Source organism: Diabrotica virgifera, chromosome 8 (assembly GCF_917563875.1).
Source record: "Diabrotica virgifera virgifera chromosome 8, PGI_DIABVI_V3a".
NCBI lineage: Eukaryota > Metazoa > Arthropoda > Insecta > Coleoptera > Chrysomelidae > Diabrotica > Diabrotica virgifera.
The window spans coordinates 143,623,402-143,684,349 of NC_065450.1; the positions used below are offsets into that span (position 1 = coordinate 143,623,402).

At 32.8% G+C, this 60,948-nt stretch overlaps 1 protein-coding gene across 1 annotated transcript; it reads right to left on the reverse strand.

Annotated features, from left to right (window-relative positions):
- Positions 1-20,901: 20,901 nt before the first annotated feature.
- LOC126890281 (uncharacterized) lies at positions 20,902-52,460 on the reverse strand. The gene is made up of 3 exons (XM_050659139.1): positions 52,261-52,460; positions 34,230-34,504; positions 20,902-21,415 (listed from the first exon to the last, which is right to left on the reverse strand). The coding sequence occupies exons 1-3, from the start codon at positions 52,402-52,404 to the stop codon at positions 21,163-21,165; spliced, it is 672 nt and encodes a 223-aa protein (XP_050515096.1). The 5' UTR covers positions 52,405-52,460; the 3' UTR covers positions 20,902-21,162.
- Between the last annotated feature and the right edge of the window lie 8,488 nt (positions 52,461-60,948).

Genomic DNA, 60,948 nt, shown 5'->3' on the forward strand with positions numbered 1-60,948 from the left:
CAAAATGTCATCATAACACACGTTTTGCAACACAGATATGTGTCCGGCCTATCTGATATGTCGCATTTTGACGTGCAGTGTTGACACGTGTTAACATGACACGTGTTAATAATGTGTCCTTAGCTTAAACATCGACCAAGTATATGCCAAATATGTAACAAAACAATTAATAATGAGAAACTAATATTTTTTCAATGGTTATTTTTTAATGATTTTAACTTCCAATCGTATAGTAAGATTTTTCATCGCGTGTTTAAATTGGGTCCAATCAGATTATTATTATATCGGGAATATTCTACCTAGATTAGTATACTGGGAATATTTTTAGGTAGATTACTTCTGTTTAATTTCAACGAATTTCCTAGTTTTGACAACTGTCACATTTTAACAAAATGAACCATAATAAACTTTTAGTTCTGCATTTAATGTCAAATTGTCACGTGGACAATACAAATCGACAAATTTTAAGCACTCGATTGTACTTCGGTAAGATTATTTCATGAATATAACTGTATTTCTAAATAATTTTAACTAATATTTTATTGATATTTTCGTCTGAATATCTGCTAAACTATGCTAGTCACTTTGACAAATTGAAAATTGTGTGTCTCATCAATTAAGATAAATGTCACTTAATGTTTCTATAAAAAGACTTGGATGTTGTATGTAAGTATTAAAAAAACTGTCGAATATCACACGATAGTAAGAATCATCATCAGGGCTTTTCATTCCGGATGGAATGTTTGCCGCTATTTCTAAGAGCTCTCTGATTCGCTTATTGCGGTGAATCACTCCGCATTCCACTTGTACTCCGGTCAACTTACACATCCGAGGGTACAAAAATTACCATCATGCTGAAAATTGGCAGGATTGTTCAAAATACCATCATAAATGAAATCTAAAAAGTCCTCATAAATCCGACCCGAGCTAAAAAATTTACGCGAGGTCAAAGGTCACCAAATATAGTTTTTCAGCGTTTTTCAGCGATTTTCAGCGAAACGGTAAGTTTTATCATAAAATTAGTTCTAACAAAAATGTAGATTAGATAATTATCTAAAAAGAATGTCATTATTTTTTTTCCTTTCCTAAGAGCCACTTTTTTTTGATTTTTATTAAAAAATTTGTAATCGTCATAATATGCGCACACGTTTCCGCACCACTTTTGAGGTAGTGCACTTAGCGCGTTTTTTAACGTGGTTTCTCCAGTAGGCCTATTTCACGGATCTGTTATGATTCTGTTTAGTTTGAAGCTATTGAATAATTATTGATATTGGCCAGGGTTAAAAATGATAAAAGTTATAAAAAGCCATATAAATAAAAAAAAGGGAAATTCATCCAACTGGTTCATAATTTTCTAACACTTCTGCTTCTTCTTCTCCTTGTTCTTCTTCTTCTTCTTCTTCTTCTTCACCTTCTAGTTCTTCTTTTTCTTCTAGTTCTTCTTTTTCTTCTTGTTCCTCTTCTTCTTATTATTAATTGCTATGTTTGACATGAAATATTAATTGATAAACTTCGTGGATATGGAATTAGAGATGATTTATTGGGTTGGATCAGGAGTTATTTAACAGATCGTTCACAAATAGTGAAATATGGTGATTTTGTTTCTGAAGCCATTAGTGTTACCTCGGGTGTTCCTCAAGGTTCTCACTTAGGCCCACTTCTATTTAATCTTTTTGTGAATGATAATCATCAGTAGTTAACAATAGTGAATTTCTGCTGTTTGCTGATGACATAAAAATCTTTAAAGCAATTAAAAATACCTCGGATATGGATGCTCTTCAGTTTGACTTAAATAATTTATCTCGTTGGTGTGACATGAATGCCTTGTATTTGAATCTTAAAAAGTGCTACAAAATTACGTTTTCTAGAAATACTAAACATCAGTTAGATAGAACATACATACCTAAGGGCGTGTCAGTTACTGAAGTTAATCAAATTAGAGACCTCGGAATTACATTTGATCAGAGACTAATGTTTGATAGGCATATTAATGATATTACGTCGTGGGCTTATTAGCCTAATAAAATTAAAAAAAGTCAAAATGTAAATTCTTACAGGTTAAAACAAATTTTATATCAAAGTTTAGGTGGGTACAAAAGATATTTTCAAGAAAGTATCCAAATCATACAAGGGGATCATTGTTTAAAAAATTAAAAAGGGGTCATTTTTGCAAAAAATATACTTTTTTAACTGCTGAGGTAATTCACTTATTAATGAAGGTCTGTGGGATTTTTTCTGCAAAGCTGAAGGGTAAATCTTCCACATAAGACTTACTAAATTAAATTTGACCCCCTATTTATTTAAATAATTGTACATAAAACTTTAAAAACAAATTTGCAAAAAATTGTTTTTAGCGTTTTAAATAAGCATTATAAAATATCTTATTTTACAGACTAAGTTGCGCTGTGTTATCAGTATTAAGCAAAAAAATTGGTCCAAAAATATTTAATATTTTTTGAGATATTGAATTTGTTTATTAAATGTTACTATATTTTAAATTGCAAAAACGCGGTTGTTGCCAAAGAAATATTCACCTGCTTAAGATGTCATTATTTTTATTTTTATGTATATTTTCGATAAATGTATTGATTGATTCAAATTTCAATTAAACTCCCCCCTAAAATGGCATTTGAAAATTATTCAAATTTGTTTATAATTTTTTTTTAATAACGGCGCGGGGATTAAGTATTTTGAAATGTCGTTTCGATAACTAAGTTCCTGGGAATTTTTTACTAATTAACAACATTTTTTTGTCGTTTTTTCTTCTTCTTTTTTTTCTTGGAGTTACATTATTACGGGCCCTTTTAGGGTTAAATTTTATTAAGAATATCGAATCTCTGAATTGTAGATTCTAGACCTAAAAATATTAAGATTTAACTAAAATCTCTTAAATAAAATGTGGCTACTTACTGAGTTACAGGGTGTTTTATTTAAAAATTTAAAAATTATTGTTACCAAGTACTTTAAAAGTATTTGACGTATCCTTATCATACTTGGCAGAAAGTGTGGCTATTATACACCCTAGTAAGTTGTGATTAATAAACGTTTCTAGCTAGTGCCAGAGGCGTACGACAGGGGATAGTGAATGATTGACCCTTCCCAAATTCTACGCCACTGAGTGAATTACTATTTTAGCGAAATTTTTCGATTCTCCAATACTTTTTATGTAAATAACTTTATTGGTATTGATAAAGCCATCAGTTTGAGAGATATTGGAAGTTTAAAATGAATGAATGAATGAATCAAAATAACTATGCCGTTTCATTTTTAACGTCCAATATCTCGAAAACTGATGACTTAATCGTTACCAGTAAAGATTATATTATTTACATAGAAAGTATTGGAGAATCGAAAAATTTCGCTAAAATAGTAATTCCCTCAGTGGCGTAGAATTTGGGAAGGGTCAACCATTAACTATCCCCTATCGTACGCCTCTAGTAGTAGCTAGAAACTTTTATTTTGCACAATTTAGTAGACTGTACAGTACATACACTTTCTGCCAATTCTGATAAGGATACGTCAAATAGTTTGAAAGTAATTGGTAAAAATAATTTTTAAATTTTTAAATAAAACACCCTGTAACTCAGTAAGTAGCCACATTTTATTTAAGTGATTTTAGACCAATCTTAATATTTTTATGTCTAGAATCTACAACTTAGAGATTCGACATTCTTAATGAAACTTAACCCTAAAAGGGCCAGTAATAATATAACTCCAAGAAAAAAAAAAGAAGAGGAAAAAAAAACAAAAAAAATTTTTTAATTAGTGAAAAATTCCCAGAAATCCAATTATCGAAACGGCATTTCAAAATATTTAATCCCGCGACGTTATTAAAAAAACAAATTATAAACAAATTTGAATAATTTTCAAATACCATTTTAGGGGGAAGTTTAATTGAAATTTGAATTTATCAATACATTTATCAAAAATATACATAAAAATAAAAATAATAAGATTTAATACAGGTGAATATTTTTTTGGCAACAACCGCGTTTTTGCAATAGAAAATAGAGTAACATTTAAAAAACAAATTCAATATCTCAAAAATTATTAAATATTTTTGGACCAATTTTTTTTTGCCTAATACTGATAATATAGTGCCACTTATTCTGTAAAATAAGATATTTTATAGTGCTTATTTAAAACGCTAAAAATAATTTTTTGAAAATTTGTCGTTAAAGTTTTATATACAATTATTTAAATAAATAGGGGGTCAAATTTAATTTAGTAAGACTTATGTGAAATACTTACCCTTCAACTTTGCAGAAAAAAATCCCATAGATCTTCATTGGTAATTGAATCACCTCAGCAGCTAAGAAAATAATTTTTTTGCACAAATGACCCCTTTTTAATTATTTAAACAATGATCCCCTTGTATGATTTGGATACTTTCTTGAAAATATCTTTTGTACCCACCTAAACTTTGATATAAAATTTGTTTCAATCTGTACGAATTTACATTTTGATTTACATGTAGTGTAATTTTATTTTACTAGACTATATAGGATGCTCGGCTTTGATCAGAGGAACTCCCAGGAATTTTCAGTATTTACTTTAAAAATTTTGTATTGTTCTCTAGTTCGGTCCATTTTGGAATATTGTAATATTATTTGGTATCCTTATTATAATACGTACATTGATCAGTTAGAACGAGTTCAGAATAAATTCCTAAGAATTTGCAGGTATAAAATGGGTTTCAATAGAACTACCTGTGATTATTATTTGTCAACTTAATATGAAAACTTTGGAAAATAGAGAATCTGAGTGTGAATTTCGTTTTTTGCATAAAATTCTCAATGGTTTTGTTGATTGTCCGGAACTGCTAGAATTAATTGTTTTTAATGTAAATTCTAGAAGAAAGCGTTCTTTTGACCTATTTAGACTAAAGTTTCATTACACTAATTATGGTAAAAATGAGACAATCACAACGATAATGAAAACTGCCAATCATTTGCAAGATAGTGTTTAATTGTTTAATCCTGCTGTGTCCGCATTCAATAATACTTTGAAGAAATTGAGACATTGATATTATTAATACCTACTTTTAAAATATGTAATATATGACTACAGTTTTTATGTTAATTATAAGTATATACATTTGTAATTTTTTGTAAGGAAAAAGCATCCGTCCCGTTAAATAAATAAATAAAAATAAAATTAAAAAAAATTATTTTTGTGGAAATGGCATATTATGTTTAATTTTTCAATATTTCCTAAAAAATTCGAAAGGGTTCTCTTATTTTCATCATAACTTGCTTAATTTTGATGCTATTGACTTTTTCTGGAGCTCATTAGATAGGTATTTTGAAATACTTTGCCAAGTGTTTCAAAGGTATATTTTATAAAATGCATGGTTTTCCCGTTATTTAAGCTTGAATACTTAGATTTGAGTACTCGTCGAAAAAAATATACATTCAGTTAGCCATAACTCACTTTGAATTAAAATTAGTTTAGTTCTTTAAGTAAACAGTATATTCAATTTTTTATTGTCTTAAATTTTGATAATACTAACTTTTTTGTAAAAGCTTATAGTTTTTGAGTTATACGTGAAAACAGCTTTAAAACATGCATTTTTTTACGAAAAAATAAAATCTGATCTTTAGTAACTCAAAAAGTATTGACTTATAATAATAACTTTATATAACAAATTTTGCTTAGCATTTATTCGTCTATGGACTTACGGTATTATTTTTACTAAAATAATTTTCACCACCGAGAAGGGGTGGCGTCCGCTCCAGACTAAAAGCGCAAGTTGACATCATGTCACCTTTGTTCCTTGTGGTATTCTCTAACTACTCACCAATTTTCATGAAAATCGATGAAGGTTCAACGAAATCGGAGGTGAAAACCTTCAGTGAGTGCACTATCTGTCTAATTTCATTTTCCTTCTAAATTTTTAAGGAAATTTTTTTCTAATAATGATTGCAATAATAATACATATTACTTTTCCTATTTTAAGTGGTCTTGGAATATGCGTTGAACTTTTAAGTGGAACATGCGTTCTGTTGTGATATGCTCTATTTTGCCTTTTTTTCTGTGGACCATTAGTTAGACTATATATTATTATTGACGTTATATTATTAACGTCTAACTCATCGTCATTTGCATTTTACAAGTCATTTTCGTCAAAAAATTAATAATGAGTGGCTTCTCCTTGATTTTCTATGCACTCAGTTACTATATCGAATTAATGGTCTACACCATATAGCGAAATATGCATCCAGATTCTTCTTATGGCATGCAATAGGCCTTCTAAATTTGCTGGAGGACATGGCAATCGATTTAGGTTTCGACCTACCATATCCCACACATGTTCGATAAGTGACAAATCAGTTGATCTTCACGGCCACTCCGAAGTGTCTATTCTAGATTCTTGTATTATAGCAGTTGGATTTTCTGCTATAATGTAGTATTAATATCATTCATTAATTTAATATCCCAATTCCCAAAAAGAATGTCCATTTTTTAATTTATTTTGTGAAGTTGAATATCATTAAAATATCCCAAGCCGTCCTTGTTCGAAAGTTGCAAAATCTTACAAAGTATTGTGTAATATTGGAAACATACAGTACTCCCCTTAAAGAGAATAATGGTTTCGCTCGAATCTTGTCAACGTAGCACCATTAAGGGCGAGAATCGCGTGATTTTTTTACGCAATGCTTAGCTCGAGCTGTTTTGAGAACGCAGCGCATTTGAGTCCGGTTTGATTTCTTTAAGCGAGAAGAGCGCTTACTCCGACTCAGCTCAGCAGGGCGTTGCCTGTTGCCGGTAATGAGTATAGTATTGTCGTTTTGGAAGTTATGAAGATCTAGAGTGAGTGCTCGATGATTTTTTTACCCCATAATGGATTTGTATGGTGGAATCGGGTGCTCTCATACTCTGGTTGAGTTGTGACGCAGTACTATAAGGCGGCGTGGTGTAAAGTCCCTGTATCCTGTCCTATGATGTTCTGGTCTTGATTCATCGAAGAAATGTCGTTCCTGTCCCGTGATGTCTTGTTTCCTGTTCCAATGAAAAAGAAGCCCTGTCCCATCGAAGTGAACCCCTTTCCCTCCGTGTAGTGTTTCAAGTGTGACAAAGGATTTTGTTTAACCTTTCGTTACTCGTGCCAACTTTTTGTGATCGGATACTCGCGCACGGTGCAGGAGACCGGGTCCAAAAATATGGGTCAGCAGTGTTTTAAAATTATTATTTTTGCAAAATTGTGTACGATTAAATTATTTAATGAATATATGATCATATAATTTTGTAGATATGCGTTTGTGTTCACATTATATTACTTTAATCAAAAATTTAATAATTTTCATTGTTATCCATTTATATGTATATACAAAAACTTTGGAAGTGAAAAAAAAAATTAATATGGGTAAATTTGTTTACTGTGAACTTTAGATCTTAATTCAATACACAAAAAAAATTAAAAATAAAGAGTAATTGTAGTAACAAAAAAAGTTATAAAAATTAATTAACGTTTTTAAAACATGAAATACACAATGGTGTCACATTCATTGGAACAATGGTGTTCCAAACACAGATATTTTGAGCATATTTGGCAGTAAAACTTTGTTTTTCTATTTTTCTTCCAATCACAAACAGCACAGCGATCTGAAGTTCCTGGTGTTACGACTGGTACTTGTTCTGTTGGTAAACCACATATCTCCCTAAACCTCATTCTGATGGTTCTGGGTAAGTTATATATTTATATTTATATATATAAATATAAATAAACTAATCTATAAACATTGAAAATAAGGAAAAGATCTTAAATTACCTTACTAATTAAAAATATCGATGTGTGATCCAAACACAAAAATTGGTGCACAAATACTCGCACACGGTGTACGGGACCGTGTTGCGTAATAACAAAAGGACAGTACTATTTTTTACACTGCGAACTGACTTTACCCACAGTTGATTGACCACTGAAGAAGTATACGAAGTAGCCATTCAAAATCCCCACTACAAGCAGAGTTACAGGAATTTATTTACAGGCCCGGTCTCCCACACCGTGTGCGAGTAACGGAGGGTTAAAGAGGTTTGAGACTTTTTTAAATTTTGTAAGGATTCCAAAAGGATATAAAGTTTGTAGGTAAATAATTTTAAAATATAATAATAATTTGCAGTTTGCTTTCATAATGGCAATAAATGACAGTGACTTTTAATTTGACAGCTGCGTCAAATTTTGTGTTGACGTACACTGCTAACCAAAGTTGTTGTATTTCATTTTGATAGAAAAATAATGTAAAGTGGAAGTTTTTTTGTATTAAAATAATGTAAAGTTGAAGTTTTTTTTTTGTATTGAAGTAATGTAAAGTTGAAGATTTTTTTATCCTGTAGGAATGTCAATCATTCCCTTTTTTTTGTTTAAAGAATTAAAAAAAAAATGTTTGGAAATATAGATTATTTTGTTTAAAGGAGAAATAAAGTTTCTAAAGGTTTAAAATAATTAAAATAAACATAGTAAAATGTACCTTCTTTTATTTGTTTTCTATGACCCTTTTGAAAAAATATTAACCTGAGTCTAATGCAACTGTGTAAGTTTAAGAATATAGAAGAGAAGGAAATGGCATAGAAGCCATAGAATGATAAAAGTAGCCCAGTTTAACCCCAAAGAGGAATCAAAGATGATTGTCCCCCCTTTTGGTACCCGTAAGTAAGGAAAATGTCCAGTAAGTACCCATATATGAACCAGAGGATTTATTTCGAACGGCGTCCTTTTTGTTAAATAGTAGAAAGATCCTCTAGTCAGAGTAAGTACCCTGTAGTATTTGGTTATGGTAGTTTAGTCATCTTAACACCCTCTCCCCCTCCCTAACGAATCTACGACCCAGCCAACGCATAAAAAATGAGCTGTCGTTCGCATGAAGGTTTGCGTGTCTGTTCCTTCTACTAGCCCCATTCTGACCCCCAGTATTTTTATAGTTAGTTCTTTCCTTGTTCCCATATGAGCAGACATGTAAAACGCTTCAAATGGCGCCCAACGTGGGGCCGATTCATTCCACAATTCCACAACGTGGAGCATGTCTTTTTTGACCTCCCTCATACCCCATTTGCATGTTCCCACTACCATGTCCATTTAGCCTCCTTTCGGTCTCATTTGTACTACAACTGTTGTGGTAGAGCCCGTACCCTTGGGCAGCCCGATCTCAGTTTGTCCTACAAGTGTTTCCGATTTCCGATAACATGGAAGCTCGACTCTTGTCATGTTTTGTGTACGCCCACTGTTACAAGTCTAGCTTGTATACCAGTTCCACTAGTAGTTAGCCTATCTACTAGTCCCCAATGTCTTTAGCCAGCCCCCACTTAGTGTTACACTTCTAACGTTTACCCTGAAGATTAACCCCGAGTAAATATCGCCCCAGTCTTCCCATGTAGTTTAGCCCAGATTCCTCTTGCCTTGCCCCCAGAAACTGTTTCATGTCTTTTAGTGCCCCCGAAACTGTTTCAGTCTGTTAGTCCCCATGAAAGAGCCCATTTTTGTAGTTTTTCTTGCAGAATGTTAATAATTTTTCCAAAGAGGTGTAAGTATGTACACATTTTGTTGTGGTGTTGATTTGGTCATGCTGTTGATTGTATAGGCATGTACCATTTCATACATCATAGTGTATTTAACTTGTAACCCTATATGTATACTGGTATTGTATTGTATTGTAAGTATCGTAGAACAGAATTGTATGCTATTGTAGCGTACTAACTGTATTGTATTGATATTGTACCCATGATGAAAGCATTAATTTGATTTTTTTGAAAATATTGATGAAATATATAGACAAACAGTTGAATAAAAAGTAACGTAAAAAATTTTTTTTTCAATTTTGGTAAAAGTGTCGTTTAAATTTTTTGAATATTGAATCCACTCATAAAGTATAACAGTATGTTGTATTTTTTGCATGTATTCCTATAGATCAACAGTTTTTTACAGAATAACCGTTTTTTGTGATTTATTGATTTGGTCATTTGAGTAGATGTGTGATGTTGTTGGTATGGTACGTGTATGAGCTTAATCCCGTATAGTCTGTGTGAGAGTAGTCCCTTGTTTTTCCAGCGAAGCCTATCTCTGTTGGTGTATGTCATGCCACAGGTTAGTTGGAGAAGTCAGCCCTTGTAGAAGTCACCCCATGAAGAAGTGAAGAGGGAAACCGTGGAGAGGCCCCCACTTCTGTTTTTTTTTTTCAAGCAGCCAGGAGAAAAGCTGTCGCTGTTTGAAGACGGCGTTCTCTGTCGACACTGTTTGAAAATAACTGTTTTGATGAAGAGTAGAGTTTAGCCCGTGAAGAAGCCCCCCCTTGTCTGTGTTGCCCCTTGTTTTTCTTGACTAATCTATCTTTGTAGCTGTCAAAAGGATGCCAGAGGTTAGTCGAAAAGAGCCCGTGAAGTAGTAGTTGAGGTCTCCCCCCTGTGAAGTGAAGTAGTAGAAGTCCCCCCCGTGAATGAAGTATGCCTTTTTGTATCTGACATGTCACAAGTGTAATACTCGTGATGAAGGAAGTGTTGTTCAGCTATCTGTGAACACTTTCATTAGTAGTGGGAGCAAGAACTGTCTTATCCCGTGTAAGCTCATATAGGAACCAAGTTTCAATATTGTTTGTGTTTGTAAGCCCCTTGTATGTCTAGAAGTCTCTGCTAATGTAGCCCCCTGTTGCCTGTTTGTTTGTCTGTCCCTGTTTTGTCTGAAAATTTTAGAGCCCGTTGTCCCGTGTTGTCTATTAGCCCGTGTTGTCTGTTAGCCCGTGTCCGTGATGGAGTTTGATTTTTTTTGGCGAATAGTTAGTTGACCTCTCTTTTGTCTGTTGATTGAAAGTAGGCCAGAGCAGAAGCTGTGATAAGACTGGTGAGGTTAGGATCTGGTCGCGCTGAGTACAGGTGAAGCTTGCTTTCGGTCGATAAATGGAAGCGGTTGTTCGTCGGAACTGCCATACTTTCCAATGTCCCTTTGGTCTTTCCCTTGTGTGTTGCTTTCATCCCTGTTTTGAAAAGTCCACCCCCAGTCCTGAGAAATGAAGTCTATCCCCTGTCTTCAAAAAGTGAAGTCTATCCCCAGTTTTGAAAAGTAAAGCCCAACCCCTGTCTTGAAGAATGAAGTCCATCCCCAGTCTTGAGAAATGAAATGCCCCCAGTTTTGAAAAGTAAGTCTACCCCTGTTTTGAAAAGTGAAGTCTTCCCCCAGCTTGTGATTTGAAAATGAGAGAGTTGTCTTGTGAACTTTCATGAAAGGTTCTTATGTCCTAGATTGGACTGTTGATTGAAAACGTAATGATGTAGTGTTCCCTATATCATAAGTTGCATTCATTTCCCTTAGTCTTGTTTAAAAAGTTCGATATCCCGTTTGAACCCAGTATACTAGTCTTTTTGGTCTTTTGTTGTTGTCACACGTATCCCCCTCCCCCCTTGTTAATCTTGTCTTGATTTTAGTCCTTGTTGTTGTCATATACCCCTTTGTCTAGCCCTGTCTTGTTTGAATGAGTTGTTGAAGTAATTTGTTGGTGAGATTTTGTCTCACTGAGGTATTTAGACTGCATTGTCTAAATCCTCATTTTGCAGAACCGTTGCCGAATTGTCCCGTGAAACTCGATAGGTGTTAGCTGAGTTTGGGCAGATGTATATCTGTCATATTTTTTTAGTTTTTGAGAACCGCTCGCGGTTAGGCAACGAGGTGATAAGGCTGTGTCTGCCCTGGTATGTTGCTTGTGTTACTGCTGTGGATGTCAGCGAGGTCCACACAGGGCACAAGTTTAGTTTCTTTCCCAAGACACAGAAACTCTTGTCACCTACAGTTCTTTGTAGAGTCAAGAAACATTTTAGTCTACTCGACTTTAAAGAGTCTGGCGATTGATGGCACGCTAGCCCAATCCCTAACGACTTTTTGTTTTGTTTAATCCCCACTAGCCATTATCTAAATATTTTGATATTGTTCCCTCCTGTCACACCCTAGATGTCAATGTTAGATTTTCTTTGTAGTTATCGAAAACTGAATAGATAATCCAGTTTCCCCTCTTCCGAGGAGGCTATTATAGCAGTTGGATTTTCTGCTATAATGTAGTATTAATATCATTCATTAATTGAATATCCCAATTGCCAAAAAGAATGTCCATTTTTTAATTTATTTTGTGAAGTTGAATATCATTAAAATATCCCAAGCCGTCCCTGTTCGAAAGTTGCAAAATCTTACATAGTATTGTGCAATATTGGAAACATACAGTACTCCCCTTGAAGAGACTAATGGTTTCGCCCGAATCTTGTCAACGTAGCACAATTAAGGGCGAGAATCGCGTGATTTTTTTACGCAATGCTTAGCTCGAGCTGTTTTGAGAGCGCAGCGCATTTGAGTCCGGTTTGATTTCTTTAAGCGAGAAGAGCGCTTACTCCAACTCACCTCAGCAGGGCGTTGCCTGTTGCCGGTAATGAGTATAGTATTGTCGTTTTGGAAGTTATGAAGATCTAGAGTGAGTGCTCGATGATTTTTTTACCCCATAATGGATTAGTATGGTGGAATCGGGTGCTCTCATACTCTGGTTGAGTTGTGACGCAGTACTATAAGGCGGCGTGGTGTAAAGTTCCTGTCCCGTGATGTCTTGTTTCCTGTTCCAACGAAAAAGAAGCCCTGCCCCATCGAAATGAACCCCTTTCCCTCCGTATAGTGTTTCAAGTGTGACAAAGGATTTTGTTTAAAGAGGTTTGAGACATTTTTAAATTTTGTAAGGATTCCAAAAGGATATAAAGAAGTTTGTAGGTAAAGAATTTTAAAATATAATAATAATTCGCAGTTTGCTTTCATAATGGTAATAAATGACAGTGACTTTGACATTTGACAGCTGCGTCAAATCTTGTGTTGACGTACACTGCTAACCAAAGTTGTTGTATTTCATTTTGATAGAAAAATAATGTAAAGTTGAAGTTTTTTTGTATTAAAATAATGTAAAGTTGAAGTTTTATTTTGCATTGAAATAATGTAAAGTTGAAGATTTTTTTATCCTGTAGGAATGTCAATCATTCCCTTTTTTTGTTTAAAGAATTTAAAAAAAAAGATGTTTGGAAATATAGATTTTTTTGTTTAAAGGAGAAATAAAGTTTCTAAAGGTTTAAAATAATTAAAATAAACATAGTAAAATGTACCTTCTTTTATTTGTTTTCTATGACCCTTTTGAAAAAATATTAACCTGAGTCTAATGCAACTGTGTAAGTTTTAGAATATAGAAGAGAAGGAAATGGCATAGAAGCCATAGAATGATAAAAGTAGCCCAGTTTAACCCCAAAGAGGAATCAAAGATGATTGTTCCCCCTTTTGGTACCCGTAAGTAAGGAAAATGTCCAGTAAGTACCCATATATGAACCAGAGGATTTATTTCGAACGGCGTCCTTTTTGTTAAATAGTAGAAAGATCCTCTAGTCAGAGTAAGTACCCTGTAGTATTTGGTTATGGTAGTTTAGTCATCTTAACACCCTCTCCCCCTCCCTAACGAATCTACGACCCAGCCAACGCATAAAAAATGAGCTGTCGTTCGCATGAAGGTTTGCGTGTCTGTTCCTTCTACTAGCCCCATTCTGACCCCAGTATTTTTATAGTTAGTTCTTTCCTTGTTCCCATATGAGCAGACATGTAAAACGCTTCAGTATGAACTCTGTGGTTTCACAGGTAATATGACGTCGTGAGTTATCCTGTTGAAAGATTACATTTTGGAATGGTTTGTAGATAGGGATGTAAAACCGGTTGCAGTACTTCACCAATAAATTGTTGAGCTGTCAAAATGCCGTTATTAAGAACTAGATCGGCTTCCCAAATATATAGTACCCCATACCATACCATAGAGATGAAATATAGATTTGGATGTTGAACGTTATACAGCAAGACAACCAACCATTATGCGTTACTGTATATTTGGGAAGCAGATCACCCCCAGTTCTTATTAACCGCACTTTGACAACCGGATGATATTTTGATGAAGTACTGCAATCGGTTTTATATCCCTATCTGCAAACCATTCCAAGTGCGATCATTCAACAGGATAAAGCAAGATACATATAAGATATATTGATCGAGAAACCATGGAACAAATGGAACATGGTTCATCAAATTTTCTAGTATAGAAATTTTGAAGTGGCCATCAAAATCAGCTGACTTGTCACCCAACGGACATGTGTGGGATATGGTAGATCGAAACCTCGATTGCCACGACCTCCAGCAATCTTAACCACGACCTCATAGATAACTTAATTCGTTCAATCTAGTCATAGGTGCCTATAGAGTAACTGAGTGTATCGAAAATCAAGGAGGAGCCTCATTATTCATTTTTGATGAAAATGACGTTGCAAATTTATAATTATTTACGTTTGTTTATAATGTTATCAAATAATAAGAATATTACAATATTTGTATACTTCCATAAATAAATATTTAAATTGTCCTTCTAGGTGTAGGACGTAGCACTAGAAGTAGAAATGGATTTTTGGAGAAAATTTGCACGATATTGGGACGAGAGGATCGTAAGAAATGGAAAGATTTGGTTATTCATGGCATTGAAACGTACAATAATAATAATAAAATAAGAGAATCTACGGTTTCGTTTTGATTAAAATCTGTCTTTCTCCATCCCCCGATAGTACTATTTCTAGGTCTACCTGTTGTCAAGGAGGCTCTGAGGAAGACAGATTTTTACCATTACGACCGTAGTTTCTCGATATAAATGAAAACAATTTATATCGCAGTATGGTTAGAACGCCCTCTAACGGGGAATAAGTGAAATGAATTTCGACTTGATTCAAGTTCTCTGTTTACCCAGGTATAACCATAACAACATTCACCACTAGGAAAATATTACACTTTGCGGTTCAGATGGTATTTTCCTAGCGGGGCCTGTTGGTATGGTTATACCTGGGTAAACAGAAAACTTGAATCGAGTCGAAATTCATTTCACTTATTCCCCGTTAGAGGGCGTTCTATCCATACTGCGATATAAATTGTTTTAATTTATATCGAGAAACTACGGTCTTAATGGTAAAAATCTGTCTTCCCCAGAGCCTCCTTGACAACAGGTAGCCCTAGAAATAGTACTAGCGGGGGATGGAGGAAGACAGATTTTAATCAAAACGAAACCGTAGATTTTCTTATTTTACTAATGCCATAGTCTGTATAGAGTACACAGACTCGTTTCGTACGGGTTCTCTGAACCGCAAAGTAGAATATATTCCTAGCGGTGCCTGTTGGTATCGTTATACCTGGGTAAACAGAGAACTTGAATCGAGTCGAAATTCATTTCAATAATAATAATAGTGTCCCGTTTTATACCGCTCACGTGGCTTTGGGAGTATAGCAGGGTAGTCTGCTATATCTAGAGCATACGGTATAGAATAGAATAGAAATATGCTTTATTGTCATGAAAAATTGTACAATTTTATCGACAAAGCTTATAAAAAGTCAAGAAAACAAAACAATTACAATCCAATTTACTAAAATTACATAAATCGTCAATATATTTACAATAATAACAATAATAATGAAGTTAAACAGAAGCAATCAATTGCAAAATTTAAGTAAATTGCAAATGCATAGTCTACCTAGTAATTAATAAGTTTAAAAGTTAAGCTGCTACATATGATACCCAAATATAGACAAAAAAATGATAATAAAAATACTACTTGTGCAAAGAGTACTGTAATTTCTTAGTTATTAATTAAGAAAATCTTGTACTGAATAATATGGTCTTTCAGATAGGTAGGCTTTTGTCAGTTTACGGAATTTGGGGAAAGATGCTGCAGATTTAAGTTGTAGAGGGAGATGGTTGTAAAGTTTTTTTGCGGAATATAATATAGATTTCTTTACTAACTCAGAGGACGGGGTCGGCATATAGACGTCAAACGTAGAATTTCTCGTGAAGTAGTCATGATTAGGTCTTGGTGGAAAGATATGTAGATGTTTACGAATTAAGCAAACAGTTTCTAAAATATACAAAGATGGAAGGGTTAAAATTCTGTGATCTTTGAAGTAACTTCTGCAATGTGTTGTTCTTCTGAGGCCAAACAGATATCTATTTGCTCTTTTTTGTAATTTGAAAATAACATCGAATTGGGTAGCTGTACCAGAACCCCAAAAAGGAAGACTATAACGAAGATGTGACTCGAACAAAGAAAAATATGTTATTCTGGAAGATGCTAAATTGAGTTCATTCGAAACAGATCTTATAGCATAGCAAGCTGAGGATAGTTTCTTCCTTAACAAATCGATATGGTGGGACCATTTAAGGTTGCTGTCTAAAAAAATACCAAGAAATTTTACAGAATCAACAGTACTGATCTGGCTGTTATTAAGAGGTAAGGGTTGAAGGACTCCTTTGTAAGACATTGCTACTGTTTTATCTACGTTAAACGAGAGTAGATTAGAATCAGACCAGGTTTTTATTGTAAGTATATCAGAAGTTATAGTAGCATGAAGAGTTGCAATATTTGAGTTGAAAGAACTTGAAGAATTTGAAGAAAGACTTTTCCATCGATTTTTAAACTAGTGATGTCATTAATAAAAATAAGGAAAAGTAGAGGACCCAATACTGAACCTTGAGGTACCCCACATACAATGTTTTTGAGACTAGAGTCTGTATCATTTGCTCTAACCAGTTGTTTCCTATCATCCAAGTAAGATTGGAACCAATCTAAAGAAATACCTCGAATTCCGTAGAAATTTAGTTTTCTTATCAAAATGTTATGATTTACACAATCAAAAGTTATGGCGTAGTCACAAAAAATGGTGGCAGTGTGAAGATTATTGTTCAGTGCTTGATAAACCTCATGTAGTACAGAAAATATGGCGTCAGTGGTGCATTTATTATTTAAAAAGCCGAACTGATTTTGTGATAAAATGTTGTTTTCAACTAAAAAGGACATAAGTCGGGATTTTATGAGTCTCTCAATAATTTTGGAGAGTACCGGTAGTAGTGCAATAAGTCTATAATTGCAGGTATTAGATATTTCACCACCCTTATGAAGAGGAATAATGATGGCTGTCTTCAGGCACTCTGGAAATTTACCTTTCTCAAAGGAATCATTAATTAGTGAGATGAGGACTTCTAACACATTTTCTGGGAGATTAGAAAAAATTTTTATCGATAGACCATCAGTATTACAGGAGGATTTGCTTTTGATACTACTGATTGTTTGGATCAGTTCAGATTTATCGACTGGTTTTATAAAGAATTAATTCGAGACCTTTCTTGAATTAGGGAGATAAGCAATGGGATCTTGTTGTGGCAAAATAGTTGATGTAATATTTTTACTCACATTAACAAAGTATTCATTTAGATTTTCAGGGTCTGGAAGGGAAATTGTTTTAGTGTGGGTTTTATTTCGAAGATCGTTTATTATGGACCAAGTTTCTTTTGCAACACTTTTTGAGCTTCCCAAACGGTTATGGTAGTAGTCTTTTTTAGCTGATTTTATAAGTTTAAGATAGGTTGCCCTGTACTTGGTGATATATTCAGTTATAGAGACGTTGGTAATAAATTTCCTGATATAGAGAAGAGAACGCATATTCTTGGAAGATATTCGAATACCTTTAGTAGTCCAGGGTTTGCGATATTTTGGCTTAATTGTAATTAAAAGAAATGCTTTATTGAAGATACAGACAAGCTTATCCAAAAAAAGCACTGAAAATATTATCCACGTCCATAGCAGGAAAACGTCACTGAGAGGTTAAGCATAAATTTTGGAAATTACGAAAGTTCCGGGTGGAAAAAATCTTGCCTAACCGTCGGGTTTTCGAGGAGGGTTTGCTCAAGATATTAAACTTCGTATAAACTGCTTTATGATCAGATAGTCCAGCATTAATAATTGTAGAGTGGACATCAAGGGGTGAAAAATCTGAGACAGTATAATCAATTATGGTAGATGAAGTTCTTGTAATCCTTGTAGGAGAATCAACGTGCATTGTTAGACCATACGATTAAAATATGTTGACCAAGGATATTTGTGTAGCACTAGCAGCAGCATAATCAATGTTAAAGTCCTCGCATAAAATTTTTCTACTTTTATGGGGCAGGTCATCTAACAAATTTAGCAGGTTCTGAAAAAATAGTTCCACGGAAGAGTTAGGTGATCTATAAATGCAAATAATATAAAGATTAAGATTCTTATTGTAAATTAACGAAAACTCAAAGAAGGCTTCACTTAGCAGAAAGTCATATTTTCTTACCGAAGAAAAATCATTGCTCGTAGATAGAATTAGGCTGCCTCCGTAAGCTGAGCTTGGACGATCATACCTAGCAATTGCGGTGTATTTTTCTACAAAAAAAGGCTCGTTGACTTCAAGCCAGTGCTCTGTAACCGCAACTACCGGGGGACATCCGAATTCATCTAGGAACAAAAATAATTCATCAGTTTTGTATCTTACAGAACAAATATTAACCAGAACCATGCTAAAGTTGTTATCACTAAAACAATTTGAGGATTCTAGTCCCCCAGAACACGTCGTGACGTTTAAAAATTTCGTTTTGGAGAGGCAGCGGAATAGTAATTTCGGTGACATTCCCTTGATTTTTGCAGGTGTATAATTCTTTCAGAAGTGAGAAAGGATCTGTAAGCATTAAGATCAGCTTCCACCTCATCTGGACCAATCTCATAGGCATTGTTAAATTCCAGCAGAATTCGTCGTAGATCTTCAGTCTTAGTGGGAAGTCCCTCGGAAGCCAAAAAGAGTTTAACGCTTGTATTGGTAAATCCATCGTAAAACACTGAAGCTGGTTGGTAGTGTAGATAAGCAAGATGAAGTTTAATGGCTTTTAAGATATCCGGTTCCCTTAATCTGGCTAGAAGATATCGACTATTCGAGTTATTGGTTAATCTAACTCTTGGTGGGGTCAAAGGATCCAGATTTATCGAAGGTTCTAAAGTATCCTTCTTAATAAAATTTACAGGCGAATGGAACGGATTCTTAGATTTACAAACTTCGATGGCCTGCTTGTCTGTACGTATGTTTGTGTTTTCTATTTCATCTTTGTTCTTGCGAGAATTGGTAATTGGATTTTCCAAGGTGACAGGACTTCTGAGATTCTTCGGATTCTTATGTGACTCAGATGAAAGCGTTGGTTCAGAATTGGAAGATTCTATAGACCATTTGATGTTAACACCAGGTGGCCAAATTTCCTTATTAAATAATAGGTTAATAGCTGTTCTAGATTTTATACCTATTTTGAACGAAGAGCCAGTTGTGTCGGCATCTTTAAGGAGTGCGTAACATGTAATATATTCCTTAATGCCTAGCTTCTCTTTGATATAGTGAACAACTTGTATAGGGGTGTACGTTGGGGTCAAGTTACTAATAACTACAAAGTGACATTTATCTTCTGTAATTTTTGGCTTTTGCTCTGAACTTAGTTCGAGATGTCGGGGCTCTTCAGTTTGGGTACTTGCGGTGGCATAAGATGTATTTTTCTTCAATATCTCTTTTTAGTTGGTATAGTAGATAGATTTTTTGTAAGACTGCTCATTTGATTTGAAATTTCACCGATATTTAAAGAGAGCCTTCCTAATCCCAACTTAATCTCAGTTGAATTTGTGTCTTGGATTTCAACCTTGATAGTCTCATCTGAAGAAGAGCCGAAAAAAACTGACGATATATTAAAAATGTCGTGTTCCATTTGCCTTACAGATTTTAAAACCTTTTCAGGATTCAGCAGGTTGTTTAGTTTGTGGATCTCGTCAATTTTTTTCGTAAGATAGTCCAGTTTGCCGTCATTTTTAGTTAGTAGGTCATAAGTCTCGATGAAAACAGGCAAATTGTCATTTAGTTTTTTAGTAATTTGAATTAAGGCCTCAAAATTCTCTAAAGGAATTTGATTTTTTGATAAATTTGTAATTTTGTCATTTAAATAATTTAAACCTGGAGAGTCACATACGGTGAATACAAGGAAGGTAACAAGGCCAGTGCTACGCTTCAACCGCCTATTATTACCCCTGGTTTTACCCAAGGTACTCATTTTATTCAAGCTGAGTCAACATGGGGCCTACAAACATTTTTTTAAATTGTCTAGTTGTTCTTGCCGGCGGTAGGATTTGAACTCCGGACCACCGGTACGCGAGCCAAGCACACTACCGCTTAGCTACGTCGGCCCATACAATAATACAAAATTAAAATTCGGAACAGAAAAAAAAATATAAAATTAAAATTTAGGGGACATTAACAAGGGGGATGACCAAAATAAATTTGGATTAAATAAATAAAGTCGGAAATAAGAGAGAAAAAGAGATACGTGGGAGAAGAGTAGTGGATGGACCGAGGTTAGTTGTAACACAATACTCTGGGTATTGTGATTTGGAACGAGTACGGACTTACAAATTACATACAGATGAAATAGGAGAGAAGTTATTGAAAAGACTAAGAAAGAATGGCTTAGCTCAGAAGAACAAATTAAATGGGCAGAGAGAAACTAAATCTCAAGTGAAGATTCGGACTAGCTTTTGTACACTAAGGGTTGGCTTTGAGATAGGAAAGAGATAGTTGATATAAAATTATAGGAACAAGAGGGGAAATGAAACTATATTAATACAAAAATTTATGCAACTAGAGAAGACCACTGGACATATAATGGTATGAAACGTACTTTAGATAGAGATATGGAGTTGCATAAAAGAACGGAACGGGGGCGCCACTCAAGATTAGCTTGAAAATGGGAGGGGATTAACGACAAGAGACAAGTTACATACAACAAATCCAAGATACAATAACCTGAACTACTTAAAAGATCACAATTTACCTTGTCTTGCTATATTTATAATATACTGCTTAGTAGGAACTAAAATAAAAGCAAAAGTATTAACAACTAACATATTATTTATTTGTATTAAACAATATCTATTAAACAATGTATATAAAAATACTATATAAGTATAAACACTTTCTCTACATCTATAAAGAAAAAAGTTGGAAACAGTAGGGGTGTTGAGATAGAAAAAGACCGAAAAGCCTCTAGCAAATAAAAAAAACACCACTACTGTGCTAAGCCAAAGGTATTAGTAAAAAGTATAGAGTCCGTGGGAATAGCAAAAGTCTTAATAATAGTGTTAGTAATTAACATCTAACTGTTTAACTGCTAGTGTTAAATATCATATTAAAAATATTATATTAAAGTGCAAATCTGCTCTAAAATTGTTTTATTTAGGTTTTTAGTAAATATTATGTTGTTAATTACGGTACTGAAAAAGTGGCACCAGGTTGTTTGTTCTTTTGTTTCTTCCTTTGAAATCTATATATATTTCAATAACTAAAATAACTAGACTTATAACCATTGCTATTAAGAGCATAATGAATAACGGATAGAAGCTTTCCAGACCAAGCGTAGCTAATGCTAATGATGAATGAGTGCACTCTGGTTTCTGAACTTGCCAAAAACGTTCTTGCTTGGAAAATACTCCATATTCTGTTAATCTCAACAAGCTAAAAACGAGACAAATTTTAATTATTTTATTCAAGAACATGTCATGTATTTAAAAGTGAGTAGGTACCTAACTAATTTTTTTTTAAGTTTTTGAGGTTTTTTTTCTTTATGATATAATATCGATGGGTTTTTGACAAAACATCGTAACCGACAAAAAAGCACATTTTACAGGAGACGACTTTTTCTTCTACCGACTTTTTGGTTGATATATAATTAAAATTTTGAAACTGTGATAAATTAGTATGTACATAAATTCATTTAAAAAAAAACTGTAATATAACATTCTTTTATTAAATTATGTAACATACGATACTTTGTCAAACCTTGTCTGTGTAAATTTTAATTGAAGCTTGTCGCTAAGATAAACATACCTTAGTCTCAATGTATCAATCTATAAATGAATCTTAACAGAAAAAATAATATTAATAATAAAAATCGACAAAGAAAAATAAAATTTAATACGTATATTAATCTGTGACACTGTACTAAATGATGTAATTTAAAAAAATCTCAAACCTTTAATTCAAATTATACGATGCCCCAAAAAATGTAATTTTTGAGAACTTCGTAGTTTTACAGAATAACTACCACCTTTAGAGGGAATTACTCAAGTTTGAACGGATATTACAATTTTGTAGGTGTTTTTTAAAGCTTAAGATGTAATCTTTAAAGTGCACTAAACTATTTTGCTTTAGACATGAAATAAACAACTTATTTTTGAGAAAATTAAGAATGATAAAAAATGTAATACAATAACCCAAAAATATCAGGTAAAAAACTGTTTGTACAAAGTCATCAAAACCTTTTTCTGTACAACCTACCTAAAATACATTTAATAACAAGCTTTTTTTGAGCTCTTATACAGTATGTCTGCGTAGTAACTTGGAACCTATTGATAACTTTTTATTATCAGTTTAAAAAAAACTATCAGATATTAAATTTTATTAATTTCATACGAGTTATGTCAGAAAATATGAATCTTGTTCAAGAGTAAAGTAGCTTTATCAATATCGAAAATTGTTAATAAAAAAAGTCGTTTGGAATTAAAAACTATGTTTCAATATTCGTTCTATATTGACTACCCTACATTTGTTTCAGGTTTCAGTGAACTTACTACAAGTTGATATATTTTTGTTGCAAATATAATATTTATAACATTTGCACATAACAAGAACAACTAAAAAACATAGGTTATGTCATTACCAAATTAGTAAATTAGACTTTAAATTCTATTAAAAAGACAATAAACCATAAAAACAAGTATTAAAAACTTACCGCATACATTGAATAAGAGGATTTATCAAAACTACCACTATTTTTGTTTTAAATTGTTCTAGCGAAATAAAAAATTAGCACTGACTGAGTTTTAGTCATTTAATCTTATCGTAAACGGCCAAACATGCAAACGTAACCGACAAGATTTATTATTACTATAATCTGTCAGTAAATACTACCTTGCCGTTTACGATACCAAAGGCACATAATGAGCTGGAAATGCGGTAGCTACGATAAAAATTAAATTCAATTTTAGACACTTACGATGTTATTATATGAAAAATAATTTTGAATTAGTTGTAAACTATCGTAAGGAACCATTTAAGATAAAAATCCCATTTTCGGAAAATTGATGCTTACGATGTTTTGTCAAAAACCTGTCTATATAACATAAACAAAGTCGTTCAACTTTGTCGACTTCAGTGGCAAAAATAAAAAAATTTCCCCCACTAACAAGGTTCAAAATTAAAGAAAAAAATTGTTGAAACATAAAAATATATTAGCTGACATGACACTTAAACCACAAACAGACAAATCAAATTCAACCCAATAAACACGCTAGTTAGGAAAATTAATAAGTCTGGATCCCGCGTATGAAAAAAAAGTTGATTAATAGCAAGCTGAAAATTTGTTAATAGCTTAAGGGTGTCTAGTCGGACAAACTTTGATATATGAGAACACTGGAACAGGGGCAGTTTTAATTGTGGAACAGGTTAAAAATTTGGAACGGTCAGATCACGAAAACGGCACATTTATTTTGTCCGACAGAACAGACTTAAACTCTCCGAACAGAGATTAAACTCTCATGCAAAAATCAGACTGCTATTTATCACCAAATGGGCGTTTTAATGAGTGGAACATGTAGAATATGTCAAAGGACAGGAATTATGACAGGTGATAAATAGCAGTCTGATTTTTGCATGAGAGTTTAATCTCTGTTCGGAGAGTTTAAGTCTGTTCTGTCGGACAAAATAAATGTGCCGTTTTCGTGGTCTGACCGTTCCAAATTTTTAACCTATTCCACAATTAAAACTGCCCCTGTTCCAGTGTTCCCATATATCAAAGTTTATCCGACTAGACACCCTTAAGCTATTAACAAATTTTCAGCTTGCTATTAATCAACTTTTTTTTCATACGCGGGATCCAGACCTATAAGGGAACTTAATGTATATAAGTTATTATTTATGTCTTTTATATAGTTTCGGTATATCTTTTTTATGTCTTTTTGCTGGTGTTTCATTGGAAGTTCTCCCCCCAATAGTCTAAGGGCCGATATTTCCAACCTCCCTTAAGCCAAAGCTTACTTTAAGCCTAAGCTTAAGCCTAGATGCCTGTATTTTCACTTCAATTTGAGGCTTAAGCATAGGCTTAAAGCAAATCATTTTAAGCTCGCGTGCGAGTTGGTTTAAGCCTTTGCTTAAAATTTGTTTTCTGTTTTTTGAGGTTATATATATTAATAATTCTAGAGTTATTTTGAAAATCAACTTTTGCGTATAAACGATAATAAATAATTATTTGCGTAATAAACGACCTTTATAAAGAATTAAAAGATTTAAAATGTTTTTTCCCAATAAACCTTAATACTTTAATATTTACAAATGATATGGAAATTCTTCATCTCATTTATAAACATGTTAAATTATGTAAATACAAGTTGTAAACTTAATATAATAGGCATAATTTGTTAATGTGGTTTGAAAAAATTAAAAAAAAAAATATATATATAAAAAAAAACACATAATAAAATAATAACAAAAAAAATAATAAATAACAAAAAAGAAAAAAAAAAAATAGAAACAAACATAAAAAAAAATAGAAACAAACATAAATAAAAAAAGAAAAAAAAATAGAAACAAACAAAAAAAAAGAAGTGTTTCGCACAAATTAAAATATATTTTATATTTAAAAAACAGTAAAATAATTAAAAAAAAAACAAAATAAAAAAAGCTACACAATGTACCAATGTATCTATAAAAATAATATTGTAGAATGTACTTATGTTTATAAGAAATTTATGACTATGAATCTGCAATCAATCACAAACAAGTCTGGCTAATTGGCTCTGTCAAAGCCATTTTTCAAAAAAAAAAAAAAAAAAAAAAAAAAAAAACTTTTGCGTAATAACGTTATTAGTGGATTGTTATTAACGATTATTAAAATAAAATTCTTACTCCATTTTGAAGGTGTAGGCACATGAAAATTATTTATTTCTACAATGCTTGATATATTTATTTTACAAAAGTAAACACATTCCAATTTGAGATTTTAATGAATATAAATCCAATAAACAAAATTACATAGACGGATCTATTGCTTATGCAGAATACCAATAAAAAATATAACCAGAGAAAATATATGTACACAATATAAATATACTAACAACACATTTACCATGTACACAAGTGAAGTAAAAATAAGACTGACACAGATAACAAGACAAAATTAAATGTCAAGAGTAGTGGTTTTTACCTCAGAACTAGTGATGAGCAAAACAAGAACAAGACCAAGACCAGGCTAGTCTTGGTCTTGGTCTTGTTCTTGCAAGCTTGGTCTTGCAGCTAAAAGGCAGTCTTGGTCTTGGTCTTGGTCTTGGTCTTGCACTAGCCGGTCTTGTTCTTGGTCTTGGTCTTGCTGCAAGAGTCTTGCTGGTCTTGCTTTTTTAGTAGTAATAATTTGAACCAAACAATTTCGAATAAAACGTACATTGAAATAAATAAAGATGTGAAGAATGAAACTATATTATTTGCTTTAAAATTTTAACAGAATGTAGAATGTAGTTTCAAACGGATACCAATTTTAACATTATACATTCACCTAATGACCTAATTATTTCTCTCTATATAAAGAGACTAGAGTATATTTTTATAATGGTAATGTTTATCAGTAGGAAAAACCTGCATTTACAACCCTTGTTGCAATTGCCGGCCTTCGGTTGTGTCACGTTGTGTTTTGCATGCTGTCGACACCTGCCGCCTGCCTTCAGACCACGTCTTGAGTCTGGATTATTGTTTATTGCCCCTGTATTTTAATAAAATGTTAAAGAAAAAGAGCTTCTTAAAGGTGCCACAAATGGTCGGGGACCTTCAATTCACGGATTTTACGAAAAGGGATAAACAGTTTATAGTTGTTAACAGATAATGATCTGCTCCTTTCACTCGAACATTGTAGTTTTTATCCTACGAGGGTCAAATTTAAGAACATAAATTAAATTTTTTTAAGAGAACACAAAAATCAAATATTTTTTACTCTATTTAATCATTATTTAATATAATTAACTTTTTTTATAAACTAACTAAAACATACTTTTTAGTAAATACGTTCATATTTACCACACCTATTTATAGACCTAATACTATAACATAATAACTACACCTAATGGGGAGTTATAAACGCTTAATTCTGTAATTTGTTATCTTGCAGTTCTTTAATTTTATTTAAACTACATTGCTCTCGTAACACGAGTTATTCGCACTTTTTATTTTCACATATTTTTGGATTGAATACCCATTATGACATTTAAAAAGTTGAAAATATTCGGATGTGGGTAGTAAAAACTAGAATTTAAAACACACTGAAATGATGCGCATGCATTTCAAGTGCGGCACATACTATTTGTAGTACTGGCCCTTTCTGGGGAAAATCTAGATTCTTCCAAATAGTTTTCAACTATGAAATCAGTAAACTTCTTTACGCGTTTGTCATGCGGGATTTTCACAAATAATTCAACTTCCAACTTTCATTGATTGTAAAAAAATAATCCAAAAAATGGTTTTAAAAATTTCCCAGTATCGGAATTTTTGTCATTATATTCAGAAACTGAACCTAAGCTTTGGATTTTGCGATACCAAGCTTGACACATTACAATCGACAACCAGTTATTTTTTATTCAGGCCACAATGCTGTCACAGCATTGTGAATCCCTTTTCAAAATTTATTATGATATTTTTTGTATTAATTTTAAATTTAACGACCTACATTTTTCCTCGATTATGCGAAAAGAATTGAAATAAGTGTCAGTATACATATTTATTAGACAAAAAAGCGAAAACTACTGGTACATAAAAACCGTTTTTAATTGCATTTCTTTTTAAATGGATTACCCTATTTATAATTACATTTTTTTGTCTCACAAGTAATTTCAATTGTCCTTGAACTGTCGCCGTTTGAAAACTTGCCTTCTGGACACTTTGAACGTTGAGAAAATGCAAACCGTTTGACTTAATCAAAACGACTTAAAAATATAACCAAAATATTATGTATTTTAAAAATTCGATATTGTTTAAGGTTTCTTACAATGTCAGTATATATTATTGAACTAAAAAATAAAGTTAAATAATAAAAACCAATTTTTCTCAAAAAAGTGCAAGAGTCTTGCAGGTTGGTCTTGTTCTTGCGTGGTCTTGCAAGGTTCGGTCTTGGTCTTGGTCTTGTTCTTGCAAGCTTGGTCTTGGTCTTGGTCTTGCAACCAAAAGGCGGTCTTGGTCTTGGTCTTGGTCTTGGTCTTGCTGCAAGACCAAGACCAAGACCGCAAGACCAAGACCAGTCTCGCTCATCACTACTCAGAACAGTTAGATCTGGCATTTTGACGTATTCAGGGGTACCAAACCAATTAAGTTGACAGTTGAGGACGAGTTTAGTTAAGGAAATGATGGAAATACGGCACTCGGCTTAATCTTCTTCTTAACTTTTGACAGAGGTTAGCTAAGCAAAAGCTTAAGTAGCTGTTGAAATACCGGCCCTTAGAGCTGGGAGCGGATTTTGTGCGTCATAAGTAATGTGGAAAAACTATACGGGGATATGTTGAATTAGTTGTGTACAGGACTTTCCCCAACGGCCCGAAACCAGAGTGGAGACGAGGGTAGTTATAAGGGGTCAAAGTCGCTGTTTTTATTATTTTTTTTGTGATGCTCACGATCGAGTTAGTGCACCAAAATTTGGGAATAAGTAGACCATAACATAACTAAGTAAAATCCGTAAAGCCGGAAACCAGAGTGGGGGACGAGGGTAGTTATAAGGGGTCAAAATAGCGGTTTTTATTTTTTTTGTGACGCTCATGATCGAGTTAGTGCACCAAAATATGGGAATAAGTAGGTCATGATGTAACTTAGTAAAATCACCAGGGGTGGAAAGCTGCGTGGCCGACAAAGGGGTGGGGCAGGGGTGAATATAAAAAATATAAGGGGTTTTTTTGCGACATTCGTGATTGAGATAGTGCACCAAAATTTGGGAATAAATAGACCATGACATAACTAAGTAAAATCCCCAGAGGCGGAAACCAGAGTGGGGGACGAGGGTAGTTATAAGGGGTAAAAGTCGCGGTTTTTATTTTTTTTTGTGACGCTCATGATGGACATAGTGCACCAAAATTTTGGAGTAAGTAGGTCGTGACGTAACTAAGTAAAATATCCAGGGTCGGATATTGCGGGTATTGGCGGGTGAGTATAAAAATATAAGGGTTTTTTTTTCGTTCGGGATTGAGATAGTGCACCAATGTTTGGGACTAAGTAGATCATGACATTACTAAGTAAAATTTCCATGGGCGGAACGCTGCGTGGGGGACAAATGTTGTGCTGCGTCACAAAAAATAATACAAACTGCGACTTTGATCCTTTAAAACTACCCTCATCCCCAACTCTGGTTTCCGCTTCTGAAGATTTTGCTTAGTTACGTCATGATCTACTTACTCCCAAATTTTGGTTCACTATCTCGATCACGAACGTCGCAAAAACCCCTTATATTTTTTCTATTCTCCCCTACGCCCACCCCTTTGGCGCCCACTCAGCACTCCACCCCTGAAGATTTTACTTAGTTACGTCATGACCTACTTATTCCCAAATTTTGGTGCACTATCTCGATCATCAGCGTCACAAAAAAAATAATAAAACCGCGACTTTGACCCCTTATAACTACCCTCATCCCTCACTCTCGTTTCCGGCGCTGGGGATTTTACTTAGTTATGTCATTTTTATTTATTATTAAACACCAATAAGATGATTAAGAACATTACAATCAGATCAAATAATGTGATCAATGAGCAACTTATTTCTAACCTAAATTACTACCAAAAAACATAAGACTAAGGACAAACTCGATAGTACCCCTTAGGTTCTGTTAATATATTGCACAAATGTTAACTTGTACCATCACTTGCACCGTGCACTATTTTTCACTTACCTAACTAACTCGAAGGGTTTCTTCCTCTTGAGTCTTCTAGCTAGATCCGTGTTGTCGAGGAGCTGGATGGCCTCAACATTGACGTGTTGAAGAAGTCGTTGTTCGTGACTCTTGGCAAATTTTTCTATGGTCTTGTTAACAGTATCCATGTCTAGGTCCCTATGGAGATCACTGTTCCTATAGTACCATGGAGCGTTGACAATGCTCCTTAGCACTTTGTTTTGGAATCGTTGAATGATAATTAAATTTGTATTACTAGCGCAGCCCCATAGGTGGATGCCATATATCCATGTAGGATTTATAATCTGTTTATACAAAAGTATTTTATTGTAAATCTAGAGAGTGGATTGTCTTCCCAATAGCCAATACATTTTTTTATACTTCATGTTAAGCTGTTCTCGTTTGTTTTTAACATGGGCCCTCCAGAGTAGCCTAGCGTCTAGTGTAATACCCAAATACTTTGCGGTATCGGCATATGGTGGTACCTGAGTATTATTTACGTTAACAGGAATGTATTGATTTTTCTGGTTTGTAATTTATATGCACTGACTTCATTTCGTTTAATTTAATTGGCCAGCGTTTAGTCCACTTGTTAAGTCTGTTAACAGATATTTGTAGTTTTCTTGCTGCTTCTAATAAGAAAAAACCCCTTATATTTTTTCTATTTACCCCTACCCCCACCCCTTGGGTGCCCACGCAGCGTTCCACCCCTGAAGATTTTACTTAGTTACGTCATGACCTACTTATTCCCAAATTTTGGTGCATTATCTCAATCATGAGCACCAAAAAAAAAATAATAAATACCGCGACTTTGACCCCTTATAACTACCCTCACCCCCACTCTGGTTTCCGGCTCTGGGGATTTTACTTAGTTATGTCATGGTCTACTTATTCCCAATTTTTGGTGCATCTCAATTACAAACGTCGCAAAAAACCCCTTATATTTTTTATATTCACCATTACCCCCACCCCTGTATCGGCCACGCAGCGTTCTACCCCTGGAGATTTTACTTAGTTACGTCATGACATACTTATTCCCAAATTTTGGTGCCCTATCTCGACGATGAGCGTCACAAAAAAAAATAATAAAAACAGCGACTTTGACCCCTTATAACTACCCTCGTCCCCCACTCTGGTTTCCGGCCGTTGGTGAAGGTCATGTACACAACTAATTCAACATATTCTCGTATAGTTTTTCCATATTACTTATCACGCACAAAATCCGCTTCTATCTCTCCGACTATAAGGCAAATTTCCCCTCCCAAGGCAAATGTCTAGATCTGACACTGGTCGAATTCGACTAATAGGCAAAAATTTTGATCGTGTGTGATGTGTGGACCGTGCGTCCAGCTAATAGGTCTGGATCCCGCGTATGAAAAAAAAGTTGATTAATAGCAAGCTGAAAATTTGTTAATAGCTTAAGGGTGTCTAGTCGGATAAACTTTGATATATGGGAACACTGGAACAGGGGCAGTTTTAATTGTGGAACAGGTTAAAAATTTGGAAGGGTCAGACCACGAAAACGGCACATTTATTTTGTCCGACAGATTAGACTTAAACTCTCCGAACAGAGATTAAACTCTTATGCAAAAATCAGACTGCTATTTTTTATCACCTGTCATAATTCCTGTCATTTGACATATTCTCATTAAAACGCCCATTTGGTGATAAATAGCACTCCGATTTTTGCATGAGGGTTTAATCTCTGTTCGGAGAGTTTAAGTCTATTCTGTCGGACAAAATAAATGTGCCGTTTTCGTGGTCTGGGCGTTCCAAATTTTTAACCTGTTCCACAATTAAAACTGCCCCTGTTCCAGTGTTCCCACATATCAAAGTTTATCCGACTAGACACCCTTAAGCTATTAACAAATTTTCAGCTTGCTGTTAATCAACTTTTTTTCATACGCGGGATCCAGACCTATAAATCGTACAATTTGACCACAGACAGATTGGTGTGTCTGCTGCAGTACTTATGAAATTGATATTGAACGGCACCGCAATATCGTGCGTGGACGGCTTTATGTTCTTAAGGTAAAATGTGTATTAATGGTTTTTAAGTAAGGGAAAATATTATTTACTGTTCCTACTAAGATATGCTTGTCACGGGTAATAAGGCTCCGCACAAAACTAAATACAGTAAAGCGTATAGTGTCAACGGCCACCTGTACTAGCAGCCAGTTTCAAAATTTCCCGGACCGATTATACGTAAATTCGATTATACAGTATGTCCCTGTAAGTTGGAGCCATATGAAAAACCTTTTAATTATTAATTTTACGAAAAAAAGTTCATAAAAAGTTCTACATGGTCTAAAACCTAGAATTCAACCATTAGATATCAAATTTTATGAATTTTATACGAGATAATATGTCAAGAAATATGAATTTTGCTCAAAAGTAAAGTGGTTTATTTTTCACAATATTGAAAATTGTTTTTATGAAAGGTTGTTTGGAAGTAAGAACTATATTCTAATATCCAATTACATCCTCTAATTGAAAGAAAATGTTTTAAAATTTTTCTTAAGCAGTGGAAAGTAGCAGAGATTATATTGTTACCAAAACCAGGAAAAGACCCCAAAGAACTGAACTCATATAGGCCCATTAGTCTCTTACCTATATTATCTAAGCTATTTGAAAAAAATTTTCTACGTCGATTAAAACCAATAATAGTAGAAACAAGATTAATTCCAAAACACCAATTTGGTTTTCGTAGCAAACATGGAAAAATGAAAAAAACACATCGTATAGTAAAACAAATCAGTAATGATCTAGAAAACAAGAGGCACTGTAGTGCAGCTTTTCTAGATATCAGCCAAGATCAGATCGCTTTTCACTAGTGAAACAACAAGATGTTCTCTCAGAACTATCTAAAATAGAATCCGGTATCCCACAAGGTAGTGGACTCGGTTCCTTATTATACATACCTGTTACTTACTGCTGACCTACCTACAACTAGATTGACAACATTCGCAGATGACACAGGTATTATCGCATCTCACACAGACCCCAAAGAGCTTCGCATAACTTACAAGCCCACTTAAATAAAATAGAAAAATGGTTAAAAGAAATTAAACTAAAAGCTAATGAAGCAAAATTGACCCACGTTACATTTACCATGTGAAGAGAGAGCTGTCCACCAGTATAAAGGAACAGCAAACAATTAGTACAAGTAGATATAACCAAATACCTGGGCATACATATCTGGGCTAGTGTACATCGGCACTAGTTACTTGAAACAGGGTTAAAGATGTAAATGGCGCCGGAACTGTCCGAAAGGATCTCCCCGGCAAAAATGCCATACGATATTATTATTATTATCTCAATTTTCGATATTGTGAAAAATAAAGGTATTTTATTTATTCTTAAGCGAAATTCATATTTTTTGACATATGTACAGTTACGGTCATTGAATAGTTTACAGGCTTACGTACCTAGGAGACGCTTTTTTAAATTTTTACCTCGTTTAAACGCACCTTTTACGCCAAAGTGACGTTGCCAGTGGTGTACCTAGCTAGAATAGGTTGATTAAAATTAAAAAATCTAAATATTTTAAAAAATTTAACAACATGGAAAGTATAGAAAGAAGTTTTTTGAATAAAATGGATTATGGTTAAATAACGAAAATACAGAAGGCTGGTTTTAAAATATGCATTTTATTTTAAATCTATTTTATATTAAATAATGATAAACAATGTTAAATAATAAAAAAATAATTCAAAAATTCATTAAAAAATTCAACTGGTCTCCTCTTGTGATCCTCACTCAAAAAAGGTTTCCTTGCAGCTGCACAATTTAGCAGTCCACTTGCTTTAATTCTTCTACGTGCAGTGCGAATACTGCCTGGAAACGCTGTCTCTTCTCTTGCTTTTTGAGCTGTGACAAAAGGAGATTCTCTCAAATAATCTACTAACATCTCATCCTGTTGATCTGTGGAGATCTTCTGCCCTCTTTAACTGCCCAACCGTGCTATAGAGTGAAAATTATCCCATCTTTGTTTGATCTTCCATAAGCACATACGGCTCACGTTCAAATCAGCAGCAACTTGCCTTAGTGACCAACCTTCTTCGAGTTTGGCAATTGCTCTTGCTTTTTGCACATAATTCAAATGTATTATAACCATTTTGGAGAAGTTTGATATACGCTGTGAGCTCGTACGTAGAGGGGATATTTATAAATTCGCGAGCGCCAGTAGTGGCAAGTCTGTAAACGTTTACCGGAAATTTGACATAAATTTCAAAGTGATTAATTTCAAATTAAAATTAAAAACAGTAATTATAAAAAATATTAGTTGGTCAAAGCTGTGGTATATATTTTTACCTTAAATATACTTACGTTTTAAATACTGAATTTACGTTTTTTAATGTTCCGTAATATGTAATTATAAATTAATCTATTAATCTTAGCGCCATCTACACGATAACTGGGAAAGTATCCGAAGTAACAAATTAATATTTCATCAATAGAACTTCAAAATGATTAGCAAAATCTTAAAAAAATCTATTACAATTTAATTACTTTTTAGCGTTGTAAATATTAAGCGATAACAATTAAATAATAAATTTAAAAATTACCGGTGAAAGTTGAATTAGTAATCCGCCAGAAGCGACACCAGCGAAGCTCAGAGCGTATACATTTATTTTATTTTTGAGCACTCGCGAAAGTTTTGACAAGCATTGACTTTTTGAAATTTTTTGACTTTGACATTTGTCAAATCCGTACGACACTGCAATTTTACAGTATTACAATATAAAAAGTAAGGTGTAAACTATTCAGTGATCGTAACTGTACCTCCTACAAAATTAATATAAGGTTTTAGACTTTTAGACCATGCAAAACGTTTTGTAAATAATAATTTTTTATTCGTAAAATTAATAATAACACAGTTATCATAATTGAAATACCTAACTGAAAATAATGTTGATTATCCATAATTTAACAAAAATTTTCAATTTTTTTTTCAATCAAGATGTAATTGCATATTAGAATATAGTCCTTAATTCCAAACAACTTTTCATAATAACACTTTTCAATATTGTGAAAAATAAAGCTACTAAAGCTCTTGAGCGAAATTCATATTTTTTGACATACCGCGTATATTCATCAAATTTTACGAGTATATCTGACGGCTTAATCTTAGGTTTTAGATATTACACCATTCAGAACTTTTTATGAAGAACAACTTTTTTTTGTAAAATTAATAACAAAAAAGTTTTCCATATGGTTCCAACTTACAGGGACGTACTGTATATGACCTGGTATTTACGGCCACCTTTATAATATGTACGCGGCCAAATAATCTCAAATTTTTATTATTCTAATTATTGTAGCTTAGCATATTATATTATTTATCTAAGAAAATCTACGTACCAGGTATCAAACATATCCTTGAATGGAGAATTCTTTTGTAAGGCTAAATGTGCAGGTCTATTTTTATACATGCGTACTTCCTTCAACTCACATATTATTTGCTCAGAAAAAGTTTTGATAGCTATATCATACGCAACAGACGTCTCAGTGTGAAAAGCATAACCTCCTTTTTTGACTAGCAGAAGACCATCATATGCACGTAGAAAATTAGATGAGTTTCCTTTTCCAAGAATTTTTGTTAGATATAACTTCCTTGTGACTTTATCAGTGGTAAACTAAAATAGTATATTAAAGTATAAGTGCATGTTGAGGTCTTTAAAACACGCGCGAAAACATGAGCGCGACGGTGCAGTTGTAGTGCTTGATATACAGCAAGTGTTTTAAAGATCAGTTATCCACAAATACTTTACGCTATTTTTTAGATTGATACACTTTAAAACCATGTATTATTACTACAAAAGATTGAAATAAGAAATAATATAAAATGGTTGAATTTATGATGTACAAAATTAGAAAAATTGTAAAATACAAAAGTTATTCGATTTTTAAATTATGATTTTTTGACATATATATTGTACTAGTGACGTCATCCATGTGGGCGTGATGACGTAATTGACTATATTTTAAAAGGGAATAGGGGTCGAGTGCTAGCTCATTTGAAAAGTTATTCAATTCCCTATTTAGTAATATAAACATTAAGATGATTAATTATACAGGGTGTCCAAAAAATTTTTTTTTAATTAAATTAATTGACTCAAAAAGAAGAATTTCTGTAATGTATTTAATTTAAAATACATTTTACTGCTGTTAGAAAACAGAAATAAAAGTTTATTGTACAAATAAACATTGATTTTTGCTTAAATTCAATGTTCAAACTGTCAGGAGGCAGATGGGTGGCAGCTTGAACATTGAATTTAAGTGAAAAGTAAAGCTAATTTGTTCAATAACCATTTATTTCTGTGTCTGACAGCAGTAGAATGTATTTTGAATTAAATAAATTACATACATTCTTCTTTTTGTGTCAACTAATTTAATTAAAAAATTTTTTGGACACCCTTTATAGTTAATCATGTAAGTGTTTATATTACTGAATAGGGAATTGAATAACCATTCAAATGAGCTAGCACTCGACCCCTATTCCCATTTAAAAACATAGTCGATTACGTCATCACGCCCAAATGGATGACGTCACTAGTACGATATATATGTCAAAAAATCATAATTTAAGGATCGAATAACTTTTTTATTTTACACATTTTTTTTTAATTCTGTAAATAAAGCCGTTTGCAGGGGAGTCAAAATATAGTGAATAACCCTGTACATCAGTAGTTCATAGAAATATACAGGGCTCAGGAAAAGAAATTACCAAGAAATGTTATGGCATATATTTCAGCATCCGGCAGATTACTACCAACACTAATTATTTTTCAAGGAGCCAACTTCCGGTTTAGCTGAAAGGGGTAACATGACATACCAAACACTTTGTAATCATGCTCGGAAAAAGCGTGGATGACTACGAATATTTTCCAGTAGTGGTTTATAAAATTTTGTGCAATAGTGCCCCAAAGAACATAAATGATTTATTATGGATGGTCATATTACACATTTAGACAAAAGGACAATTAAATGCAATCGCAGAAAATATAACTTTACTAAAACTTCCAGCACACACCACGGACCTTTTGCAACTTTTGGACAAATGCTGCTGTGGACCACTAAAGCTCCGTTGGAATGAAAAATTAATTAACCGACAACGTGAAATTCAGAGAAAGTTAAAATAAAGTAGAAAATAAATAAGGAAACAATCATTTCTTCCTTCTCTAGAACTGGTATGGAGTCTTTCCCTGTTATAGAACAAAGTACCCCAGAGACCGTTTGGATCATGAGAAACTGAATAGGTACTATAGTGCAGAAAGTACAGTCTACCAACTAGAAATTTCTGAGGAACAAAATTTTTCCAGCAGTTCCTCAATTGCACAAATATTACTGCGTCAGAATCTACATCCAGTGTTTCTCCAGCCGTTCACAGCAGAAGTAATGGTAGAGTCGACAATAATAAAATTCCTATTTCTTTCGAGTCACTTTTACTTGCGAAGGTTAAAAGAACGATACCAAATCCGCAAAAAATACGCACAATAGATTGTGGAGAATGAAATGGATCCCAGTCAAGATCCCAGACGACTACATACTCGTACAATTTTACTAGAACAAGAAGATTGTATATTACGTTGCTCATGTTGAATAGGTAGATAATGGTTCCTATGTAGTAACTTATCTTCAGCGCAAGGGCAATTCATTGATATATCTTTCCAATCCAAAAACGTACGAGGTCGATCCAATAGATCCTGTAGTAATGAAGCTTCCTAATCCGACTTCATATGGTAAGCCAGAACGCATGAAGAAATCACTAATATGGAGTCCAGTCTTGAACATGGTAACACAAACTGTGTTTACATTTCAGTCTCAAAAAATCATCTTTTTCATAGTAATTTATATCCAAATAAACTTGAAAATAAGCAAAAAGTAATAGTATATAGTGCAGTTACCTTATACTGAATAAGAGAGTGAGTTATTATTATCTTCTTTATTCAAAACATTACATACCATACCGTTAGTAATGTTAAGTGACGGCCGAAAGGCCAGTTATCAGAACCAGTTCTGGTTCTACAATTGGTTCATAATTACTAATTAGTTTAACAAATGATACCAGATCCAACCTAACAAATTTGTCAACAATCATGACTGACGATCAACAACCTCAAAACATCATATTCCGCTGTGCTTAACAACATTTCAATTCAATTCCCTTCAAAGCACCAAGCAATTTTATCTAATGCGCTACCTGATACTAAAAGAGAAGAGTACACAACAGCACTTGGTGAAGTTGTTCGTCCACGGAGTATTTTATTTTCATCAAGACTATCAAATAACAGAATATGTATTTATCTCTCCAGCGCATCCTTGGTGGAAAATGTATGTCCGGTCCAGCAGAAATAACAATTAAAGGCGAATATCTAAAAGCACGAAAATTGATAACTCCGAACGAAAGAATGTTACGATCAAATGTTTGCCCTTTTATTCCACATATTCTAATAGAGAATGAGTTAACCAGATTAGGTCTTAAAATAATGTCACCTTTAACCTTCTTTAGAATCGGTAGTCAACCAGAATTTTAACACGTCCTCAGTTTTAGAAGACAAACTTATATTTAATCTGTCACACAAGATTAATTGTTATTACTGGTTGCATATTGTTAAAAAATGAGTTCTGCAACATTGATTGATAACATTGATTACATTTACTACAGTTCTAACATTGATAGTAAAGCAGAATCGCGATGAATACCACAAAAATCGGAAGACGCTTATTAAAAAGAATACGACAAGACATTAAATAAATGGAAGAGCAAAAGGTAACAGATACAGATGAACAAGTTTTACTTACTTAACTTCAAAAAATGGCGGAACAGTACAAGTATTTAAATAGGTACAGTGTTTATATAGGTATAAAATATGAATAATATTTTATTCATATATTATTTATTTGACGTTACAAGGTATGTACCTACTCCTGTCAGGTCAGATTAATATTTAAAACTGTTGATATTGCCATGATAACTTTAAAACACGCGCGTTTTTAAAAGTTGAATTTAAACATGCTGAGGCGTACTTTAAATAAGCCAAATGGGGTAGGTACAATAAAAAAAAAGAATTTTAAAATCTTCTAATAAATGTTTCATATTAAAATTGTAAATGCATAATTAATGTGATTACAACGGGCAACTAAAAATACCCCTAATGTTTTGTACCAAAAGTTGTATTTACTGATTATTTCTACTTTTTAGACTGAATCCAAAAATGATAATATTTTTTTTTATCACGTATGGTTTTCTTGTGGCAGTCCAATACAAATAACATACCTTTTTACTTATATACAGCTACACTCATATACGTTTACTACATTAAAATGTGGTTGTGAATGATTTTCTTGAGTGTTGAACTTCCGGCACATCTCTTTTAAATGTCCAGCAGTAATCTCTCCTATGACGCTACAGCCCAAGTCGGGATCTGGCCTACCCCTGCATCCGAACCCAAGTATCTCCAGTAGTAATCAGCCAATATTTTTGGACTCCTTTTTCCTTGATATCGTTTTTCCATACTTCGTAAATATACTTAGAAATCCAGGAAAAAAATTGTTTTTCCTGTCGTTGGCTGTATACCATCAATCACAAAAATTGGAAAAATTCTTTGGAAAATTAGGTAAATCGATTCAAGATAATACAAAAACCAGAAAATAAAAAACACATACAGAGATTATTATTAACAATAATGTATTTGTCTAAATACATAAAAAACTTTTCAGAGTTAAACCGCACCCCTTAGGGAATTAATTTAAAAAATGTAGAATCGCATTGGTTATTAAAGCATGGTGAATAGTTTAGTAAAATTAAGGAAATAATTTCAAAAGCCCTAGTTTCAACCTTCGTACCGTTAACACGTATCGAATACGAGCTAAATAGTTGTTAAAAAGTAATTAGCAGAAAATTTATCGTTCATTAAGTAGATATAAATAAAAGTTTATTTATATACAAGTGAAGTTTTTGTGAAAGTAGTAAATACAAGTAAGTGATATACGGAATATTAACTACTTTTCACGTAATTATTTGAAACAATAACTATTTTTATTGTACTTTAATATACAATTGTATATACTAGGAACACTTTAAACATATTTTCAATTTTATTGCGGTCTATACTAACAAGAACTGGAGTCGGTTACCAATAGGGGAACAGGGCCGCACTCACTCTTGCGGGTAATACCTGTTCTTCTAAAATGATCTCGACCGAAGCAAGCATGGATCAACAATCTCAATACAACATAAATTTACCGAAAAGCTACTTACAGGTGACAAATCAATTCAAATTCCCTTTAAGAGACCAGGCACTAGTCTTCAGTGCAATCGAAAATACTCCACTTCATGACTACCTAATCCCTCTTGGTAACATTATTCAACCTAAAAACATCATTTTCGCCTCCCGCCTTTCCAACAACCGGGTTTGCATGTACCTCGCGAATAAAAATATCCTAGATCAGTTTTTAGATAACTATGGCCAAATCACTATCCGAGGAGAACTTTTAAAGGCTGACGACTCATAACACCAGCTGAACGAATTGTCATGTCAAATGTATCCCCGACCATCCCACACCATGTTCTTGAAAAAGAACTGCTAAAAATCGGTTTACATCTTGTATCTCCCATAACATTTTTAAAAATCGGCGCAAATCTTCCCGAGTACAGCCATATTCTAAGCTTTCGACGGCAAGTATATGTTAGGCCTCACAATTTAACCATCCCAAGCGCCATAACAATAACATTCGAAAACACAAACCAAACAATATTCTTTTCTCAAGATGGAAACGTCTGTTTCAAATGCAAAAAACCGGGACATATGGCAGCAACCTGTACCGAACCTACAAATATATCTACGACGCAACAAACTCCACTAAGCTCTACAGCTTCAAATACTACAACTGCAGCTGATTCGGCTGCACAAACAACAACAGCATCGATTTCTACGCCAACCCTTACCAGTACGACTAACCAACCTGAAACGTCGTAATCTAATCAAGCTCCAACTACATCATCACATCAAAGTACCTTTTCAGAACATACTGAGTCAAAATTACCAAACGTAAATACAGAAGTAACTGAAAACAAAGACACTCATTTAAAACGCTCTATCAGTGAAGTCGCCTCTCTAGAAACCGACAATACACTTCAAGAAAACCCATTTACAGTACCAAAATCTACAGCGTCTCGAAAGAAGACAAAGACATCTAAACTTGAAGAAACGCATTCGAATGTATCCATTTTCTCCATGATACATCCTGCCAAAACCTTCATTGATAATCACGAACCACCATTTCCGCTGAACAGTGATCAATTAGTCTTCCTCCTAGAAAACATAGCTGGCTTATCGAACCCCATAATCCCAATCAATGACTTCACTTCTGATTTTAGAGGTCTAAGTGACATGCTAAAGGAAATCCGTCCCTACTTAAAAGAAAGGTCGATAAAAACAATGCTGACTAACTTGAATAAAAAAAAGAATGTGTGTGTACTTTGTACGCACGTAAGAAGTTATACTTCTATTATATGATTATAAACGAAATTAATATACTTTTTATTTATATTTTATTTAAATATTAAATTAATTTATACTTACTACTTCTCAAAATTTTTTATTAAAACAGTGCCAAAAAACACATTAAAAATGCCACAAATGATTTCTGAACATTAATTGTCGGAAAAATTTTTTACTAAATACGTATTTTCTGAAAATAAAATTATATAATAAATAAACTTACAGTCATAAAATGTATTAAAAAAATAAAAAAAATAAAAGTTTCTATTGGGATTCGAACCAACTTACCACGCGGCTGGTATTTGCGTTGTATTGGGATTCACCCGCATTAAAACTTCGCCACAGAGACAGCTTGTCATTATGTGCGAAGATCGTCTAACTAAACAGATTAACCTTTTGACATTTTTAACTTATGTAAATCAAATTATTTTGATTTTGAATTGAAATGATTTAGAATTGAAAAAATACAACAAAACATAGAGTAAGAAGACAATATATTAGGTGAATATTAAGGTGTAAAATAAAAGTATTACATACTACTTATGTATTTTGGTAGGTTCAAGGTAGGTATCGGAGCCCGTATAACGACTAATAAATTTCGCAATCACTTGCGTCGTGCAAAGTGGCTATGTTCAAATATCACAACAAAATTTGATCAACTATTTATAAAACACTTACCAGTGAAAGATTCTTTAGCTTTGAATAAGCGAGATCTGCGGCACTCATACTAGGCACAGTTTGATGAGCTTTCACATTGGCATGCAACAATCATCTCTTCTATGTAAAAATAAGTCCAAAAATATAATATGAAAACTATTTAAAAAGGCAGTATAACCATTAACTAACTTTTTGTTTGTTGTTTCTCTTCCTACAAATTTTAAAACGCAACAAGCATACATTATAACCAAACCATGCACAGTCCCACAGCTGTGCCACAGCTGCCATATTGGATAATTTTTGTCATGTCATTTGAACATCCAATCAGAACAAAGTTATAATGCGCATGCGCCCGGTCGCTAGGTTTTCCCATATAAAATTTCACCGTCATTACGCCCGTAAAGAAGTATAACTTCAAAAATACTTGCTCACCTTGGAGAGATCGGCTCCGGTATAGAAAGTGATACATCACAGTCATCATAGATCAGCAGCTGGTTTCTATCCATTGTTTCTCACCGACTCGCTCAGCTCTCTTCTCGCAATCCAGCATCTGTATCCTGAAAGTCCTTTAGAGAAACTAATAAAAGTTGAGCTACAAATTGCCAAAGAGAACAACACAACTCCGAAATTTATATGGATCCCATCACATATAGGGATTATCGGCAATGAAGAGGCAGACAGAAGTTCTCGTAATGCAGCAACAAGTGCGATGTCCGAATTAGTGCGCGAGTGTGTATCTAAAGACCTCAAAACGTTTTTTAAACAAAAAGTGATCGGTCAGTGGCAACGCGAATGGTTTCTATCGCAATCTAAACTAAACTCGGTAAAACCAGATACACTACAGTGGAAAACAAGTACTAGTTCGAAGTTTATTCAAACGGTTCTAACGCGCCTACGTATAGGGCACACCAAGATTACACACTCATATTTACTCTCGGCCAGTGAACGTTCCATGTGTGACCTATGTGCTATGCCTCTTACCGTCACCCATCTGTTAATTGAGTGTCCAAAATATCAACGTGAACGTTCAACGAACAATCTACCAAACACTCTACCAGCTTTATCAGGAGAAAACTGTCCAGTAAAAAACTTATTCAACTATCTAATTTCTATCAATATTTTGTATCAAATCTAGTTATTTTTTTTACTTGTTAAAAATCATTGTTAACCTTTGTTTATCAAGTAATGCCGCTAATAACCTGTTGGTGGATGCGGTAATTTTCTTTAATAAAAAAAAATTCAAAAGCCCAGTATTAAAACATTTTGATATAAATGAAAAGTATTTAATATCAATTGACTGCACAAAAGACTCAATAGGAGCTGTACTTTTACAAAAAGGTCAAACAGTAGCTACAATATCAAAGGCTTTAAATTTAACACAGCAAAACTATGTATGCACAAATTGAGAAAGAATTTCTTGGAGAAACTGACCACAAACCATTGATATCCATAGTAAAGGAACCATGTTTGAGAATGCGCCACCACGACTTCAAAAATTTTTATTTAAATGGCAGAGGTATTCTTATAATCTGATGTATAAAAAAGGAAACCCACGATATAGGACGAAGAATACTAAATGTAGTATCTGAAACACTACGAGAAATTACTAACGATGAACTGCCTTAAAACAGATGAAAAATGGAAAACTACCTGGAAACGAAGGAATAACAAAGGAGAAAATTACAGCTGGAGGTCAAACTATTTTGGAGTCAGTTAAAATCTTATTGAACAAGTATCTTTTTGAGGGTGCTATTCCAACCTCTTGGCAAATGCGCAGGTACTTTTACTACACAAGAAAGGAGACAAACATAAACTTAAAAATTACAGACCAATAAGCCTGTTACCACATCCGTACAAGCTGCTTTCCATAATAATTACCAACAGACTATCAAATAAATTCACCAGTTACCAGATTCCGCAAAGGTTATATGTAGTACTATGAACACCAACAGACAATAAGGACACTTATCGAAAAGTGTAACGAATACAATGAACCTCTCTATTTGGCATTTATGGATTTCAATAAGGCATTCGATTCCATAGAACTCTTTATTAGCATCAGAACTAAATGAATCCTTTTCAGGGTGCTCTAAACTTGGTCGATTAATTCGATTTTTATGAGCAAAGCAAAGAAATAATCCGGAAGTTAGATCTACTATTTTTAAGTTAAAAAGGTTACACGATCTAAGAGAACAGATACCTATAAAAGGAACTAGGAGAACATGCTGCCATTGTGCAAAAACATTAAGATATTTTTGCACAGGATGTTACGTAGCATTATGTCTTGAGTGTTGAAAACTAAGTTTCTCAGCTTGATACCATAGCCTATAACATTGGTATTTTAAAGATAATATAGATCTTAAGCGAAGCGGAGGAAGGTCCCAAATAAGATGGGTAGATGATATCAAGAAGCACGTGGGCTCTAGGTGGATGACTGTAGCGACAGACAGAGAAGAATGTAAAAGGATTGCGGAGGCCTACGTCCAAAGATGGTCCGAAGAAAGCTAGTTAGATAGAGATAGATAGATTTTAAGTCGTTTGTTTTTCTTTCGATTCTTACCTTATAGTTTAGTTGCCAAAGCTTCTTTATTTCATATTTTTGGTACATTCAATCTGTATTATACAGTGCGCTGGAATAAGTGTCCCCCCCCCATATTAACTTATTTATTTTTAGCACATAAGCAGAACGCTCGAACATCAATGTTTCGAACTTTACGCTATCCCTCTTCAGGGGACAAGTATAACTTTGATTTTTTTAAATACCAAAGTACATCTCCTCATTTAAGAGCCGTTGAAATTATGATTACAAAAATGTATAATACTTTAATCCTGTTTGACAGCGTAGGCGCCAAAATTTCGGTCGAATTTTTTCTAAATGCAATAATTTTTTCGAATCCTGAAAAAACTAATAAATATTTTTGAAAAATTTAAAGGCAAAATGAAATAATACATTATTTTCGATGGTCGAAAGTCCCTGAGAACTCCTATATTGTTTATTTTAATAAGTCACAGGGGTGAAAAAAAGAGAAAATTTAGTCTGATTTTAATTTAAAATATATCATTCAAAAGAAACTTTTTGTTTATTCGTAGGGACTGTCAGCCCTCGGTAACAAAGTAATCTATCATTCTGAGTTTAAATTTTTCAAAAATACTTACTTATTAGTTTTTTCAGGATTCGAAAAAAAATTAATGCATTTAAAAAGAAGGTTTAAAGTATTATACAATTTTGTAATCAGTATTCAATAGCTTTTAAATGAGGTGTCACATGATGTACCTTCCCGTTTCAAAAAATCAAAGTTATGCCTGTCACCTGAAGAGGGATCGCGAAAAGTTCGAAACGTTGGTGCTATAATATACTTTGATTATTTTAAAAATCGACCTGTCCGAGCGTTTTGATAATGTACAAAAAATAAATAAGGTAATAAGGGGGGTAACACTTATTCCAGCGCACTTAAATGGTATAAATAGGTATATACCACCAAACTTTTACAACTTATTTCTGGGAAACCTTAGTGGTAGTTACATATAATATGTAACTCCACAAAACTAAAAAAGCTATCACCAAGATGATGCTATTATTACTAATTTTTGTTAAACTACATATTATCACCCAAAATTCACTTACTGTAAAATACAATATTTGAAAGTCACTTCTATTTTGCGCATTAACCCAAGCAACCAAATAACGTTCACAAAACGTTGAAAATACGTCATAATTATCACCAAACGACGTCAGTTTATCACGTTTTTCCGACGTCGAAAATCACGTGAATATGTCCCACCATAATTCACGTCATGTTTACCACATTTTAAATACGTGATATGAAAAACGTAGTTTTTACGTCCATTTTGCGTCGTTTTTAAATTTATTTTTCATTTTATGGATTTAGAAATACACAATAATTGAATGGGTCCGCCACATGGTTTGTTTTTGAGAAGTCAAAGAAAAAGTTTATACATTTTAAAGGTGAGTAATACAGTTTGTATTTTGTATTTAAAACTGTATTACGTATTACTAACCCTTAAAATGTATAAACTCACCATTATCACAATATTAACTTTTTCTTTGACTTCTCAAAAACAAACCTTGTGGCGCTTACAACGTTATTCGGCAGACCCATTCAATTATTCTTATGGGCATTGTTAGTCTTGCAATTTTTCCATTTAAGTAAAACGAAATGGAAGGCTCGTTAAAATGCATAGAATTACAATATCCTCAATGCAACATATATAACATACCTAGAATTTCCACTTTTTATATTATAAGTATTTACTGTGTCAAAAGTGAAACAACATATAAACTAATAAATCATTTATTAACAAATTAAACATATAAGTCACAATTTAATAACAAACTTAAGTTTAAACCATTTAAGTAATATAATTTATGTAATTATTATAATTATACTACACACTTTAAAGGTACGATTCCGACAACGACTGCAGACGGCAGTTACAGTTGTCACCATGACAGACGTCATTATTTTGCACTATTAATTTGCATAATTATTAGCAACTGACGTTCTGCCGGACAGCAGTTGCAGTTAGATGTCGGAATCAGTCTCATTGAGATACATAGTGCAAAGTAGTAACGTCCATAACGCCGAGAACTGCAACTGATGTTTGCAGTTGCCGTCTGCAGTCGTTGTCGGAATCGTACCTTTAGTCAGAAATGTATACATACAAATAAGACCCAATATATTGAATTTCAATGAAACTATCTGCTTTATATTTATAAATTTTAAGGAAGACGATTAAATGGTAAAAAATAGGACAAAACTATAATAGTCTGTATTCTCACATATATTTCCATACCCTTTTAATCCTCAAATTGACTTCAAATAATTAATTACAAATTTTTGCATACAAAAAGATCTACAGACACCTGCAAAATATATTTTTTGATTAAGGGACTGTAATGACCAAATTAAAATGATAAAAACAATTTAAACGTGATATCTGATAATACACACTTAAAAGACTAATAGGACTTTTCATCGACTGCCATTTGTTTCGAGCTTCTGTCATGTTTCACATAATATTAATATATCTACGCGATACGTCTTTGGTTTGTATCATTGGTATATATCAATAACATATGACGTAGATATATTAATATTATGTGACACATGACAGAAGCTCGAAACAAATGACTGTGAATGAAAAGCCCTATACATAAATACTCATGATGAAGAAGTACATTATAATTAATAATGACTAACCATTTTCATATCACTCCAACATGAATCCAAAGCCGTCTTATATTTCAGTTCGTTTAGAGAGCGCAACAAGCACTCTGACCGAACAGTTTCAAAACTCATTTGTTTTTCATCAGAGAATGTACATAGCTGTAACATCCGTACATGCATTGGGTTCTTGTTCTTCTGTCTTGCTGTGGGCATACTCAGCTGCAAATAAGATTGCTGCAATATGGCTGCAAACTTCACTATTACCGGCCATACACATACAATGTGCGTTTGCTATGCCATTGGAACTGGCTATCACCCAAGCATCTAGTGGTTTAGCATTAGCTTTTTGGGAGTGCTTCACCTAAAAAATATTTTATCTTTGTGGAAATGCTTCAACTAAAAAAATTCATTTTTATTAGAGTATTTGCGTTCTTTACAATGATTGAGAATATTTTAAAATCAGACATTCATATAATATAATTTTAGAACAAACAATCATGACTGTTTATTATTTTTTTTTTCTATCATAGCAATTACATGTCGTCTACCTAATCTATAAACTGCGTAACTCCATTTATCCAAATTTTACAGAGGCACAAAAAATTATTTCTCTAAATATGACTAATGTGAATACTACGTATCTCCCATTTTAAAAGATAGGATGCTAAAATTGAATATTTTATAGATAGATACACATATCACTAACATTTGTACCTACATTGTTTAATGAGTGTATTTAATATTATTTACCACCAACTTTTTCTTGAAAATATCACTTTCTAAACAGTGAGGTCAGTCGTGCGTGTGGTATGACAAACTGGGGAGTTACAAATTTTTCGTACTAAATTTGCAGCAAGGGAAATACGGTATATAAGAAGATTTTATTTTATTTAGTTACGGGCCTTACCCATTATTACAAAATAATTTAAGAGCTAACATATACATTAAACCTCAAAATAAATTATAAAAATATGTAAATATACTTAATTAAAATCACAAAATGGTAACATTACACAGACAATGATAGCATTATCACAGATAATAAATTGACAAATATTATTTGGACACTTAACACTAAATCACCTAGCTACCTATAAATATACCTACTTATAAATTTATAAATTAGTGTTCTTCCCCAAGCATTAAATCCTTAATAAAGCACATACAGCGTCTTTGACTTATACTGAAATCAATGTTCGGAGATTTATTGGCTGTCCTTATAGACCTTGAACTAAAACTATTAAACTTTACATTAGTTCTACATAAAGGTTGTTGAAACCGGCGTTATCGAAATGCCTCCCACTTTTTCAGGTAAATATTTTCATACATGAAATGCCTCCCAGGTACAATCGAAATGCCTCCGTTTCGTTAATCATTTAAGCTGATATTTTGTCTATTTAATCTTTGTATAATGACACAATGTTGCCAAATCATAATTTAAATAGGTAGTATCTATTTATTTTGATTTTTCTAATTCTTAATGCAGTGTACATAAAATTTGTTTCACATAAATAATTCATAGTAGGTACGACATACATATTTCTTTTTAGAAAAGAAAGTTGTTACCCGACAATCTAATATCCAGCTTTTCTGGGTAATTCCAATTCCGATTCTAATCTCTTTCATATTTATAATTCCATTTTATAATTCCATAAATATAGGTATTTTACCTTAATCTTTTTGTTTGTTTATATTCTCTGGGTATTTTCTGGGTAATTCCAATTGCGATTCTAATCTCTTCTTAACGAATCCATGAATAGGTAGTTTTACCTTAATCTTTTTATTTGTTTATATTCTCTTTTGTAAATTGTGCTAATGGGCTAAATGTTGTAAAAATACTTGAAAGATTGATTCCTGCATCAGTCAGTTTGTCTATTTCAAGCTTGTCAGTTTGTCGATTTCAAGATCAAATTGTGTTTAGGTTATAACATCCGAAATAATGGAATCAACGATAAGTGTCAGTCAAAAGGGTAAACCTTTACTATATATCAATTGATGGTTTTACATTCGGTTTTCAAAAAATGTTTGCCAAAGATACAGTAAAACGGTGAACATGTACTAAAAAAACCTGCAAAGCATTTGTGAAAGCATGGGAATGTGAAAATACGATAATTGAAAATTAAATCAATATTAGATCATAACCACGAGAAGTTGTCTGCCGAAGTTTACAATAGAAAAACCGTAAGCAATTCAATAAAAAGAGCAGCCGTGGAAGATTTCAGCGAAAAACCAATGAAGCTCATCTGTAAAGAACTTAAGAAGATAAATATAGAGACATTTACTATCAATGATATCAATAGGGTGAGTCAAAATTTATATTATGCTAGAACCATAAATTCTTTAATTAAACTTCCCAAAAATATATCTGCTCTATTCATCTTCTATTATTACAAATAGAAATGAAAATTTTATAATTAAAAATGACAAAGATTTTTATATTAACATGTTTTTCAAATTTTCGTTTTCTTTAGACTGTTTCCAATTGGTATGTTGACGGAACTTTTGAATACTGTCCTCGTTTTTTCACTCAATTATTTAGTATACATGGCTTGAAAAATGGACATTATATTCCTCTTGTCTTTTGTTTACTTCAAGATAAAAAGTCATCTTCATATTATCTCGCTTTTAAATATATCATAGAAGAATGTTTTAAAATTAATTGTCCTGTATCCCCTAAAATAATAACTTCACACTTTGAAATTTCCATTCATAATGGTATTCGTATGGCATTACCTGAAGCAGATCTTCAAGGATGTCGTTTTCATTTGGGTCAGGCATGCTATAGAAAGGTCAAGCACTGGGATTAGCTCCAGAATACCAGAAAAAAGTTGTTGACTCAACCGATATTACGCATGTTCTGATTTATATTTTTGATCTTTCATTCTTACATCCTGAAGATGTTAGTGATTTTTTTGCTATAGATTTGGCAGAAATTAAACCAGTCGATGAAAGAGTCACCCAGTTTTGTGATAGTCTTGTTGATAATTACATATCTAAAAATTCGACATTTCCTCCACATCTTAGGGCTGAGCACTCTTCCTCCTTACAAAGAACCACAAACCCATGCAAAAGTTTTCATTTCAAGTAGGTATAATGCTTCTTTCTACTGCCCTCATCCTAACATTAATACTTTTATTGATATAATTTTACAATTTCAAATAAATACCTACATTAAAATGAATTCTGTTTCGACACAAAAAAAAAATGTTGCTGAAAGTGCAGCAAAAATAAATTTTCTAAATGAAAAAATTTAAAATTAAGAGAATGTAAAATAAATAGATTAGAATTTGTCAAAGTAGTATCATATAAATTTAGGAAAAATATTTTTGAAATTTTATATTTCTACACATTTGGTAATCTTTTCCAAAAAAGTTTTTTTGTGATGTTATTTTTAATAAAACTATAAAAGACTTATTATGTTTTTGTATTTTTTGTTAAATTATTAATAATAAAAAATAATGGTTATTATAAAATATATATTATAATGGTTCTAAAACTAATTATATATGTATAAGTTTATAAGTTAGTTGAAATATATAAATACCGCCTAGTGTCAATAATGTTTAATACATAAAGGTTGAAAATAAAATAAATTAAATAACAAAATACCAATTTTGCCAAAAATTTACAAAGGGATGAAGATGTGGCAACGTCTCACCTTCACATAAATATTAGAAGCGTGCAATTTATTTAAAGCTTCGGAGGCAATTCGTATGTGACCATTTTAGCGACAGGTAAGAAATCCTATTTCGGGAGGCATTTCGTATGCGGCCGTTGAAACATGAGGTGAAATCTAGTATTCCTTGACGGCACTGCCAAACCAATACAGTACAATAGATCTCACTATTTATTCTTCTGGTAAAAATATGCATGTGCATCCTTTTTTAAAGGAGTAGGGATTTTTTCAAATAAATGGCAGTAATAACTCATTTTCAGAGAAATATGGAGTTACATAGTTTACAAATTAGGACGACAATATGTCTGGTTTCATAGATATATAAACGTAAATAAATCTAATATTTAAAACCAATTTATCCAAAAGACACTAATACTGTTATCCATATATTTCTTAACCCTGGCAGATCACACCTATTTTTTTTACATAAACCTCACACATGGGTGTCAGATACCCAATGATTTTTTGTGAAGAAATAAAAAAAAAATATTTTATGATTTCCAGACACTCTCTAATCACTATTGAATACATATTATAGTACGAATAATTAAATCAATAATTTTATTTTCTCTCTCTTAATTGTAGTAACACAAAAGAACAAAATATTAAAAATACCTAAAAATAATTAAAAAACATTTTCTAAAAAACGGGAAACATAATTCAAAATATTTTAATTTAATTTAACAACAAAATGGTCTTTCTAACTAAAATATAACACCTTTTGATTATAGAACTCATATTCATTCTTAGCCAGGTATTTCAGTTTCACTCATTTTAGTAACTACACTCATAAGACAGTGTGGCTCTATGCTCCATGCATTATGCTTTATAGCAAGCCGAGCATGCACGCTTAGCTTTTCCATCTTTGCCTTTGCAGAAATAACACCTAGTTTTCTTTACTAAATTTGTGGAATGTTGTGTTGTTAGGCCATTAACTTGAACGCACCCTTGATCGCAAACCTCACACATGGGTGCTACATACCCTAGCCTGTATTCAATAAATTCTCGTGATTGGAAATATTGCTCAAATGAGACCGCAACTACACACCCGTCTTTGGCAGACTAGAGACTGAATTTACATAAAGCAGCATTACCATTGAAATACAGCTGCGCAAGCTACATGCAGTTAAGTGTCGCGATGGGTATCTCACACCCAAGTGTGAGCTTCCAGGGTTAATGGTGAATAAATAAAATAAAGGCTTACCTTTCCAACAGTAATATAGAAATCATTAACGATTTTTACTCAAACTTCCAAACAAATCCAGTTGTGAAGGCTTTTATGTGCTTGAAGACTTTTATATGCTTTCATCTGCTACTTAGAGTAGTAACTGTGAGACTCCACCAGGTATGTATAAACATATATATTAGTGATTGGTGGGATAACCTTACTGTAAAATCCAATTCTGATGACTGAATTGTATATGGATCTAAATCTCCAATTATTGTCAGCTTCAATGAATATCTAAAACAATAAAAGAAATATGTTATTGCTTGCAAAATTCATCATTATTGATAAATATCAGGGAAAAATAAATAGTAAATAAAAATTGTTTTGCCTACCTTTCTCCAACATCTGCGGAGTTTCCAATAATAATTTTCTTAAATAATCACGCATTGTGGTAAATTTATAAATTTCACAAATGACAAACAAAAGTTTTAAAAAATACACAAAAAACAGCCAATAAAATCTAAATGAATCCAAAATAGGCAAAATACACAAGACAAACAATGAGAAATGAAACGATGATACAAACATAACCTAACCTTTGTTTTGATGTTTTGTAACGTCCCAATTTCGTGACGTCAGACTTAGACTGTCTGAAAACTGGTCTGAAATGAAAACGTCTTTTAACGTCATTAATCTTACGTATTTAAAATCACCTACAAAAGACGTCGATATGACGTAATGTTCAACCACGTGTATATATTCCACCAAAAACTGACGTTTCCTTGACGTTCTTGACGTCACTTGGTTGCCTGGGAAAGGGTTACGACAAATATAAGCATATACAGTGGAACCTCGATAAGTCGAATTAATCGGGACTGCGGCCGATTCGGATTATCGAAAATCCGGGTTAGCCGGAGAATATGATAAAAATTAATAAAACACTGTATACTTACAGGTAAACTCCATTATAATTGTGAAAACATGAAATACATACGGACTATACATCTAAATTACGTACAGTTGTACAAAGTATTGTTCATTTCTTGGTAAAAAATTCAGTCAAACTCAAAAAAATGTTTGTTCTGTTTGATGAAAATCGGTCCGGGTTAGCCGGACTTCTGGGTTATCGGAGGCCGACTTATCGGTGTTCCACTGTATTTATATCTACTGAGAAATATATAGTTAATGTGTTTACTTTTAGATAATCCATATCAAACAAAGTACTTTCACATCCAACTTCCAATCCAGAATTTAGTAGATCTTCCATGGACTTTATCAATGTTCTTGGTTTCATGAGTAAGCTGGAGACGATACTTCCAGAATAAAATTGATATGTCATTAAAGAACATATCAAAATAAAGAAAAAAGTTATTCTGCTTGAATTAAGAAACGGCATATTCAATATACCTAAAACATAATCTAATAAATTTAATGTCCGACTGGTCTATTATTTGACAAGTAATGACATTATTTCGAAGTCTATTAAGTACGACCATATAACGCCCAAGGGCGTGTTATTGAAAAATAACGCCCTAGGGCTATTAAATTTAAATAACGAGTTAAATACTGTGAAGTTGACAAATAAAACTCTAAGGGCCAATTTCTCATATCGAGTTCAACTATGGTTCAACTCCAGTTTAACCTGAGCTTCTAGTAAACGTCAGTTTAAAGTCAAAATCGTCCTTCTCAACGTTCAAACGTTCAACCGATGGCAGTTTAAACTTGAACGATGCTTGAACGGTGGAATTCGGCCGCTCAAAGATTTCAGAACCCAGTTCAGATGATTTCATGGACTACGCATGCACACGAAACGCTGTCATAATATAGACAAGGCGGAAACGGCGGGTTCGTTGGGAAAAATATTCCCATGAGATATTTTTGCATAATCACGTTCGTGAGACATCCCAGAATAAGGTTCAAGAAGTCGCCCAGGTGAAAAGTGTGCCAACTTTTTTAACAATTTTTTTTTAATCAAATTGCAAAAATCAATATTTTTGGCCTTGACTATGTTTTTTTAGGTTTTTTGGACCATTCTGGACAAAAAGCTCTCTTATAATTTTTCTCTAAAATTGATCTTTTTCGAGTTATAAGCAATTTAAAATTTGAAAAACGCGAAAATGGCCAATTTTCAGACTTAATAACTCGGTTAAAAATTATTATTATGAAAGTCAGAAAGTCACTAAATCAAAGTTTAAAGTCGCCGCTACATGATCCTGAAGAAATCTGTGTCATTAAATTACTACTAAGCTGTTATTTTTAATTAATAACAATGAGCGGTTAGATCGTATTGACGCCGCTGTAAATGTGAGTGCGAGTAAGATGCACAATTGGACTGCTGGAATGGCTTCTCTCTCGCACTCAGAATTTACAGCGGCCGCACACGTGCATGGCGCTTATTATTTTTACTTAAAAATAACAGCTTAGTAATAAAATAATGACAAACATTTCTTAAGGATCTTGTAGGGGGGGCTTTAAACTTTGATTTAGTCATATATTGACTGTCATAATAATAACTTTTAACCGAGTTATTAAGCCTTGAAAATCGTTTTTTTCAATTTTAAATTGCTTATAAGTCGAAAACGATCAACTTTAGAGAAAAATTATAAGAGACCTTTTTTGTCCAGAATGGTCCAAACAATTAAAGAAAAAATTGTTCGGGAAAAAATATTGATTCTTGCAATTTGATTAAAAAAAATTGTTAAAAAAAATTTACCCACTTTTCACGTGGGCGACTTCTTGAACCTTATTCTGGGATATCTCACGAATGTGATTATGCAAAAAAATCTCATGAGAATATTTTTCCCTTCGAACCCGCCGTTTTCGCCTTGTCTAATATAAATATATCCTATTTTATTATATTAAGCCTAACGATAAACGATAACATTATTTTTGTTTTTATAATATTTATTTATAACTAACTGACCCGGTGAACTTCGTTGCACCTTAGATAATGTGTCATAATTAGATAATGTGTCATAATTTTAATTCTAGATCAATTGGTCGAACGCAATTGCTAGAGATCAATAACTCAAAATCAACTGCTCGAAAATGAATTGCTCGATATAAAAATTGATCGAAATAAAAATTGCTCGAATAAAAAAGAAAATTATATGTCCAAATATTTATTCACAATAATTCAAAATTTGTAGGTATATAAGAGAGGTACATTTAATAGGACAAATTATGTAATATTCCACGTATATAATCACAGATATTAATTTGTGGTTCATAATATGTAATTGTTTATTAAACGCAATAACCTATCAACACTATCTCTATATCTTCTATGATCATTTTGAGGTTGTTTGCCACTTATGGATACTCGTTCTCAGAGGCATCTTTCAGTGCATCACAGTTTTTCGATTTCTTTCTAACGCATTAAGTTGGAAGTGACAGAAAAAATGGTACGTCCGTGATCACAGTTTGTTATAACATTTATTCTAATTGTTGATAGATGGCGCTATAATCGAACAAAAAATGAGTTAGGAATTATATATACCACTATAATCTGTACAATTTATAAGACTATACAAATCAAAGAATATACCATTTTATAAATGCAATAAACACAATTGATTTGTTTTTATACCAAATTGCATATTAAAGGGTTAAACTGCAATACCCTTTTCATATTTGGCTGATTACGATTCTGACAACTGTCACAATTAACTTAAATGTCAGATTATAATAAATGTTATAAATGTGTATTACCACGGACTTACCCTTTTTGCGGTTACTTGTGACATACTGAAAAATGCTTCTGAGAAGGACCACACTGTTCAATTTTTAGTTCATTTAAACTTTGTTCTTGTTCTAGAGCGGAAATAAATTTCTACCGTTATTTTTCTTATATTTCCAAAGCTCAAACATATTTAAGATTTATAATAAAGATGTTTTCAGCATAAATTAATATACGATTATATATGTGGAATATCATATAATTTGTTCCATTATACTATATTTCTTATGTCTATATTTTGTACTATTGTGAATAAATATTTTAGATATACAATTTTCTTTTTCATTCGAGCAATTAACTTTGAGTAAATGTGGCTTTTCGGCAGTTGCTTTTCTCTGTAATAATTGTATAAACTCTAAAAAACGTAGGTGTTCTACAAAATATTTTATAGAAAAATTTTTTGATCAACAATAGCCTTTGATTTTATGCTTCTGTATTTTGGTAAAATTTTAAAAGCATTAAAAAGAGTAAACTGACGGACGGACCTATTGAGGCAGAGAGCGAAGTGTTCTTGCGCTAGTTTTTTGGGGAAAAAATTATTATTGTAGCAGAGATACACGCCTTCGCCAAAATTTTGATTATTATACCAGAGATGCACCTCTATCAACAGTATCTGCCAAAAATTTTGATTATTACACCAGAGACATGGTCCTTCGGCAAAATTTTGAAATATTTTTTGTACATTAAAAACAGTAATCGAAAAATTAAAAACTTCATAATTTCACGGATGTTAGTACAATTTTCGCCCGTTCTTCTCGTGTGCTTTATGTCGTCTCTCGTGCTCTCGTGTTGTCCTACGGGCTCGTTTTGTTATCTCGGAAACTAATTGAGCTAGATAGACGATTTACATACCGTTGGATAGCGATAACTGCCAAATTTCATCAAAATTGGACAAGTACTTTCGGAGGAGTATGGCAACAAATACTGAGAAAGAGAATTTTATATATATATATATATATATAAAGCAGTTAGGTAATATTGACTGACACTATGTAAAATCTTGTTAATTTTGAGGTTGCAGTCATAAATTTCAGGGGGCAGGATAAGTAAAACTCTTAGTTATTATCAAGCTTTCGCAAAATTTATTTGCTTCTTCAAGATATGCTAAAAAAGTTTTAGTAAATACAATGAAATTACGACGATAAAAAATATTGTACATAAAAGCATAAAAAACTTACAACGTGAGGTTAATCCATTAAATTTTTGGCGTACATAACAAAAAAATATATAAAATTCTTAATCTAATTTCTAATCTTCTGCAATGCCTTAATTTTGGATAATTTAAAAAGAGAAAAATAATTTGACAATTTAATTTGAAATTTAGTATGTCAGAAAGACATTTGTATCTGTTTATTATATTTTATTTTAAGTTGCTAATAACTAGTTTTTTATTATTTCTTATCTGCGTACTTATTATAGAATTTATGGATATAAGTAATTTGTAAAATATTAGTTTTAGCAATAAAGTGGCGCCAAATTTGAAAATTTAATTTTGAATTTAGTCAGGCAATTTAGTATTTTTAAATTAAAATATTAGTTTTCGTAAGATAGAATGTAATTATAGATGGTGCTTAGTTTATCTATGTCAGTTTTTTTATTGACACATTGATATTTGTTGATGCATACCATTTCGAGAAATTCCCTTTTAATTAAGTTGTTTTCATGTTTTAAGATCGTTGTTTCATTAAAATTGAATGAATGATTTTTACTGATTGCATGATCTATTAATGCACATGTATTTTTGTTAAGTCTGAGGTCGCTTTTATGTGATGTTAGTCTGCCTATTAGATTTCTGGATGTGTGTCCGATGTATGATTTATGACAACTTCCGCATGGTATATTGTAAACTACATTTGAGCTTTCCATAATGCTAATAGGAGTTTTAGTTTTTGTATATAATGATGCCAATGTTTTTATATTTTTAATTGTAATTTTAATTTGAGAATAGTTTGAAAATACTTTAGTTAGCTTAGGTGTTAATATTGGTATATAAGGTAGTGACGTAAAAGTAAATTGGGTTTGCAAATTTTGGATATTGGGTTGTGTTGTGTGATTAATGTTTATGTTTCTATTATTAGGGTTGTTAAATAAAATATTGTTTATTAGTTTGATTGGATACGAATTCTCCAATAAAATGTCTTTAAGTTCCAATAATCCTTTATTGATGTTACTAGTATGGGATAATTTATTTATTCTGTTTTTTAGAGCTACTATTAAATTTATTTTCATATGTGGTGGATGCTGTGGATGATAGTTGATAAATCTATTACTTACTATAGGTTTTCTGTACCATTCAGTGCTTAATACATTTTCTGCATTTCGTTTAATTCTCATGTCAAGAAATGGGATGCTGTTTTCCACTTCTTCTTCATGTGTAAATTTTAAATGTTCATTATAGCTGTTAAAAATGTTTAAAGTTTCTGTTATTTTATCTGCAGGTAAGGTAAGTATTATATATACATATATATTTATATATATATATATATATATATATATATATATATATGTATTTATATATATGTATATATATATATATAGATGTTAAATATTTAAATGGCTATTAAAAAATAACGGTTGAAGATAAAAAAGTGAAAATTTAGGATTGTATGTATATTTTGGTTCTACATCGTATAAAATTAAGAAAAAAAATTTGGCCAAAAAATTTAAAATAATTTCGGGGGGGGGGGCAAGCCCCCTTTTCACTTAGGTAGACCGTACCACTTCAAAAACCATCCCGGGTTCATGCACAACAACTTTGATTAAGGTCATCATACGATCAAATGCATAGTTTGCGAGTCTATACGGAACATACATACATACAAACATTCATTTTTATTTATATATAGAAGAGGTAATATTTAGATGGCTATTAAAAATTAACGGTTGGAGATAAAAAAGTGAAAATTTAGGTTTGTATGTATATTTTGGTTCTACATCGTATAAAATTAAGAAAAAAAAATTTGGCCAAAAAAATTTAAAAAATTTCTGGGGGGCAAGCCCCCTTTTCACTTAGGTAGACCGTACCACTTCAGAAACCATCCCGGGTTCATGCACAACTTTTATTAAGGTCGTCATACGATCAAATGCATAGTTTGCGAGTCTATACGGAACATACATACATACATACAAACATTCATTTTTATTTATATAGAGGAGGTAATATTTAGATGGCTATTAAAAATTAACGGTTGGAGATAAAAAAGTGAAAATTTAGGATTGTATATATATTTTGGTTCTACATCGTATAAAATTAAGAAAAAAAAATTTGGCCAAAAAAATTTAAAATAATTTCAGGGGGGCAAGCCCCCTTTTCACTTAGGTAGACCGTACCTCTTTAGAAACCATCCCGGGTTCATGCACAACAACTTTGATTAAGGTCATCATAGGATCAAATGCATAGTTTGCGAGTCTATACGGAATATACATACATACAAACATTCATTTTTATTTATATATAGAAGAGGTAATATTTAGATGGCTATTAAAAATTAACGGTTGGAGATAAAAAAGTGAAAATTTAGGATTGTATGTATATTTTGGTTCTACATCGTATAAAATTAAGAAAAAAAAATTTGGCTAAAAAAATTTAAAATAATTTCGGGGGGGCAAGCCCCCTTTTCACTTAGGTAGACCGTACCACTTCAGAATCCATCCCGGGTTCATGCACAACAACTTTGATTAAGGTCATCATACGATCAAATGCATAGTTTGCGAGTCTATACGGAACATACATACATACAAACATTCATTTTTATTTATATATAGAAGAGGTAATATTTAGATGGCTATTAAAAATTAACGGTTGGAGATAAAAAAGTGAAAATTTAGGATTGTATGTATATTTTGGTTCTACATCGTATAAAATTAAGAAAAAAAAAATTTGGCCAAAAAAATTTTAAAAAATTTCGGGGGGGCAAGCCCCCTTTTCACTTAGGTAGACCGTACCACTTCAGAAACCATGCCGGGTTCATGCACAACAACTTTGATTAAGGTCGTTATACGATCAGATGCATAGTTTGCGAGTCTATACGGAACATACATACATACAAACATTCATTTTTATTTATATATAGAAGAGGTAATATTTAGATGGCTATTAAAAATTAACGGTTGGAGATATATATATATATAATCAGGAGCCACTTATACCATCTAATGGTGTGTGGCAGTCAGTATACCATTACTGGTATACAAATTTACGCCATTCTTTTTTGTTTCTTGCCATTCTTCTTGCTTCATTCCAAGTGGTTCCTCTTCTTACCAGCAGTTCCCCTACTGTTTTGTCCCAGGTCTTTTTAGGTCTTCCTCTCTTTGCCTTCTTCCATGTTTTGGCTTCCCATACTCTTCTAACCTGTCGTTGTTCTTCCATACGTTGCAGATGTCCCCACCAACTTAGCTGTTTCTGTTCGATAAATGAGATCAAGGGTTGGATGTTTAGCTCTTCCCGTATTACATTATTTCTAATTTTGTCTCTTCTCGTGACTCCTCTCACCCTTCTCAAGTATTTCATTTCGGTAGCCTGTAATTTACTTTTCTGTCTATTTGTTAATACCCACGATTCGCAACCGAAAGTGAGGATTGGTCTGAATATCGTTTTGTATACATTCATCTTGGTTCTCCGTGAAATTTCTCTTTTTCCTATTAAACCCCTGTTCATTAGATAGTACGTTTTCGTAGCTTTTTCTATTCTTGAGTTGACTTCTATTTCGTCATCTCCTGAATCCTCTATCTTAGTGCCCAAATACTCAAACATGTCGACTTGTTCTAATTTTTTTCCCTCAATTGAAATGCTCATTTTTTGATTATCCCCTATCCTCATTACTTTGGTTTTCTCTTTATTTAAAATCATTCCATATCTTTTTAGTGCTTCATTCCAGATTTCCATATTACTTTGGAGGTCTTGTTCACTTTCTGCAACTACCATCACATCATCCGCGAATGCTCCTTCGGAAATCCTCACCATTTGTAAATTTTTGTACCCTACTTTTAATTTCTTCGCTTTGTTTGAACAGGCTCTGATGATTTCGTCCATAAATATATTGAATAATAGTGGGCTCAGCCCTCCTCCTTGCTTCAGTCCTTCACTGGTTACAAAGATATCCGAGATGTTGTTTCTCCAAATGACACTATTCTTGTTGTTCTTATATAAGCTCTTAATCACATTCAATGTTTTGTCCTCTACACCTTTTTTCTTCAGTATTTCCCACAATTTATCCCTCTTCACCTTATCAAAAGCCTTCTCCAAATCTATAAATGCCAGTGACGCTGTCTGGTTTTGTCGGTTAACTTTTTCTATTATTTGCTTCAGTGTGAATACATGGTCCTGGGTGCTTCTTCCTTTACGGAATCCACTTTGCACTTCATGTAGTGAACTTTCAATTTTCTTGTACAGTCGCCTCTCGATTATTTTTTCGAAGGTTTTCATGGACGTGCATAGTAAAGAAATTCCTCTATAATTACTGCAACATTTCTTGTCTCCTTTCTTATATATGGGTAAAATCAGCGCCATTTCCCAATCTTTTGGAATTATCTCTGTCTTCCATATTTCATTAAAAATCTTCAAGAGTGCTTCATTACCTTTATCACCCATGTGCTTCAGCATTTCGTTCGTTATTCTATCAAACCCAGGCGCTTTTCCTTTTTTTAGCCATTTAATAGCATCCTCTAACTCTTCTAATTTTATTTCATCTGTTTCTCTCTGTTGTAGTATGTTTCCTACTTCCTCTTCCCCTGTATCTGTATGCGTTGCTTCCAGAAGTTCTTGGAAGTACTCTTTCCATCTGCTCATTATTTCTTTGTTTTCGGTTAACACTTTCCCTTCTGAATCTCTAATATATGTATCTGTTTCTTTTGTATCCTGCCTGAACGATTTAAGGATTTTATAAAACAGCTTTTGATTTTCTTTGCTATTTTGTTCCATTTTCTCTCCAAATTCTGCCCAACTTACTTTTTTTGCCTCTACAACTAGTTCCTTTGCTTTTTTCCTTTGTTTCTTGTACTCTTCGTAACTAGTTTCGTTCCTATTGGCTAAGTATTTTTTTCCAAGCGGTTTTCTTATTTTTAATACCATTTTTCACATTATCTGTCCACCAAGATGTTTGTTTCTTGTTTTTGACGGTTCTACAGGTTCCACAAGCTTCTTTT

What these genes read in the sequence shown, in the direction of transcription:
- LOC126890281 (XM_050659139.1), bottom strand. Translation starts at nt 52,404, where the DNA reads ATGACATATCAATTTTATTCTGGAAGTATCGTCTCCAGCTTACTCATG. An exon ending in TTGATATGGATTATCTAAAA is followed by an intron (nt 34,505 to 52,260) that starts GTAAACACATTA and finishes ATACTATTTTAG; the next exon opens with TTTACCACTGATAAAGTCAC. An exon ending in AAGGATATGTTTGATACCTG is followed by an intron (nt 21,416 to 34,229) that starts GTACGTAGATTT and finishes TCTCGTTTTTAG; the next exon opens with CTTGTTGAGATTAACAGAAT.